Below are 71074 nucleotides of genomic sequence, written 5' to 3'. Positions count from 1 at the left end.
GTATGGGATAAAGGGGACTTGATGCTTTAATGCTATGGTTGGGTTTTACCTTAATGATCTTTAGTAGTTGCGGATGCTTGCTAGAGTTCCAATCATAAGTGCATATGATCCAAGAAGAGAAAGTATGTTAGCTTATGCCTCTCCCTCATATGAAATTGCAATGACGACTACCGGTCTTGTTAACGATTGCCTAGGATAATCCCGCACACCGACCCATCATTATTCCACACTCGCTATTTATAATATTTAGTAATATATTCTAACTTTATGATAAAAACACCTACTTTTATGTTTTAGCTCTCCGATACCATGCAAAGTTATCCTCTTCATATCCACAATGTAGTTTTATTTCTCGTTTCTAGTTGGAAGCAAACGTTCGGTGTACGTAGAGTTATATCAGTGGCAGATAGGACTCGAGAGAATATTGATCTTACCTTTAGCTCCTTGTGGGTTCGACACTCCATACTTATCACTTCCACCTTTGGGAATTGCTACGATGATTCCCTGCACTTGGGGATTATCACCATGTTCCAAGGAAGGTTACCCCGGAGATGAATGATATTCTCTGTGCAGATTATTCGGAAGAGGAAGTCAAATCTGCTCTTTTTCAGATGTTTCCCACAATGTCTCCGGGTCCGGATGGCTTTCCAGTGTTGGTAATGGTAGCATAATTTTAAAATTTCCTACGCTCACCAAGATGCATCTATGGAGTATACTAGCAACAAGGGGAAAGGAGTGCATCTACATACCCTTGTAGATCGCGAGCGGAAGCGTTCCATTGAACGTGGATGACGGAGTCGTACTCGCCGTGATCCAAATCACCGATGACCGAGTGCCGAACGGACGGCACCTCTGCGTTCAACACACGTACGGTGCAGCGACGTCTCCTCCTTCTTGATCCAGCAAGGGGGAAGGAGAGGTTGATGAAGATCCAGCAGCACGACGGCGTGGTGGTGGATGTAGCGGGATGTGGGCAGGGCTTCGCCGAGCTTCTGCGAGAGAGAGAGGTGTAGCAGGGGAGGAGGGAGGCGCCCAAGGCTGAGATATTGCTGCCCTCCCTCCCCCCCCCCCTTTATATAGGCCCCCCTGGGAGGGGGGCGCCGGCCACAACCCATCTAGGGCAAGGGGCGGCGGCCAAGGGGGGGACTTGCCCCCCAAGGCAAGTGGGGCGCCCCCCACCCTAGGGTTTCCAACCCTAGGCGCAGGGGGGAGGCCCATGGGGGGCTCCCCAGCCCACTAGGGGCTGGTTGCCCTCCCACTCCAGCCCATGGGGCCCTCCGGGATAGGTGGCCCCACCCGGTGGACCCCCGGGACCCTTCCGGTGGTCCCGGTACAATACCGGTAACCCCCGAAACTTTCCCGGTGGCCAGAACTTGACTTCCTATATATAATTCTTCACCTCCGGAACTCCTCGTGACGTCCGGGATCTCATCCGGGACTCCGAACAACTTTCGGATTTCCGCATACACATATCTCTACAACCCTAGCGTCACCGAAACTTAAGTGTGTAGACCCTACGGGTTCGGGAGACATGCAGACATGGCCGAGACGCCTCTCCGGTCAATAACCAACAGCGGGATCTGGATACCCATGTTGGCTCCCACATGTTCCACAATGATCTCATCGGATGAACCACGATGTCGAGGATTCAATCAATCCCGTATACAATTCCCTTTGTCAATTGGTATGTTACTTGCCCGAGATTCGATCGTCGGTATCCCAATACCTTGTTCAATCTCGTTACCGGCAAGTCTGTTTACTCGTACCGCAATGCATGATCCCGTGACTAACGCCTTAGTCACATAGAGCTCATTATGATGATGCATTACCGAGTGGGCCCAAAGATACCTCTCCGTCACACGGAGTGACAAATCCCAGTCTCGATCCGTGCCAACCCAACAGACACTTTCGGAGATACCCGTAGTGCACCTTTATAGTCACCCAGTTACGTTGTGACGTTTGGCACACCCAAAGCACTCCTAAGGAAAAGATACTTGACATTGGAAAAGCTCTAGCAAACGAAACTACACGATCTTTTATGCTATGCTTAAGATTGGGTCTTGTCCATCACATCATTCTCCTAATGATGTGATCCCGTTATCAATGACATCCAATGTCCATAGTCAGGAAACCATGACTATCTGTTGATCAACGAGCTAGTCAACTAGAGGCTTACTAGGGACACGTTGTGGTCTATGTATTCACACATGCATTACGATTTCCGGATAACACAATTATAGCATGAATAATAGACAATTACCATGAACAGAGAAATATAATAATAACCATTTATTATTACCTCTAGGGCATATTTCCAACAGTCTCCCACTTGCACTAGAGTCAATAATCTAGTTACATTGTGATGAATCGAACACCCATTGCGTCCTGATGTTGATCATGTTTTTCCCTAGGGAGAGGTTTAGTCAACGGATCTGCTACATTCAGGTCCGTGTGTACTTTACAAATATCTGTGTCTCCATTTTGAACACTTTCATGAATGGAGTTGAAGCGACGCTTGATATGCCTGGTCTTCCTGTGAAACCTGGGCTCCTTCGCAAGGGCAATAGCTCCAGTGTTGTCAGAGAAGAGAGTCATCGGGCCCGACGCATTGTGAATCACCCCTAGGTCGGTAATGAACTCCTTCATCCAGACTGCTTCCTGTGCTGCCTCCGAGGCTGCCATGTACTCCGCTTCACATGTAGATCCCGCCACGACGCTTTGCTTGCAACTGCACCAGCTTACTGCTCCTCCATTCAAAATATACACGTATCCGGTTTGTGACTTCGAGTCATCCAGATCTGTGTCGAAGCTAGCATCGACGTAACCCTTTACGACGAGCTCTTCGTCACCTCCATAAACGAGAAACATATCCTTAGTCCTCTTTAGGTACTTCAGGATATTCTTGACCGCTGTCCAGTGTTCCATGCCGGGATTACTTTGGTACCTTCCTACCAAACTTACGGCAAGGTTTACATCAGGTCTGGTACACAGCATGGCATACATAATAGACCCTATGGCCGAGGCATAGGGGATGACACTCATCTTTTCTATATCTTCTGCCGTGGTCGGGCATTGAGCCGTGCTCAATTGCACACCTTGCAATACAAGAAGGAACCCCTTCTTGGACTGATCCATATTGAACTTCTTCAATATCTTGTCAAGGTATGTACTCTGTGAAAGACCAATGAGGCGTCTTGATCTATCTCTATAGATTTTGATGCCTAATATATAAGCAGCTTCTCCAAGGTCCTTCATTGAAAAACACTTATTCAAATAGGCCTTTATACTTTCCAAGAATTCTATATCATTTCCCATCAATAGTATGTCATCCACATATAATAAGAGAAATGCTACAGAGCTCCCACTCACTTTCTTGTAAACACAGGCTTCTCCATAAGTCTGTGTAAACCCAAACGCTTTGATCATCTCATCAAAGCAAATGTTCCAACTCCGAGATGCTTGCACCAGCCCATAGATTGAGCGCTGGAGCTTGCATACTTTGTTAGCATTCTTAGGATCGACAAAACCTTCCAGCTGCATCATATACAACTCTTCCTTAAGGAAGCCGTTAAGGAATGCCGTTTTGACGTCCATCTGCCATATCTCATAATCATAGTATGCGGCAATTGCTAACATGATTCGGACGGACTTCAGCTTCGCTACGGGTGAGAAAGTCTCATCGTAGTCAACCCCTTGAACTTGTCGATAACCCTTAGCGACAAGTCGAGCTTTATAGATGGTCACATTACCATCCGCGTCCGTCTTCTTCTTAAAGATCCATTTGTTTTCTATGGCTTGCCGATCATCGGGCAAGTCAGTCAAAGTCCATACTTCGTTTTCATACATGGATCCTATCTCGGATTTCATGGCTTCTAGCCATTTGTCGGAATCCGGGCCCGCCATCGCTTCTTCATAGTTCGAGGGTTCACCGTTGTCTAACAACATGATTTCCAGGACAGGGTTGCCGTACCACTCTGGTGCGGAACGTGTCCTTGTGGACCTACGAAGTTCAGTAGTAACTTGATCCGAAGCTTCATGATCATCATCATTAACTTCCTCCCCAGTCGGTGTAGGCACCACAGGAACATTTTCCCGCGCTGTGCTACTTTCCGGTTCGGAAGGGGTGACTATCACCTCATCAAGTTCCACTTTCCTCCCACTCAATTCTTTCGAGAGAAACTCCTTCTCTAGAAAGGACCCGTTCTTGGCAACGAAGATCCTGCCTTCGGATCTGAGGTAGAAGGTATACCCAATAGTTTCTTTAGGGTATCCTATGAAGACGCATTTTTCCGATTTGGGTTCGAGCTTTTCAGGTTGAAGTTTCTTGACATAAGCATCGCATCCCCAAACTTTTAGAAATGACAGCTTAGGTTTCTTCCCAAACCATAATTCATACGGTGTCGTCTCAACGGATTTCGACGGAGCCCTATTTAAAGTGAATGCGGCAGTCTCTAAAGCATAGCCCCAAAATGAGAGCGGTAAATCGGTAAGAGACATCATAGATCGCACCATATCCAATAGAGTGCGATTATGACGTTCGAACACACCATTTCTCTGAGGTGTTCCAGGCGGCGTGAGTTGTGAAACTATTCCACATTTCCTTAAGTGTGCACCAAACTCGTGACTTAAATATTCTCCACCACGATCTAATCGTAAGAATTTTATTTTCCTGTCACGTTGATTCTCAACCTCACTCTGAAATTCCTTGAACTTTTCAAAGGTTTCAGACTTGTGTTTCATTAGGTAGATATACCCATATCTACTTAAGTCATCAGTGAGAGTGAGAACATAAAGATATCCTCCGCGAGCCTCAACACTCATTGGACCGCACACATCGGTATGTATGATTTCCAATAAGTTGGTTGCTCGCTCCATTGTTCCGGAGAACGGAGTCTTGGTCATCTTACCCATGAGGCATGGTTCGCACGTGTCAAATGATTCGTAATCAAGAGACTCCAAAAGTCCATCTGCATGGAGCTTCTTCATGCGCTTGACACCAATGTGACCAAGGCGGCAGTGCCACAAGTATGTGGGACTATCGTTATCAACTTTACATTTTTTGGTATTCACACTATGAACATGTGTAACATCACGTTCGAGATTCATCAAAAATAAACCATTGACCAGCGGGGCATGACCATAAAACATATCTCTCAAATAAATAGAACAACCATTATTCTCGGATTTAAATGAGTAGCCATCTCGAATTAAACGAGATCCAGATACAATGTTCATGCTCAAAGCTGGCACTAAATAACAATTATTGAGGTTTAAAACTAATCCCGTGGGTAGATGCAGAGGTAGCGTGCCGACGGCGATCACATCGACCTTGGAACCATTCCCGACGCGCATCGTCACCTCGTCCTTCGCCAGTCTCCGTTTATTCCGTAGTTCCTGTTTTGAGTTACAAATATGAGCAACCGCACCGGTATCAAATACCCAGGAGCTACTACGAGTACTGGTAAGGTACACATCAATTACATGTATATCACATATACCTTTGGTGTTGCCGGCCTTCTTGTCCGCTAAGTATTTGGGGCAGTTCCGCTTCAAGTGACCACTTCCCTTGCAATAAAAGCACTCAGTTTCAGGCTTGGGTCCATTCTTTGACTTCTTCCCAGTAACTGGTTTACCGGGCGCGGCAACTCCCTTGCCGTCCTTCTTGAAGTTCTTCTTACCCTTGCCCTTCTTGAACTTAGTGGTTTTATTCACCATCAACACTTGATGTTCTTTTCTGATTTCCACCTCCGCTGATTTCAGCATCGAATATACCTCAGGAATGGTCTTTTCCATCCCCTGCATATTGTAGTTCATCACAAAGCTCTTGAAGCTTGGTGGAAGCGACTGAAGGATTCTGTCAATGACCGCGTCATCCGGGAGGTTAACTCCCAGCTGAGTCAAGCGGTTGTGCAACCCAGACATTCTGAGTATGTGCTCACTTACATAACTATTTTCCTCCATTTTACAGCTGAAGAACTTGTCGGAGACTTCATATCTCTCGACCCGAGCATGAACTTGGAAAACCAATTTCAGCTCCTCGAACATCTCATATGCTCCATGTTTCTCAAAACGCTTTTGGAGACCCGGTTCTAAGCTGTAAAGCATGCCGCACTGAATGAGGGAGTAATCATCAGCACGTGATTGCCAAGCGTTCATAACGTCTTGGTTCTCAGGGATTGGTGCTTCACCTAGCGGTGCTTCTAAGACATAATCTTTCTTGGCTACTATGAGGATGATCCTCAGGTTCCGGACCCAGTCCATATAGTTGCTGCCATCATCTTTCAGCTTGGTTTTCTCTAGGAACGCGTTGAAATTGAGGACAACGTTGGACATTTGATCTACAAGACATAGTGTAAAGATTTTAGACTAAGTTCATGATAATTAAGTTCATCTAATCAAATTATTTAATGAACTCCCACTCAGATAGACATCCCTCTAGTCATCTAAGTGAAACATGATCCGAGTTAACTAGGCCGTGTCCGATCATCACGTGAGACGGACTAGTCAAGATCGGTGAACATCTCCATGTTGATCGTATCTTCTATACGACTCATGCTCGACCTTTCGGTCCTCCGTGTTCCGAGGCCATGTCTGTACATGCTAGGCTTGTCAAGTCAACCTAAGTGTATTGCGTGTGTTCCGAGGCCATGTCTGTACATGCTAGGCTCGTCAACACCCGTTGTATTCGAACGTTAGAATCTATCACACCCGATCATCACGTGGTGCTTCGAAACAACGAACCTTCGCAACGGTGCACAGTTAGGGTGAACACTTTCTTGAAATTATTATAAGGGATCATCTTACTTACTACCGTCGTTCTAAGCAAATAAGATGCAAAAACATGATAAACATCACATGCAATCAAATAGTGACATGATATGGCCAATATCATTATGCTCCTTTGATCTCCATCTTCGGGGCACCATGATCATCTTCGTCACCGGCATGACACCATGATCTCCATCATCATGATCTCCATCATTGTCTCTTCATGAAGTCGTCACGCCAACGATTACTTCTACTTCTATGGCTAACGCGTTTAGCAACAAAGTAAAGTAATTTACATGGCGTTATTCAATGACACGCAGGTCATACAAAATAATAAAGACAACTCCTATGGCTCCTGCCGGTTGTCATACTCATCGACATGCAAGTCGTGATTCCTATTACAAGAATATGATCAATCTCATACATCACATATATCATTCATCACATCTTCTGGCCATATCACATCACATAGCACTTGCTGCAAAAACAAGTTAGACGTCCTCTAATTGTTGTTGCAAATTTTTACGTGGTTTGTAGGTTTCTAGCAAGAACGTTTCTTACCTACGTATGACCACAACGCGATTTGCCAATTTCTATTTACCCTTCATAAGGACCCTTTACATCGAATCCGTTCCGACTAAAGTAGGAGAGACAGACACCCGCTAGCCACCTTATGCAACTAGTGCATGTCAGTCGGTGGAACCTGTCTCACGTAAGCGTACGTGTAAGGTCGGTCCGGGCCGCTTCATCCTACAATGCCGCCGAAACAAGAAATGACTAGTAGCGGCAAGAAGAATTGGCAACATCAACGCCCACAACTGCTTTGTGTTCTACTCGTGCATAGTAACTACGCATAGGCCTGGCTCATGATGCCACTGTTGGTAATCGTAGCATAATTTTAAAATTTCCTACGCTCACCAAGATGCATCTATGGAGTATACTAGCAACGAGGGGAAAGGAGTGCATCTACATACCCTTGTAGATCGCGAGCGGAAGCGTTCCAATGAACGTGGATGACGGAGTCGTACTCGCCGTGATCCAAATCACCGATGACCGAGTGCCGAACGGACGGCACCTCCGCGTTCAACACACGTACGGTGCAACGACGTCTCCTCCTTCTTGATCCAGCAAGGGGGAAGGAGAGGTTGATGAAGATCCAGCAGCACGACGGCGTGGTGGTGGATGTAGCGGGATGTCGGCAGGGCTTCGCCGAGCTTCTGCGAGAGAGAGAGGTGTAGCAGGGGAGGAGGGAGGCGCCCAAGGCTGAGATATTGCTGCCCTCCCTCCCCCCCCCCTTTATATAGGCCCCCCTGGGAGGGGGGGCGCCGGCCACAACCCATCTAGGGCAAGGGGCGGCGGCCAAGGGGGGGACTTGCTCCCCAAGGCAAGTGGGGCGCCCCCCCACCCTAGGGTTTCCAACCCTAGGCGCAGGGGGGAGGCCCATGGGGGGCGCCCCAGCCCACTAGGGGCTGGTTGCCCTCCCACTCCAGCCCATGGGGCCCTCCGGGATAGGTGGCCCCACCCGGTGGACCCCCGGGACCCTTCTGGTGGTCCCGGTACAATACCGGTAACCCCCGAAACTTTCCCGGTGGCCGAAACTTGACTTCCTATATATAATTCTTCACCTCCGGACCATTCCGGAACTCCTCGTGACGTCCGGGATCTCATCCGGGACTCCGAACAACTTTCGGGTTTCCGCATACACATATCTCTACAACCCTAGCGTCACCGAACCTTAAGTGTGTAGACCCTACGGGTTCGGGAGACATGCAGACATGGCCGAGACGCCTCTCCGGTCAATAACCAACAGCGGGATCTGGATACCCATGTTGGCTAACACATGTTCCACGATGATCTCATCGGATGAACCACAATATCGAGGATTCAATCAATCCCGTACACAATTCCCTTTGTCAATCGGTATGTTACTTGCCCAAGATTCGATCGTCGGTATCCCAATACCTTGTTCAATCTCGTTACCGGCAAGTCTGTTTACTCGTACCGCAATGCATGATCCCGTGACTAACGCCTTAGTCACATAGAGCTCATTATGATGATGCATTACCGAGTGGGCCCAGAGATACCTCTCCGTCACACGGAGTGACAAATCCCAGTCTCGATCCGTGCCAACCCAACAGACACTTTCGGAGATACCCGTAGTGCACCTTTATAGTCACCTAGTTACGTTGTGACGTTTGGCACACCCAAAGCACTCCTACAGTATCCGGGAGTTGCACGATCTCATGGTCTAAGGAAAAGATACTTGACATTGGAAAAGCTCTAGCAAACGAAACTACACGATCTTTTATGCTATGCTTAAGATTGGGTCTTGTCCATCACATCATTCTCCTAATGATGTGATCCCGTTATCAATGACATCCAATGTCCATAGTCAGGAAACCATGACTATCTGTTGATCAACGAGCTAGTCAACTAGAGGCTTACTAGGGACACGTTGTGGTCTATGTATTCACACATGCATTACGATTTCCGGATAACACAATTATAGCATGAATAATAGACAATTACCATGAACAGAGAAATATAATAATAACCATTTATTATTGCCTCTAGTGCATATTTCCAACATCCAGCCCATTTTTATCAACGCCATTGGGATGTATGTGGAGCGGAAGTTACAAAGGCTGTTCTCCAGATAGTAAGAGGTGAGGAAGATGCAGAGTGTATTAATGACACTTTCTTGGTCCTTATCCCAAAGGTAATGAGCCCAACCTTGCTAACTCAGTTCAGGCCTATAAGTTTGTGCAACGTATTGTATAAAATTGCTTCGAAGGTGATTGCAAACAGGCTGAAGCAAATCTTGCCAGTCATCATCTCAGAGGAACAGTCGGCGTTTGTTCCTGGCAGACTAATAACTGATAATATAATCACGGCATATGAATGTGTGCATTTTATGAAGGGGAGTAAATCCAAGAATAATAGCCATTATGCTCTCAAATTGGATATGATGAAAGCCTATGATAGGCTGGAATGGGATTATTTCCAAGCAATGATGGAGAGACTCGGTTTTGCTCAGCAGTGGATTAATGTGGTGATGACATGATCAAGTCAGTATCTTTTTCGGTCCTGTTCAATGGAGAAAGGTTGGAGGAGTTCAAACCTAGCAGAGGTATTCGGCAGGGAGATCCTATTTCCCCTTATCACTTTTTGATAGCAGCGGAGGGCCTTTCGTGCCTACTGAAATCAGTTCCTCAGTCATCAGCATTCACGGGAGTCCAGGTGGCACCGACAGCTCCGGTTGTTAACCACTTGCTCTTCGCTGATGATAGCCTGTTGCTATTCAAGGCGAGTACAGAAGGGGCAGTAGTGGTATCTAACTTGTTGGACACATACTGCAATCACTACAGGAAACAGCTACTTTGCCGTCTGCCACGGCGGACGGCAAAGGCTCGAAAGGCGGACGGCAAAGACCTTTGCCGTCAGCCGCGGACGGCAAAAGGCTCCGGCAAAGAAGGCTACGGTAAACAGCTGCTTTGCCATCTGCTTCCTGGCGGCGGATGGCAAAGGCTCTTTGCCGTCTGCGGCGGACGGCAAAGAGGGCGGACGGCAATAATTGCGCGGTCAGTCCGTTAAGTGGCTAACGGCAGACCTTTGCCGTCCGCCGCAGACGGCAAAATTTCTCTGGTCTTTGCTGTCCGCCTTATGATGTCATCCACACGTCACTAGATGGCAGGTTCTTTGCCGTCTGCCACTGATGGCAAAGTGCAGGTTCTTTGCCGTCTGCCACGGACGGCAAAGTCTTTGCCGTCTGCCACTGTAGGCAAACTGACCAAATGGGTCAGCTCCCAGGAAGCACAGTTGGCTGCCACGTGGCTTCTTTGCCGTCCGCGGCAGACGGCAAAGAGCTCTTTGCCGTCGGTGGCAGACGGCAAAGAGCCTGCATATTGTCTGTTTTTTCTGTTTTTTATTAAATCCCACAATTTGCACAGAAAATATATATGACATATAGATATATTTCACAGGCATTCATCACATAAACAAGTTCATACATCATTTCATACATAAACAAGTTCCATCCATCATTTCATACATAAACAAGTTCCATCCATCATTACATACATAAAGAAGTTCCATCCATACATAAAGAAGCACTCCATAGCTAAGGTGACTAGAATGAGAAGACAAGAACAAGAAGAGTAGAACAAGCACTCCATCCAGCACATAATGAAATCTGCAAAATGGCAAAATAAGAAAGTTAGAAATGGATCATTTTTTAGCTCACTTAGGTGAAATGGATCGTTTTTGAGGTAACTAAGGTGAAATGGATCGTTTTTGAGCTAACTTAGTTGAAATGGATCGTTTTTGAGCTAACTTTGTTGAAATGGATCATTTTTGAGCTAATTTAGTTGAAATGGATCTTTTTGAGCTAACTTAGGTGAAATGGATCATTTAAGAGCTAATTTAGGTGAAATGGATCTTTTTTAGCTCACTTAGGTCAAATGGATCGTTTATGAGCTAAATTAGTTGAAATGGATCGTTTATGAGATAACCTAGGTAAGATGGGTCATTTTGGAGTTAACGTAGGTGAAATGGGCCATTTTAAAGCTAACGTAGGTAAAATGGATCATTTAGGAGCTAATCTAGGTAAAATGGGTCATTTTTGAGCTAACTTGGATGAACTGCATCATTTATAAGCTAACCTAGGTAAAATGGGTCATTTTGGAGGAAAATAAGCTAACTCTAGGTCATTATGGTAAGCATATTGGAGGAAATAAAGCTAAGTCTAGGTCTTTATGCATTTGTTAAGCAAAACACTAGAGAAACTTACCGTGATCAGGGAGGTGTAGGAGCGGGGTGGCTAGTGCCGCTACCTGGAGAAGGATCGTGCGATGCGTTTCTGGAGTTAAGCTACACCAAAGATCCAATGTCTCGTTAGCATTACGACACTCAAATGTTAAGACTACCAAGTAATGTCCATTCAAACTAAACTCACCGTGCTCCCAGGAGCAATCACTGGCATCGGCGGAGCGGGCTGACCGGACTTCTCGCACACAGACTGCACATTTGGTTTTCAGAACAGAGTCATACTTGTTAGTAATGAGACTCAAATGTTAAGACTAGCAAGTAATCTGCAGAAGAAACTTACCACAAGGAGCTCGTACATGGCCCTTGCCTGCATGTCATTCCGTGCGTCTCCTCCTCCATCATCTTTCTCGTCCTCTCCTCCATCTCCCGCTGCCTCTCCACCGCCTCCGCCAGAAGTTTCTCCGTTCTATCTCTCTCAGTCTGTATAGCAGCCTGCAACACCACTCACATGACCATTTGTAATCATTGATGGAAGCGCACACAATGTAATGGAGAAAGATAACTGAGTACGTATCACTAACCTTGATGGCGAGTTGCACTGGCCGTTCACGAGGCCTTATCTCAGGAGCGGAGCTCGACTGGCGCGCCTTGATCTCCGGGAGAGTGCTAGGACAATGGATAAGTCCATCTCCAATGGCTATGGAGCCATGGGACCTCCCGCCACCAGATATCATCACCAGCTCTGGATCAATGGGACCCTGGCTCGGGTTAAAGTCCTCCCCTTTCCTCGCCTTCCCCTCATCTCTATATCTCACGAGCTTGTTGTGGGAGGAGATGTTGGTGAAGTTGTTTGCATCATCGAGGTCAGACTGAGAGAAAGCCTTGACTTTCTTGAAAGAGCCAGTGTGGGCCATGGCATACAAGTCGTACACCTCTGGCACCTTATCCGCCTTATTGTAGCGTGCCTGAAAGAGAGAAACAATGAAAATTAGTAATTAAAGGGCTCAAGCTAGCATGATGAATGAATTGCATGAATCATGAAGCAAACCACATACCCAGTTGCGCCCGAACTGATATAAGTTGGAGCTGCCTTGATGGTGTGGCACACCTTCCATTTGGGCACGTTTGTCCTTGGCCTGGTTGTGGAGGGCTAGCCATTCTTGTGAGCACCACTCATCGACCAACACCTCCCAACAATCCATCCGATCCGCACACCATCTCGGAGGCGCCTAAGTTAGCAAATAGAAACTTGAGCGCTACGGCTAAGAATTACTAAATGAAGGAACTTAAGTAGAAGGCCTTAAGAATTACCTTCATGTACTGCTCCTTACTCAGGAACTTATCGTGGCACGCCGGCTTGGTCTTCTTGATACCACGCAAGGCGTAGTAGTCTCGAACAGCCTGCACCCGAGCCTCGTGCCGTAAGTTCTGGAGTAGGCGCTTGCAGACGTTCTCGATAACATGTGCCGCGTCCTCCTCGTATCCCTCCTCACACCTGTAGAATGTCTGCAATCAAATGAGACAATATTGATTAGTACAATTAATAACTTGCTAGTTGAAGATTTTGAAATGTGTAAAGGAGAAATTACCCAGAACTTTCTGATCACCATGTCTGCCCTCGTGTCGCACACGACACCGTCGATAATCTCATCCGGCGGGGCCGGGGCAGCCACGTAGTGCTCCCAGCTCAATCCAAGCTCTGGAAGCCTACCCTCACCAGGCAACGTGACAAACCCCGGGAAGTTTTGCCGGCAAAGAACTCCAAGGACGGAGTTGGGCCGGCGGACACTATGATGGTGGTCCCAACCCCTGCAGCATGACAAGGCCAACGCATTAGTTATTTGAAGAAACGTGAATGCAGAAGGTACAAAAATATTAAATGCACTTACGTACCTCTCCCCATCAGGGAAAATCAACCACCTCTGCTCGCGGGTCGCCGGCACGGACGGGAGCCGTGTAGCACCATGCTGGTAGACGGTGCCACCCTCCTCCTCAAGATCAGTCGGCTCCCCGCCATCATCAGCATGGCCACTCGGCTCCTCGGGCTGATCCGGCAAGGTACCCCATCCGGACGTGTGCTCCTCCAGGGTCTCGTGGGCCGAACTCTCGTGGGCCGAAGGCCAGTCGACCCGAGGCTCGTGGGCCCAAGACCCGTGGACCGGAGGCTCGTGGACCGGAGTCCGTGTAGCCTCCTCCTCGGACGAGTCCACCCTAGCAGTCACGTTCTCGGGTGAAACAGCTGGGGGTGGCGGCGAGGAAGGCGCCGTAGCAGTCACCCTACCTCCTCTCCCGCGACCACGTGCCCCACCTCCTCTCTTCCTACCTCGTCCCCTGCTGGGCACCGCGGTCGACGAAGAAGGGCCCGGCGGTGTGGACATACTGTCCAGCAACGCTCGGCGGAGAGGTGCGTCTGGAATCGAAGACCTCAGACCACGCGCCGACGAAGAAGGGGCCTTGGCGCGCTCCCGACCAGCGCCCACCATCTTTCAACACCTGCCATGACAAACAGTAAACGAAATTAGTACAACATAGAAAAAAGACCGACATGAACAATAATATGTGTATCACTTAAGTGTATCATCATCAAGTACAACATTAAAAAATTTAATACCTGACACTACTAATAATCTCGATCAGTATCATCAATAAATGCATAATCATCATCATCACTATAATCAATGACGGGCTCATAGGGTTCAGTGGCATCAACATGTGGAAGGCCACCTTGACGTAATCGGTCAAGCAATGACAGGTCATCCGCAGCAGTAACCTCTTCTTGTTCCGGCTCTTCTTGTTCCTCCTCTGGGGTGGCTAGTGCCGCTACCTGGAGAAGGATCGTGCGATGCGTTTCTGGAGTTAAGCTGCACCAAAGATCATTTCCAATGTCTCGTTAGCATTATGACACTCAAATGTTAAGACTAGCAAGTAATGTCCATTCAAATTAAACTCACCGTGCTCCCAGGAGCAATCACTGGCATCGGCGGAGCGGGCTGACCGGACTTCTCGCACACAGACTGCACATTTGGTTTTCACAACAGAGTCATACTAGTTAGTAATGAGACTCAAATGTTAAGACTAGCAAGTAATCTGCAGAAGAAACTTACCACAAGGAGCTCATACATGGCCCTTGCCTGCATGTCATTCCGTGCCCTCTCCTCCTCCATCATCTTTCTCGTCCTCTCCTCCATCTCCCGCTGCCTCTCCGCCGCCTCCGCCAGAAGTTTCTCCGTTCTATCTCTCTCAGTCTGTATAGCAGCCTGCAACACCACTCACATGACCATTTGTAATCATTGATGGAAGCGCACACAATGTAATGGAGAAAGATAACTGAGTACGTATCACTAACCTTGATGGCGAGTTGCACTGGCCGTTCACGAGGCCTTATCTCAGGAGCGGAGCTCGACTGGCGCGCCTTGATCTCCGGGAGAGTGCTAGGACAACGGATAAGTCCATCTCCAATGGCTATGGAGCCATGGGACCTCCCGCCACCAGATATCATCACCAGCTCTGGATCAATGGGACCCTGGCTCGGGTTAAAGTCCTCCCCTTTCCTCGCCTTCCCCTCATCTCTATATCTCACGAGCTTGTTGTGCGAGGAGATGTTGGTGAAGTTGTTTGCATCATCGAGGTCAGACTGAGAGAAAGCCTTGACTTTCTTGAAAGAGGCAGTGTGGGCCATGGCATACAGGTCGTACACCTCTGGCACCTTATCCGCCTTATTGTGGCGTGCCTGAAAGAGAGAAACAATGAAAATTAGTAATTAAAGGGCTCAAGCTAGCATGATGAATGAATTGCATGAATCATGAAGCAAACCACATACCCAGTTGCGCCCGAACTGATATAAGTTGGAGCTGCCTTGATGGTGTGGCACACCTTCCATTTGGGCACGTTTGTCCTTGGCCTCGTTGTGGAGGGCTAGCCATTCTTTTGAGCACCACTCATCGACCAACACCTCCCAACAATCCATCCGATCCGCACACCATCTCGGAGGCGCCTAAGTTAGCAAATAGAAACTTGAGCGCTACGACTAAGAATTACTAAATGAAGGAACTTAAGTAGAAGGCCTTAAGAATTACCTTCATGTACTGCTCCTTACTCAGGAACTTATCGCGGCACGCCGGCTTGGTCTTCTTGATACCACGCAAGGCGTAGTAGTCTCGAACAGCCTGCACCCGAGCCTCGTGCCGTAAGTTCTGGAGTAGGCGCTTGCAGACGTTCTGGATAACATTTGCGCTGTCCTCCTCGTATCCCTCCTCACACCTGTAGAATGTCTGCAATCAAATGAGACAATATTGATTAGTACAATTAATAACTAGCTAGTTGAAGATTTTGAAATGTGTAAAGGAGAAATTACCCAGAACGTCCTGATCACCATGTCTGCCCTCGTGTCGCACAAGACACCGTCGATAATGACATCCGGCGGGGCCGGGGCAGCCACGTAGTGCTCCCAGCTCAACCCAACCTCTGGAAGCCGACCCTCACCAGGCAACGTGACAAACCCCGGGAAGTTTTGCCGGCAAAGAACTCCAAGGACGGAGTTGGGCCGGTGGACACTATGATGGTGGTCCCAACCCCTGCAGCATGACAAGGCCAACACATTAGTTATTTGAAGAAACGTGAATGCAGAAGGTACAAAAATATTAAATGCACTTACGTACCTCTCCCCGTCAGGGAAGATCAACCACCTCTGCTCGCGGGTCGCCGGCATGGACGGGAGCCGTGTAGCACCACGCTGGTAGACGGTGCCACCCTCCTCCTCAAGATCAGTCGGCTCCCCGCCATCATCAGCATGGCCACTCGGCTCCTCGGGCTGATCCGGCCAGGTACCCCATCCGGACTTGTGCTCCTCCGGGGTCTCGTGGGCCGAACTCTCGTGGGCCGAAGGCCAGTCGACCCGAGGCTCGTGGGCCCAAGACCCGTGGACCGGAGGCTCGTGGACCGGAGTCCGTGTAGCCTCCTCCTCGGACGAGTCCACCCTAGCAGTCACGTGCTCGGGTGAAACAGCTGGGGGTGGCGGCGAGGAAGGCGCCCTAGCAGTCACCCTACCTCCTCTCCCGCGACCACGTGCCCCACCTCCTCTCTTCCTACCTCGTCCCCTGCTGGGCACCGCGGTCCACGAAGAAGGGCCCGGCGGTGTGGACATACTGTCCAGCAACGCTCGGCGGAGAGGTACGTCTGGAATCGAAGACCTCAGACCACGCGCCAACGAAGAAGGGGCCTTGGCGCGCTCCCGACCAGCGCCCACCATCTTTCAACACCTGCCATGACAAACAGTAAACGAAATTAGTACAACATAAAAAAAAAGACCGACATGAATAATAATATGTGTATCACTTAAGTGTATCATCATCAAGTACAACATTAAAAAATTTAATACCTGACACTACTAATAATCTCGATCAGTATCATCAATAAATGCATAATCATCATCATCACTATAATCAATGACGGGCTCATAGGGTTCAGTGGCATCAACATGTGCAAGGCCACCTTGACGTAATCGGTCAAGCAATGACAGGTCATCCGCAGCAGTAACCTCTTCTTGTTCCGGCTCTTCTTGTTCCTCCTCTGGGGTGATGTCGGATTCACTGTCGCTGTCTACTTCAATGTTTTGGTGTGAAGTATAGCGGTTCTTGAAACGCTTTTTGGAAAGACGTGTCTCTTGGAAGAATTCTCCTTCATATGTGTCTGGGTTAATGTGAGGTTCATAATCCTCTTCCTTTGGGGGAGATAGTCTAGCACGTGGCAGCACTTCATAAACGACATCCCAACCTTTCAGATTTGGATTAGTTTGGCAGGCCCACGGTAGATAGAATACTTGGGTCGCCTGTTGAGCCGTAATATGGACATCAGGAACATCTAAATGGGTGCTTTGGTTGATTTCAACTAGCCCTATATGTTCATGAGTCCTTCTAGTCTCCTTCGGCTGAACCAATAACATTTGAAGACTACGACATTCGGTGGGTTTTCACCATAGAATAGAAGTTCATAAATTGCTTCAACTCTCCCATAATACTCCGTACCTCCTTCGCCGATAGCAGATACACAACAATTTGTAGACTTTCGGTCGGCCATAGATAGCTCTTTACCATAGGTACGAAAGCGATACCCGTTGATGTCATATTTGTCAAATGAACGGACCTTATAGTCAAAACTATTAGCGACTTGTCTCAATTCGGCGTCCATAGACTCTGAATTAGCCTACAAGTTTAATATGAAAGGATTGTTGCATTACGCACAAATTAGCGAATGAAACCGGGATAGCCGCCTACAAATTAGCCTACAAGTCTAATAGAAATTACCGTTTGTTTGAACCAAGAGATGAAACCGGGATAGCCGCCTCCTTGCTTTGCGAGAAGCTCATACTCTTCGACAGAATCCTTTTGGATCACCGCTCCATACGAGAATAAGGCGACGTATCGACTGTATGAAATATCCAGGAATAAGAGCAGTTCAAAGGAAATAGAAGTTGCGAAACTATGTACCGAGAACTTACTCGATGTACGGCCGCACTTCTATCAGGTTGTTGAAGATATACAACGAAATGGTCCGCCATTGTTCGTTATCCAAAGATACTGGATTTGAAACACTGGCTGGTGCGAGATTCCCTTTGAATAGGCTGAGGTTGGATCCACCCTTTTTAGGGTCGTCAGCATTGTACTGAGGCTTCGGATTATGCAAATGACGATTTTTGGCTTCGTAGTGTGCTGTCACGAAGTTTGCCGCCTCCTCAGTGATGAATGCCTCAGCCATCGATGCTTCAATACTACGTTTATTTTTACATTTTTGTCGAAGCGTCTTCTGCATCCTCTCAGTTGGTAGCACCAACGATTTTGCACGGGCCCCCCAATCTTGCCTCGGTCGGGAGATGCAAAATCAAATGTTGCATTGGATTAAAGAAGCCCGGTGGAAAGATCTTCTCTAACTTGCAGATCAACTCCGGTGCCAACTCTTCCATTTCTTCTAGCACGCCAGGCGATAGTTCTTTCGCACAAAGAACACGGAAGAAATAGCTGAGTTCTGCCAGTACTAGCCATTCATCCTCAGGGATGAAGCCACGCAACATCACCGGCATTACCCGCTCAATCCATATGTGCCAATCATGACTCTTGAGACCAAATATCTTCAATTTATCAAGACTGGCTCCCCTCTGTAGATTCGCTGCATACCCATCGGGGAACATCAACTGCATTTTCACCCACAAGATAATTTCCCTCATAGCTGGCCTTCCAAGATTGAACCATGCCTTTGGCTTCGTCCAGTTCTGCTTTCCTTTCGGTTCTTTCATGTTTTGTAACGGCCTATCACATAGCGCCTCCAGATCGACTCTAGCCTTAGTATTATCCTCTGACTTCCCATCTATGCCGAACAATGTACCAAAAAGTGCCTCGGCGATATTCTTCTCAGTGTGCATCACGTCGATGTTGTGTGGGCAAAGGAGGTCTTTGAAGTAAGGCAGATCCCATAAGCATGTTTTGTGAGTCCAGGCGTGCTTAGAATTATACCCCTTGAAGTACCCTGGACGCTCTGGATCTGGCTCGAGAGCGTTTAACTGATCCAGGGTCTGTTGGCCTGTCAATGCATGTGGTGCAGAGTTTTTGACAACTCTACCTCTGATGAAGTTCTTCTTGTCTTTCCTGAACTTATGGCGAGGATTCAGGAACTGTCTATGCATGTCGAAGCAAGAAAACTTGCGACCGGCCTGAAGCCAACGAAACTCAAGAGCTCCCTTGCATGTGGGGCACGGGAACCTTCCATGCACACACCAGCCAACGAATAGCGCATACGCCGGCAAGTCATGCGTCGAGTACATGTACCAGACACGCATTATGAAGTTCCGTTTGCTATAGGCATCGTATGTCTTGAACCCATTATCCCAGGCTTCTGGCAATTCGTCCTTAAGCGGTTGCATGTACACATTCATATTTTTCCCCGGATAGTTGGGCCTGGAATTATCAACGTCAGGAAAATGTTCTTTCTTTGCATAATCTGTCCGGGGGAGAGATTGAGTGGAAAGACAAATATGGGCCAACAACTGTATTGGGCTGCCGTCATACCAAACACACTGAACCCATCCGTGCTGATGCCGACTCGAGGATGCCTCGGATCTGCCGCTTTGTCACCATGTAATTCATCAAACTTTTTCCACGCAACACCATCCGATGTGTGTACAATCATCAGATTCCCATCTGCATCTAGTTCGGTTCTTTTGCCCGTTTTGTGCCATGTCATCTGTCTGGCCGTCTCTTCGACCATGAAAAGACGTTGAAGTCTTGTTACGATTGGCATATACCGAAGAACACTAACGGGGATTTTGGTCTGTGTCTTCTCACCCATACCGTTGTCTACCACAACATACCTGGAAGACTTGCAAATGGGACAATAGTTCAAGTCCGCATAGTCAAGCCTAAACAAGACACATCCTTTCTCACAGGCATGTATCTTATCATAGGGCATCTTCAGTGCACAGAGGATTTTGTCCGACTGGTACAGGTTTGCAGGCATTACATGGCCTTTGGGTAGAAAGCGTCCAAATATTGTCATCATTGCATCGTAGCATTCTCTGCCCAAGTTGAACTGAGCCTTCAGAGCCATTACTTGTGAGATGGCATCCAACTGACAAAGCTCAGTGTGCTCATGGAGCGGACGTTTTGAAGACTCCAACATTTCATTGAAGGCCTTTGCAGATTCCTCCATCTCCTCGTCCGAATCCCGAGCATCATCAAAGTCTTGCACCATGTTTTCCATCCCGGTACCATGCTCGTCGGTGCGACGATGATCCACCTCAGCTCGGTCACGTTGGGCAGACTCACCATGAAATGTCCACACCGTATAATCGGGCGTAAAACCACTCTTCTGCAGGTGTTTGCCCATTTCAGCCTCTGTCCTCTTTTCCCAATTGCCGCACCGTAAACAGTGGCACCAGGTTTCCTCTGGCCATTTGCAAATGCGGCTCGCACAAACCCCTTGGTTTTTGTGAACCATTCAGTGCTCCATTTGTTCTGACCAGTGTGACCCGGTGTACATCCACGCACGATCACTCATCTTGACTTTCAGAGCTACTAGACACACAACAAATATATATATATAATTCACCATGTATGTATTCATCAGTTGATCTACTTTGTCAATTTTATTACGTCCATGCAACCTACACTCTAATAGGTAATGATAGGTCCTAATCCCACCCGAGTATGTTTAGATTGGGTTCATTTTCCCATGCTATGCCCCGGATCCTACGCAAAATTTCGGCAGCACCTCCCCGCTGTTCTCGCTGATACACGTCTCTGCAATAAACAGAGAGGATGTGTACCCGGAGAACAACAGGGGAGGCACTGACGAAATTTATGCGTCGGATCCGGAGCAAAGCATATGGGAAAACGAACCAATCTAAACATACTCGGGCTGTCCATGGATAGCGTTGGACAATTCGAAAGAATCAAGGTTATAAATATGCAAATGCATGCATATTTATAACTATGACGCTTTCGAACGGGAGACACATATTGGTTACGCATACTGATGATTCAAGACACATATATATCTAGCTATCAAGTTTCATCGGAATAGATCAATAATTAATGGGGGAGGAGGACATGTCATTTGTGCTCACCCATGAACGAAGGGGCAGAGCTCGTCAAACGCACGGCGAGGTCGTCGAACACCAAACCTCGCAGCGATGAAACAACTGCACATTTAAAACTACCCGATCAACAAATTTATATATGATGTTTTTCATAACAAAATCGAAAGATATATGACCTAACTAATAATTCACAAATATATGACCCGTCGGCTTCTGGAAGGCCAAAGAACACCTTTTCGGGAGGTGTCGGGGGTCGGGGTGTCGTGTCGGTCTCGGGGTGCCGTGTCGGGGTCGGGGTCTCGGGGTCGGGGTGTCGGGTCGGGGTGCCGGGTCGGGGTCGGGGTGCCGTGTCGGGTTCGGGGTGTCGGGTCAGGCTCGGGGTCGGGGTGTCGGGGTCGGGGTCGGGTCGGGGTCTCGGGGTCGGGGTGTCGGGGTCTCGGGGGTGTCGTGTCGGGGGTCGGGGTGTCGTGTCGGTGTCGGGGTGCCGTGTCGGGGTCGGGGTGCTGTTTCGGGGTCGGGGGGTCGGGGTGTCGTGTCGGGGTCAGGGAGTTAGGGGGTCGGGGTGTCGTGTCGGGGTCAGGGGGTCGGGGTGGAGTCAGGGTCGGGTGTCGGGGTGTGGTGTCGGGGTTGGGGGGTCTTCTCATTCTCTACTACTTCTTCTTCTTGTCGTGTCGGTGTCGGGGTGCCGTGTCGGGGTCGGGGTGCTGTTTCGGGGTCCGGGGGTCGGGGTGTCGTGTCGGGGTCAGGGAGTTAGGGGGTCGGGGTGTCGTGTCGGGGTCAGGGGGTTAGGGGGTCGGGTGTCGGGGTGGAGTCGGGGTTGGGGGGTCTTCTCATTCTTCTCATTCTTCTAACTACTTCTTCTTCTTGTCGTGTCGGTGTCGGGGTGCCGTGTCGGGGTCGGGGTGCTGTTTCGGGGTCGGGGGGTCGTGTCGGGGTCAGGGAGTTAGGGGGTCGGGGTGTCGTGTCGGGGTCAGGGGGTCGGGGTGGAGTCGGGGTCGGGTGTCGGGGTGGGGGGTTCTTCTTCTTCTTCTTCTTCTTATTCTTATTCTTCTTCTTCTTCTTCTTCTTCTCCTTCTTCTTCTCCTTCTTCTTCTCCTTCTTCTTCTCCTTCTTCTTCTTCTTCTTCTTCTTCTTCTTCTCCTTCTTCTTCTCCTTCTTCTTCTTCTCCTTCTTCTTCTTCTCCTTCTTCTTCTTCTTCTGCTTCTTCTTCTTCTTCTCCTTCTTCTCCTCCTCCTCCTCCTCCTCCTCCTCCTCCTCCTCTTCTTCTTCTTCTTCTTCTTCTTCTTCTTCTTCTTCTCCTCCTCCTCCTCCTCCTCCTCCTCCTCCTCCTCCTCCTCCTCCTCCTCTTCTTCTTCTTCTTCTTCTTCTTCTTCTCCTCCTCCTCCTCCTCCTCCTCCTCCTCCTCCTCCTCCTCCTCCTCCTCCTCTTCTTCTTCTTCTTCTTCTTCTTCTTCTTCCCCCTTCTACTTAACCTAAACCTAAACTAATTAAAACTAAACTATTTAAACTAATTAAACCAAAACTAATTAAACTAAATAACCTAAACTAATTAATTCTAAACTGAAAAAACTTAAACTAAAAAACCTTATCTAAACAGAAAAAAACAGAAAAAAATGGGAGGGGCTCACTGTGGGGGGCGGCGACAGGTCGGGGAGGGGCCGGCGACGGGGGGCCGGGGCGGGGCGGTGGAGGAGGCGGGGCGGCGGGGGCCCGGCTGGCGGGGGGCCGGGGCGGCGGGGGCCCGGCCAGCGCGGGGCCGGGGCGGGGCGGTGGAGGAGGCGGGGCGGCGGGGGCGGGGCCGGCGGGGGGCCGGGGCGGCGGGGGGGCCGGGCGGCGGGGGGCCGGGGCGGGGCGGTGGAGGAGGCGGCGGGGGGCGCGGGGCGGCGGGGGGCCGGGGCGGCTGTGGGCCGGGGCGGCGGTGGGGCGCGGGGCGGCGGGGGCCGGGGCTGGGGGGCGACGGGGCGGTGGGGCGGCGGGGAGTCGGGGCGGCGGGGCGACGGGGCGGCGGCGGCGGCGGCGGGGTGGGAGGAGAAGGGCGCGCGAGGACGAAGTGAGTAACGGGCGGGGGGTACCTGCCATTAGGCAAGTGCCCTCTTTGCCGTCAGCCAGCCTTTCTCGTCCGCCTTTTTGCCTCTTTGCCGTCTGCTAGCGGACGGCAAAGAGGTGGGCCGTTAAGATTTTTTCAAACGAGCGGGGGGTGGGGGCCACCACACTCTTTGCTGTCTGCCAGCGGACGGCAAAGATTCTTTGCCGTCTGCTCAGACGGCAAAGAGCTGGCGGATGGCAAAGAGCTTCTTTGCCGTCAGCCTTTTCTTTGCCGTCTGCTTATGTGTAGCTGATGGCAAAGAGCTTCTTTGCCGTCAGCTAGCAGACGGCAAAGAGCTGGCAGATGGCAAATTAGCTGATTCCAGTAGTGAGTGCATCGGGGCAACGAGTGAATAATGAGAAGTCGTCAATTTTCTTTAGTAAAGGATATCCGCAGGTGACAAGGGATGGGATCAAAAACACTTTGCAAGTCCATGATGAGCAGCTTAGTGATCGGTATCTAGGGATGCCAACGGATGTCGGGCAGGCGAAAAATGGTACTTTCAAGTACCTAAAGGACAGGGTATGGGAGAACATTAAAGGATGGACGGAGAAACTATTGTCATATGCAGGGAAGGAGGTGTTAATCAAGGCCGTGGCTCAGGCTATACCCGTATATTCTATGTCGTGTTTCAGGCTCCCTAGATGTATTTGTGAAAGTATCACTTCATTGATCAGGCAGTTCTGGTGGGGGAGTAAAAGAGGGAAGAGGAAACCATGCTGGATATTATGGGATATATGTACTAAACCAAAGTATTTGGGAGGACTTGGCTTTCGAGATATTGATCTCTTTAACCTCTCTTTACTGGCTAGACAAGCATGGCGAATTATACAAACTCCCTCTACGTTATGTGCCAGGATATTGCAAGCTAAGTATTTCCCTGCTTCGTCCTTTCTTGAAGCCGAGCTAGGCGGCCGGCCATCGCAAATCTGGAGATCTATTATGGAAGGGAGAGGAGCTCTAGAACAAGGCTTGATTCGGAGGATCGGAACGGGAGAGGATACTCGAATCTGGGACCAAAACTGGATCCCCCGTTCGGGCCTGATGAGACCTTTGGCGTGTTTGGCGGTGGATATACCAGCACGTGTTGCCGACTTAATTGACCCGAGCTCGGCAAAGTGGAAGGAGGACAGAGTCCGCGCAACTTTTCTGCCGGTGGATGCAATTGTGATACTCAAAATCCCGCTTTGTACTAGAAGGGTTGACGATTTCTAGGCATGGGGAGAAGATGAACGGGGTGTTTTTTCAGTGAGGTCAGTGTACAAATTTTTGTTGAAAATGAAACTGCAAGGAGAAGCACTACTGCAGCCGGTGGGAGGACACTCAAACAAGGTAGAAGAGGAATCAGCTTGGACCTCCCTGTGGCACATTAAGGTTCCATCTAAAATCAAGGTGTTCTTATGGAGGCTATGCCACGAATCAATTCCAACAGCCGGGGTGCTACACCACCGGAATATGGCTACTACGAGTGTGTGCGCTTTTTGTTCTACGCAAGATGACTGGAAGCATGCACTAGTAGATTGCGTGATGGCTAGGAGTGTTTGGTCACTTTGTTCGGAGGAGATAGTGGAGACAATGCTTGGTAATCTTTCCTGCAAAGAACTGGATATTCACAATGCATAAATCGTTGCCGCAGGCGGAATTTACACAGATGGTGGTGACTCTATGGGCAGCCTGGCGAGCAAGAAGGAGGGCTATCCACGAAGAGATCTTTGACAGTCCGTTTAGTACTAACTCTTTCATAACCTCCTTTTTGAGGGACTTGGAGATGTTAGATAAAGGAGCGGGTAGAGGTACAAACCGAGCCAGCATTAGACAACACACATGGTTGCCCCCGCCCGAGGGTCATGTAAAAATGAACGTGGACGCGGCAGTGTCCATGCAAGGGGAGTATGGTGCAGCGGGAGCAGTGTGTCGAGACCACAATGGAAGATTCTTGGGTGCTTCGGTCTTAAAACTTGAATTCATCACAGATGTGAGCACACTTGAGGCAATAGCAGTAAGGGAAGGCCAAGCTCTGGCTGAGGATCTATATGAGAATTCAATTCAAATTGCATCAGACTGCAAGAGGGTGGTTGAAGATGTCCAGAAGAACTCGGCGGCTGGATATGGAGCTATTGTGCATGAGATAATACTTCGTGCAAACTCTCTTATTTCATGTAAAGTAGTTCATGAGTTTAGGAGCTCGAATTTCGAGGCTCACAATCTCGCTAGATATGCTTTGTCTTTAGGTTTTGGCCGTCATGTGTGGTTACGACAGCCAGGAGACCTTGATTTCCTTCCTGTAAACATTATGGACGATGAATAAAGCATGCGAGGTTGTCTCAAAAAAAACCTGGCAGGGGCGGATCCAGAACAAAAATGTCCCGATGTCCACGTGCACGTGCACATCATATGTATAAGGATGGACACCAAGCAATAATATAAAATAACACACCCAAGAACACTAATTATATGGCAACGAGATTTCTTACCAAAATAAATTGTTCACTTCCATTTGAAATACTAGTTGATTATGCAAATTTGAACAAGCCTAAGAACGCCAAACAATGAACGAGTTACAATATTATTTAAGAAATCTTTCTATAAATTCTCCTGTGATTAATTATTACTGTTTTAGCAAAAACGTACGAGTTACATTATCTGTGTTTGCATATGTAAGAGTATAAACAATAAACAAAATGTATCGATCGAATGATACAATTAGGGACTTAAACTTACTCGACATTGTGTCTCGCCGTTGTTGCAGAAATAATCCTCCCCTAGTTAGATATGAATCACAGCGAATTGTTTCCAATTGTAATAGCTTAAATTTTAAGACCCTAGCCATACAATTAGAAAAACAGAACTTAAAAAAAATTGTAATTCCTACACACAGCTGAGATTTCAAATTTGAGAGAGATCGGCAATTACCAAGTGCTGAGTTGAGAGTTGAGACGTACCTCGAACTTTCAACAATCCATGACTGGGCGAGGGTTCAGGTGGCCGGCTAGCGATGCTTGAACAATGGTGACTGGGCGGACCGGCGGCTGGCCGCGCGATGGAGAAGGGCCGAGGACGGGCGATGCTGTGAGGGTTGAGGCGCAGAAGCCGGGCGGACGAGCAACCGAACAGGCGCACATATACAGATAAGGTACAGCCGTATTGGGGATCGATTAATCAGATCGATAGCTTTTTTTTCTTTCAACACACGCACATACAGGGACCAAGGATTAATCGATCGTTTCAGGAGTGAGCATTACGTAGATGGGCTGGACTGCCTCGCTTGTGTTTGTCAGTCGCTGGGAAGGCCGGTGTCCAGGTCTAAAAGTTACCGGTGTCCAGCCCAAAAATCTAGACTTTGTATACCCTGCCACCTGGACGGAGACACGAATCGTGGCGCGGCTTGATCGAACGGTCAGAAAAGTGAATGAGACAATTTTGTTTCTCAGCTGAATGAGTTTTAGCAAAACCATAATACTATTGTGTATTTCATGCGGTGATTCCACATTTTACTTCACATAGCATTTTTTAGCCATACTTCACATCAGTTGCGGAGCTACAACAAGGCCGACCCAGCCCATGATTTTTTTTCTATTGTATACCTACTTTTGGGACATGAAAACACAAGCCCGGTACTTACTTCCTTCAACCGGCATGCCCACTCATATGTTGGCTAAGGCTGCTTCATCACTTGCAGTAGGTCGACACTTGTGGCTAGGGACAGTACCAGATATCATTTGTATTCCGAATTTTTTGAACATTCAATAAAGTTCCTAGTTCATCTCAGAAAGAAATCTATTTGGACCAAGCTCCGCCACTGCTTCACATAGCTTTGTGATGCCTCATGTTTATCCCTTTTTTAGGGGTGCCTCATGTTTATCATCTATTTCCTACTCTCTGGCTCGAGTAGTGTCTAAATACATTCGTGTCTAGACAAATATAAGACAACTAATACGGGACGGAGGTAATACGAAGTACTCATTGCCGGTAGAAAGTAATTGGTTAATTAGCAAAAAAGATATTCAAACTGTTTATGGCACCAAGTCCAAACTTTAGGTCAAAAAGGATCACTTCAAAGATTGTACACGTACGTCCCGAAATGAGCGGTCTAGAGAGCTCTCGGCGTACATTTCCATATTTGGAGCCCACCAGAGTTTAAGTCCTAAACCTGACATTGGTGCTTGCATTTTTTGGATTTATTTCAGGACTTCTGGCGATGTGCGTTCGGTGGAAGGAAACGTTCCAGTCGACTACGAAGGCGTCTTAAGCGACTTCGTTAATCTCAAGATGATGGGTAAGGTGTGTGCATGCGTTTATAGAGATGAGTGTATGTGTGTATGTTTGTACTGTGTTAAAAAAGAATGTAGAATGTGTTATTACATAAAGAGATGCTACATCTACAAAAAGGTTACCTAAATATTTACATACAAGCCGATGTGGGGGATAATGATTTGTAATAGGGGAATGAAGTGGCCCATCCCAGCTTGAATTTAGGGGGTAGAGAGAATTAGTATGGAAGGTTAACTAAAACACTTGTAGATTATTTGTAGGTCAGACTTTATTGTCGCACAAATTAGGGTGTAGTTGATATCATTTTGATATTAATATTTTATATTATATGTGATCATATATATGAGTAATTTGCAGTGCACACGTTTGCATGAGCACATGATGTGCTTGTTTCGTTTGCTTTTATCGATTGTTACCAACTACTCCCTTCGTTCCTAAATATTTGTCTTTCTAGACATTTTAAATGGACTACAACATACATATGTATGTTGACGAATTTTAGAGGTAGATTCACTCATTTTGCTTTGTATGTAGTCATTTTTTTAAATTTCTAGAAAAACAAATATTTGGGAACGGAGAGTAGTACGTTTGCATGAGCATATAATACTGTGGATTTGTAGAGTTGAAGCCTAAATTTTTATGTATGGCTCCCCTCCAATGATCATACATGTATCATTGGTCCCTGCTGTCCTGGTGTGGGGTCGTGCAGGAGAAAGAGCAGAGACACATGGGAGGCGAGGGTGTGAGCTGAACCGGGGATAGTGGTCATGTGGAGACGGGGAACACAAGCTGTCGTTGGCGTTTGTACTCACTCCGGCGCGCGACCACCGAGCTCCTGCTGTTGGGCAAGCACAGAAGAAAGGGGGGACGAAATGGAGGGCTGCGTGGACTTTCCTTTGGCCAACTTAGCCCGACAGACGGGCCCAGCTGCCATAATCAGGGTCAAGCCCCATTTCCCCCCAGGGCCGGCTCTATGATTTCGAAGGCCCCGGTGCGAACCCGACCAATGGGCCCAATAGAGAGAAAAATCCAATTTGATACATGAAAATATAAAATTGCTATAAAATCATAAAACTAATATATTTTTACTAGAATCAAGCATATGTTATTTTTCCTGTCTTTGTTCCAAACCAAGTATCATGGAAGTTACAACGCAGAAAAAACATATTGAAATAGCATGCTAACCTCCAGTGATCATGTGAAACGAGACTTTCGTGCATTTTTTGACGCAAAATCATCAATGAGAGTGTCAAGATCAATACTATCCAGCATATTCTTCTCAATGCAGCACATGGCCAATCCATTCAATCTTTCTTGAGACATCGTTGACCTCAAATAATTTTTCAATAGTTTCAATTTTGAGAAACTCCTTTCAGCTGATGCAACAGTCACAGGTACGGTCAAAAGGATACGATAAGCAATTGAGACATTTAGATAACAATCCGCATCTCTAACAAACTCAAATATCTGATCCGCTGACATGAATGTGTTTGGCAATGTCATCTGCAGTACTTTTAGTTCAGAAACGAAATCATCTAGATCGACATCTGCTGACTTACCATGAGTGAATTTGTTGACAAAATTAGTGCAACATCTTCTTAGATCATTATCACCCAAGGACTTCAACTCTTTCGAGTTGAACAAGAAACCAAATATGCTCCCAAATGTCTTCAGTTCCTCAAATCTAGTAGTTAGGGAAGCAATTGCAACATCAATCATCACCAAAAAGTATTTAACTCTAAATGATTCCACCTCACTTGCTTGCGTTTCTTCATTCTGGTTATTTTCGTCATTGCCACTAATTTCATCAAACTGTCTTTTTCTAGTAATACGTCTCTTGACAGGAAACAAAGGTTGTACACCCATGTCAATTGCAATAGATCTCGCAATATCCAGACTAGTTGCAAAGCCGTCATTTCTGTACTTCTTAAAATATGAGATGGCACCTTCAATCTGTTTAAGAGTAACATCAATGCACACAAACTTAGACTGCAACTTCTTACTCACCATGTTTACAGTGAACAAAATGTCATGCCAAATGACCATGCCAAGTAAAAATTCAAATTTCTCAAGTGCGCTAGCCAAAGATTTTGCGTCGCTCTTAGTCTTGGCGTCATCGGTAGAAGTTCTCTTCAATTCCAGTAATGCTTTTCTTAACTCGGGTGCTTGATATCTGATAGCCTGAACACTCTTTATTCGACTCTCCCATCGAGTGTTACACAAAGACTTAACTGTCATTTTTGGAACATGATCAAGCAATAGCTGCCATCTTTTAGTAGAGCTTGAAAACAATATATAAATTCTTTGCACAACACCAAAGAAGGTAACAGCTTTACCGCAAGATTTTGCCATATCACTAAGAGTAAGGTTCAGGCTATGACAAGCGCATGGCATGAATAATGCTCTTGGATTAGTTTCAAGTAGTCTGCTCTGTACCCCTTGGTGTTTTCCCTTCATGTTCGAACCATTGTCATACCCTTGTCCACGAACATCTTTAACATCCAAACCAACAGATTTAAGTGAATCTATTAACACATTATAAAGTCCAAGTCCGGATGTATCATCCACCTTCAAGAACTCCAGAAAAAACTCCTCTATTTTTGTAGTAGTACTTGACATGTTTACGCACCTCACAATTAGAGTCATTTGTTCTTGATGGCTCACGTCAGGTGTACAGTCCAAGATGACAGAGAAATACCTTGCATCCTTAATTATCCTCAACAGAGAATATTTAACAGTGCGACCAAGAAGGGAAATTAACTCATTCTGAATATTATGGCCAAGATAATGATGATGGATTTCACTATTCTTAATGCGCCGAAGATGCTCTTGCATTACAGGATCAAATTCTGCCATCATTTCAATTACTCCCAAAAAATTTCCGTTGTTATCTTGATATAATTTCTCATTCGATCCTCGAAAAGCCAGACTATGTTTAGCAAGAAATTTCACAGCAGCAACAATTCTAATTAAAACAAGTCTCCATCGCTCCTTCTCCCTTGCAATCTCTTGTTGCATGTCTTTATCAATTGTTTCCTTCTTACTTAGCCTCAGCCTTACCTCATTCCAAGTATTCATGTTAGTGATATGCTCAACACTATTCTCATGCAATTTGAGCTTCTCACTAAGATGTCTCCAATCCTTCAATCCCTCGGATGCTAGCAGACTTTTGCTTTTTCCAGATTTAAACAATTTGCAACAAAAGCAGTAGACTTTATTCACGTGTTTAGAGTACACTAACCACCTCCGATCACTGAACTCGCCATTCCTTAACTTTCTTGTGTAGTAATCATATGAAAAATGCCTGCCACTAATTTCATCTTCGGGAAACACAAGATTGTATTCCCTTATAGGTCCTTTTTCAATGAGAATATCTCTTGATTTATTGTCAAGAATATTCCAAGTTCTAGGATCATATATATCAAAAGAAGAACCCTGCTCATCTGCATTTCCAAGATTCTCATGGTCACTAAAATTTTCCGTGTGCTGATCGGCATCATTTTCCGCAGCATTATTTTTCTCGACATGATTTTCCTCAACGGCATTCTTAGTATCATCAGGTTTTTCTTCACCATTTGTGATATATAATTGCTCTGAATTTGTAGCAGCACCAGTCCTCAAGACAAACATATCCATAGCGCCTTCCTGAGATTTAATCAACTTGTCTACTCTTTTCTTGTTGTTTCTTTTCTCACAGCCAGATAGATGTTTTTTAGGTAACATGATTATGCTGCAAGTGAGAAACACGAATACAGTATCAGAGATTGAAGATGTTATGTTTTTAGATGAGAAGTTTCAGAATTGAGACCACCGGAAAATATTCGCCTATAGATTAGGATTTATGAGTAGATTGATCTGAGAATTATTACCTTCTGAATGATGATCTTGATCAGTTGATCTCTTCCCCGAATTCTTGCCGATTTGATCCCCAAACTCAGCTCCAGGTTCGGTGCGGTGCGCTGGTGTCGACGTCAGGCGGCGTGCTGCTGTGTCGATGCGTCTCCGTGCTCCTGTGTCGGTGCGTCTCCCTGGATTCCAGGCGAACGACAGGGCAACGTGCGTTGCCTGGGCTTGGTTGGGCAGACCCTAGTGGTGGTTGCATGCTGCTTGCTGGGTGGGCTCAGAGCTACCTGGGCTGGACGTTAGTCATTCTTTTTTTCCACTAATCCGTAATATATAATATATATACTGCATATATACTATGGGCCCCCTTTTAGTCTGGGCCCCGGGCCGTCGCACCTCTCGCACTGGTCCAAAGCCGGCCCTAATTCCCCTGGCCAGGTGCCAGCGTCTCCCGGCCCGCCCGACTGAGCCGTTGGGGGTAGCTGCGGATTTCCTGCCTCGACGTACGGGGGCAAAATTTCGTGTTTTGACCCTTTTCTGATAGAAATTTAGGATCTAACCCCGGTTTAAAAAAATCGGGATTTGACCCTTTTGCTACCGCCAGGGGCTCCGGCGGTAGGGTTAGACAGCCTACCGCCAGGGCCTCTGGAGGTAGGATGCGACGGAGGGGGACGGCGGCCGTTTGCCTGTGCTGACGTGGATAAGTACCCTACCGTCAGATCCCCTGGCGGTAGGCTGTCTAACCCTACCGCCAGGGGCTCTGGCGGTAGGGTGTGGCTGAGTTTTGCCGTACAAACCTTCTGTAACGAAATATGCAAGGGCCCTGGCGGTAGGTTCACCCTACCGTCAGGGATGGTGGCGGTAGGCTGTGTGACCCTACCGCCAGGGTCCTTGGCGGTAGGGTCATGTGTTTTATTGTTTCGGGTTCATTTGTTTGCTTCTTTTCAAATTCAATATGACAGCAATATCACAGCAAGTTTCACAAATATGACAGCAATATCACAGATCTTAAACAATTAAACTTGGGCATCACATACACATTAACAAAACTTGAAGTGCATAGAACATTTCAAGCGAACTTCAATTAATTAGTAAACGGAGTTCGGAATATTTGATTCTGAGCCCAGGCTCAGCTGAACCCTAAATCCTCCCCGTCCGATCTTATGAAGATGCGTGCGCACAGTTGTATTTATGTATGTATACCTGATGTATTGCTGGTAAAAAATCCAAGGGCTTTGGCCCATTAATTGCAATGACAGGCGTCAAGTCAGAGGCGGAACAGCTTACTGGGACACGGCCCAGTGAATCTCCCGTGCCAGCCTGAGCCATCCCCAGGGCACGGAAGAATTACACGGTGCACAACTAGTTCTTCAGAGATCACATCTACTCATCCAGCAGTTCAAATTTTGAATCCCATTATCACTCCATGCAAGCTACAGAATATTCGACAGCGGGCATCAAACGCAAACTCGCAAGTGTTACATGCATAGCATGGCTTCATACAAACCCTGACGGCCCCAAGAAAGTTTATCAATTCAACAAATCCACTGATGAACGACAACAAAATTTACTCAATGGTACAGTAGGTCTCATGTCCCGAACTGGAGGAACACAAGGGTAGAGCATTGCTCACTGAAACACACGAGAAAATCCTCAAGAGTACAAGTTTCAGAATTAAAATTTTAACTATCACATCTTATTTTGAGCACCACCGAGCGGTGTGTGCATGTGCTCTGGCACTGCCCTTGCATACCACAGTTCTTGCATTTCCTCGGCTTTCCGTGGTTTGCTTGGGGCATCCCCCGGTCAGGGGCAGGTTGTCCTCTTGTGGACTTCGCGACAAAAAATGCTGCAAAACCTCGTCTGTTTACTCAGTCCCTCATACGGTGCTTTCTCCAGCTATTCATCGGCCAACACCTCTCTGCTTCTTCAGAGCAGTGAGACCTTGAAGTGCATTCACACTGACAGAGAGGCCAACACTGTCATCATGCTCAGCACTGCAATTTCCCACAAATGCAACTTCTCCATTGACAGGTAGCCTCCCGGCAGGCAAAGTTGACGGCGGTCCTCGAAGCCCAAACCATCCCTCTTCTCTGCCAATGGTGCACCACAAACCAACAAGGCCTTCAGTCCAGTCGACATGTACGCGAACGCTTCTGCGCTCGCATCGCCCATCCGTACAACATCCATAGCTTGCAAATATAAAGGCGAATTTCATCATTTTCCGATAGTAATTTTTTTTCAGATCAGAAACTTTGTAGCACTCGTGTTGTTGCTACAGACTACTTATACTGCTATGGCTTCTGTATAAAAATCCCTTTTGCCCTCAAACAATAAAAAGAAAAAAATACATGATGTCCAGTGTAACCCCTATGTTTAACATAGCTTTATTAGCATGGAGTAAACTCATTTTATAGAATACATGGAACTGTAATTAATCTAAAAATGTAAGGAAATCAGTGTACATGTTGTATACATAGTTTAGAGATAATTTTGTAAATTTTCTTGGATCCAAATTGGAAAAAATACAATGCTGAAAATGAGTAAACATAAAAGGATATATAGACTGAGAAGTATTTTCAGAGAACATATTTTCGAAATATTTTTTAAATCTACTTAATAGGCAGGCTATGCCTCCGTAGCATCATCAATGACCATTGCTTTAGTACAGAATTGTGCAGCAGCACCTTATGGACTAAAGCCATAAGAGAGCAAGGTGTGGATAGTGAATATTAACTAAGAATCAATGACACAAATATGGGTTCGGAACGTACTTGCTGAACTTCTTTTATTCAAAACCTGCAAACAATGAATAGATATAGCAGAGTGGGTGAGACTTAAAATTTGAATATACAATTTTTCACATGCAAGCCTGCCTTGATTTTCATCAAATGCCTAGTAAATACTCTTTTTTCAAGGAAGCCTTGTGGAGACTTTGACAGAGATAAAAAAATTGCCGCCATAGATAATGTGATAGTGACCCAAAATTCACTCAAGAGCATCATTTATAGACATCCCACGAACATGCACATGGCTATGCAAGGCGTATTGCCCTATGCTCCAATACAGTGGGCTTGGCTAAAACATCCAAAGTAGAAGGACCAGACGTCACGGCCGTAATGACCCTGGCTGTTGCCCGTGATGGCTGATAATTTGACGAGCTGCGAGGCAGTCTTGGGCTGCAGATGTGTTGCAGATTGAAGAAGTTGAAGAGGGAGGAGGAAGAGATGGGGATCCCATGGGTTAAAAGGGAAAACATTCTGCTCTAAGGTGCTCATCCTAGATGGACACGGCGTTCTGTCCGGCAGTGCACTCCCAAGGCGTAACCTGAATTTACAAGCACGAACAATCTGTGTAAGACTCCACATGAGGAAACAGAACTCAAATCATCAGTGCCCGACCAGAACTACCTATTTGTAGCCATCACAACATTTGCCAAAAAAAAACTGTAAACAGCGCCCGGGATTGCCCCTGTCAGTGCACTGTGCAAACCTCGTCAGAGAAGCCTGCCGTCGCCGGCGCTTGTCGGCCTCCGGCCTCCCGGGGCTAGCGCAACCAACATGCTGACCGCACCCGGAGCCAGCATTTGAGTCCGCCGGCGCAGCAGGGGCAGTATTCAGCCGCGGGAGCACCGCTAGAGGGACGGGATCTGGTTTGTTCCAAGCTGTTGGTGAACTCTTCTCGCAGCAGAAACCTGCAACTCACGGCCATGGTGGCCGGCGGAGTCGGCGTCATGGGGGTCTCCCATAAATCGGTAAATCTCCAAGCAGGGTAGGTTTCACTTACCGGTCGACGTCATCCAGCAAGAACTCAAGCCCAGCGTCCTCCATCGCCGGCCAGCCGGAGCAACAACAGCTTGGGGAGTGGGGAGTAGATGTCTGTGGCGGCGGCAGGTTTCGAGAACCACGTAGGTCAGAGTCGAGTTTTGAGATGGAACTTTTTTTTTTTGAGGATTGAACTAATGTCCTGTACTGACAAGCTGTTCCAAGGCTCAGCCCAAAAAGTAAACGTCCTGGGCCACGGACCAGCTAGACCACCGCACGAACGGCCGTCCATCCATACGTTCTGGGCCCGCAGGGTGGCACTGTTTGCTACCGTATTCTGTCGGTACTCTGATTTTTCTCTGCTCCCATGCGGCGTGACAGAGCGATTTCTGTGCATCCCGAGACACCAGCCTACGCTAGCGATTTTGGGGGCAGCTGGGCTCGGGCACCGAATCGCTGTGTCCACGGAGTTCCACATAGTTTCACAAATAGCAAACACATAGATTCACAAATAGCAAACACATAGTTCCACGTAGTTTCACAACCACTAGACAAATTCAACCAAACGAAGTTCAACCAAATAGCAAATACATAGACAACCCAACTACAAGAGCCAACTATCGAAGAGCATAATCAGTTGCTCCTTCCCCTCGTGGAGGTACGGTCCTCGTTACTCTTTGAACGAGTCTCTTCAGTCTTCTTCTTGGGCCGTCGAGCAACCGGTCTCTGGAAAGGGTCTGGACTCAGCACATCCTTCTTCTTCGGATTCCTCTTCGGCAACTGAGATGATTGAGATGTTTGAGTTGGTGGAGATCCATAATCTTCATCGTACTCCTCCTTCCCGTTGCTCTCATCCTCCTCATCCTCCTCCTCCTCCTCCCCTTCTTCATGTGTGGCCTCCTCCTCCTCCTCCTCATCCTCTTCCTCCTCAGCCAACCTAGACGACGAAGGAACATGGCTCAATGAGCCGATGTGACCCTGTGTGGCTACAGGCCGATAAGCTTCAACCGACCCAGCTCCAGCACACCCAAGCAGCCCTACTAGCTTGCGACAACGCTTCACGAACTTCTGCACTGACAATGAAACAAGGGCATAATAAGTATCAGGTTTATGATTGCAAGTGAACAAGATGCATCTGTTCCGAGGAGGCTGAAATTGTACCTTCATCGTCCCCCTCATTTTATTCTCAGATTGTACGCTCCCGGGGATATCACCTAGTGCATCTGAGGCTTCAAAGATACATCTATTCAGCTCACTAGACTGCAACGGCATAAGTCAGTCACGATGATGAATAAAATTGTTTAAATACAACCGTCGGTTCAAACTTATCACTTTGTTGATGAGGGGTGCAAACTCCCTAAATCCAATGTGCATGTCTCTGATGCCGGTCTGGTAGGCCTCTTCCTCGGGGTCATCCCTCTCCAGCTCCGCGATGTCTTCCGCCGTCCACTGAGGCCTGAGACGAAGACGGTGCTTCTGGTCATCATCGTACCACCTCATGTGTCGGTCCAGGTAAGCATCCCAGTCCGTCACTTTCCTCTCCACGTCTTTCTGGTACCTCCATCGGTTCCACTCCGTCACATGAATTTTATGCTCCTCTCCCCAGTCTGTGATCGACTCATTCTTCTGCCGGCTCATCCTGCAAGGCATAGGTGATACGTCCATTTTGCATCATGCTTTTATATCGATATTTATTGCATTATGGGCTGTTATTACACATTATGTCACAATACTTATGCATATTCTCTCTTATTTTACAAGGTTTACATGAAGAGGGAGAATGCCGGCAGCTGGAATTCTGGGCTGGAAAAGGAGCAAATATTAGAGACCTATTCTGCACAACTCCAAAAGTCCTGAAACTCCACGGAAGTTATTTTTAGAATATATAAAAAATACTGAGCGGAAGAAATACCAGAGGGGGGCCACCCACCAGGCACGAGGGTGGGGGCGCACCCTACCCCCCTGGGCGCGCCCCCCTGCCTCGTGAACCCCCTGGTGGCCCTCCGGTGGCCATCTTCTGCTATATGAAGTCTTTCGTCCGAAGAAAAATCATAAGCAAGCTTTCGGGACGAGACTCCGCCGCCACGAGGCGGAACCTTGGCGGAACCAATCTAGGGCTCTGGCGGAGCTGTTCTGCCGGGGACACTTCCCTCCGGGAGGGGGAAATCATCGCCATCGTCATCACCAACGCTCCTCTCATCGGGAGGGGGCCAATCTCCATCAACATCTTCACCAGCACCATCTCCTCTCAAACCCTAGTTCATCTCTTGTATCCAATTCTTGTCTCTAAGTCTGAGATTGGTACTTGTAGGTTGCTAGTAGTGTTGATTACTTCTTGTAGTTGATGCTAGTTGGTTTATCTGGTGGAAGATCATATGTTCAGATCCTTTATGCATATTAATACTCCTCTTATTATGAACATGAAGATGCTTTGTGAGTAGTTACGTTCGTTCCTGAGGACATGGGAGAAGTCTTGCTATTAGTAGTCATGTGAATTTGGTATTCGTTCAATATTTTGATGAGATGTATGTTGTCTCTCCTCTAGTGGTGTCATGTGAACGTCGACTACATGACACTTCACCATTATTTGGGCCTAGAGGAAGGCATTGGGAAGTAATAAGTAGATGATGGGTTGCTAGAGTGACAGAAGCTTAAACCCTAGTTTATGCGTTGCTTCGTAAGGGGCTGATTTGGATCCATATGTTTCATGCTATGGTTAGGTTTACCTTAATACTTCTTTTGTAGTTGCGGATGCTTGCAATAGGAGTTAATCATAAGTGGGATGCTTGTCCAAGTAAGGACAGCACCCAAGCACTGGTCCACCCACATATCAAATTATCAAAGTACCGAGCGCGAATCATATGAACGTGATGAAAACTAGCTTGACGATAATTCCCATGTGTCCTCGGGAGCGCTTTTCTCTATATAAAAAATTGTCCAGGCTTGTCCTTTGCTACAAAAAGGATTGGGCCACCTTGCTGCACTTTATTTACTTTTGTTACTTGTTGCTTGTTACAAAGTATCTTATCACAAAACTATCTGTTACCTACAATTTCAGTGCTTGCAGAGAATACCTTGCTGAAAACCGCTTATCATTTCCTTCTGCTCCTCGTTGGGTTTGAAACTCTTACTTATCGAAAGGACTACAATAGATCCCCTATACTTGTGGGTCATCAAGACTCTTTTCTGGCGCCATTGCCGGGGAGTGAAGCGCCTTTGGTAGGTGGAATTTGGTAAGGAAAAATTTATATAGTGTGCTGAAATTTACTGTCACTTGTTACTATGGAAAGTAATCCTCTGAGGGGCTTGTTCGGGGTATCTTCACCCCGACCAGTAGAGCAAAGAGTTGCTCCTCAACCTACTGAAAATGAAAATGTCTACTTTGAAATTCCTTCGGGTATGATAGAAAAACTGCTAGCTAATCCTTTTGCAGGAGATGGAACATTACATCCTGATGAGCACCTAATATATGTGGATGAAGTTTGTGGATTATTTAAGCTTGCAGGTATGCCCGATGATGTTATCAAGAAGAAGGTCTTCCCTTTATCTTTGAAGGGAGATGCATTGACATGGTATAGGCTATGTGATGATATGGGATCATGGAACTACAAACGACTGAAATTGGAATTTCATTAGAAGTTTTATCCTATGCATCTTGTTCATCGTGATCGTAATTATATATATAATTTTTGGCCTCGCGAAGGAGAAAGCATCGCTCAAGCTTGGGGGAGGCTTAAGTCAATGTTATATTCATGCCCCAATCATGAGCTCTCAAGAGAAATGATTATTCAAAATTTTATGCTCGGCTTTCTGACAACAATCGCACCATGCTCGATACTTCTTGTACTGGTTCTTTTATGATGAAGACTATTGATTCAAATGGGATTTATTGGAAAGAATTAAACGCAACTCTGAAGATTGGGACCTCGACGAAGGTAAGGATTCAGGTATAACACCTAAGTTTGATTGTGTTAAATCTTTTATGGATACCGATGTTTTCCGTAAATTTAGCACTAAATATGGACTTGACTCTGAGATAGTAGCTTCTTTTTGTGAATCCTTTGCTACTCATGTTGATCTCTCTAAGGAGAAGTGGTTTAAATATCATCCTCCCATAGAAGTAAAAGTAGTTGCACCTATTAAAGTTGAAGAAAAGACTATCACTTATAATGATCCTATTGTTCCTACTGCTTATGTTGAGAAACCACCTTTCCCTGTTAGAATAAAGGATCATGCTAAAGCTTCAACTGTGGTTCGTAAAAGCAATACTAGAACTTATACACCTCCTGAGCAAGTTAAAGTTGAACCTAATATTGATATTTTTAAAGATCTCTTGGCTGATAATATTGATGGGCATGTTATTTATTTCTGTGATGAAACTGCTAGAATTGCTAAACCTTGTGCTAAAGATAAACATAGACCTGTGGTAGGCATGCCTGTTATTTCTGTTAAAATAGGAGATCATTGTTATCATGGCTTATGTGATATGGGTGCTAGTGCTAGTGCAATACCTATTGACTTATACAAAGAAATTACGCATGATATTGCACCTACTGAGTTAGAAGAAATTGATGTCACAATTAAACTTGCCAATAGAGATACTATTTCACCAATTGAAATTGTTAGAGATGTTGAAGTCTTGTGTGGGAAAACTAAATATCCTGATGATTTTCTTGTTCTTGGTTCCCCACAAGATAGCTTTTGTCCCATTATATTTGGTAGACCCTTCTTGAATACTGTTAATGCTAAGATAGACTGCGAAAAGGATGTTGTTACCATTGGTTTAGGTGATATGTCTCATGAGTTTAATTTTTCTAAATTTCGTAGACAACACCGTGAAGAGGAATTGCCTAGTAAAGATGACATTATTGGTCTTGCTTCTATTGCCATGCCTCCTAATATTTGCTAGACCATGAAAATGATATGTTTATGAATGAAAGAAGGGAAATAGATGAAGTGTTGTTTAAACAGGGACCTATTCTGAAACACAACTTGCCAGTTGAAATCCTAGGGGATCCTCCTCCACCCAAAGGTGATCCCGTGTTTGGGCTTAAACCATTACCTGATACTCTTAAATATGCATATCTTGATGAAAAGAAGATATATCATGTTATTATTAGTGCTAACCTTTCAGAGAAGGGGGAAGAAAAACTATTGAAAACTCTGAAAAAGCACCGTGCTACTATTGGATATACTCTTGATGATCTTAAGGGCATTAGTCCCACTCTATGTCAACACAAAATAAATTTGGAGAAAGATGCCAAACCAGTTATTGATCACCAAGGACGGCTGAATCCTAAGATGAAAGAAGTGGTAAGAAAGGAAATACTAAAGCTCCTTGAGGCAGGTATAATTTATCTTGTTGCTGATAGTCAGTGGGTAAGTCCTGTCCATTGTGTCCCTAAGAAGGGAGGTATTACTGTCGTTCCTAATGATAAAGATGAATTGATTCCTCAAAGAATTATTACAGGTTATAGGATGGTAATTGATTTCCGCAAATTAAATAAAGCTACTAAAAAGATCATTACCCCTTACCTTTTATTGATCAAATGCTAGAAAGATTATCTAAACATACACATTTTTGCTTTCTAGACGGTTATTCTGGTTTCTCTCAAATACCTGTGTCAGCTGATGATCAAGCTAAGACCACTTTTACTTGCCCGTTCGGTACTTTTGCTTATAGACGTATGCCTTTTGGTTTATGTAATGCACCTGCTAGCTTTCAAAGATGCATGATGGCTATATTCTCTGATTTTTGTGAAAAGATTTGTGAGGTTTTCATGGACGATTTCTCTGTTTATGGATCCTCTTTTGATGATTGCTTGAGCAACCTTGATTGAGTTTTGCAGAGATGTGAAGAAACTAATCTTGTCTTGAATTGGGAGAAGTGCCACTTTATGGTTAATGAAGGTATTGTCTTGGGGCACAAAATTTCTGAAAGAGGCATTGAAGTTGATAAAGCTAAAGTCGATGCTATTGAAAAGATGCCATGTCCCAAGGACATCAAAGGTATAAGAAGTTTCCTTGGTCATGCCGGTTTTTATAGGAGGTTCATTAAGGACTTCTCAAAAATTTCTCGGCCTCTGACTAATCTATTACAAAAAGATATACCATTTGTCTTTGATGATGATTGTGTAGAAGCATTTGAAATACTTAAGAAAGCATTGATTTCTGCACCTATTGTTCAGCCACCTGATTGGAATTTACCCTTTGAAATTATGTGTGATGCTAGTGATTATGCTGTAGGTGCTGTTCTAGGGCAAAGAGTTGATAAGAAATTAAATGTTATTCAATATGCTAGTAAAACTCTAGACAGTGCTCAGAGAAATTATGCTACTACTGAAAAAGAATTCTTAGCAGTTGTATTTGCTTGTGATAAGTTCAGACCTTATATTGTTGATTCTAAAGTAACTATTCACACGGATCATGCTGCTATTAAATATCTTATGGAAAAGAAAGATGCTAAACCTAGACTTATTAGATGGGTTCTCTTGCTACAAGAATTTGATTTGCATATTATTGATAGAAAGGGAGCTGAGAACCCCGTTGCAGACAACTTGTCTAGGTTAGAGAATGTTCTTGATGACCCACTACCTATTGATGATAGCTTTCCTGATGAACAATTAAATGTCATAAATGCTTCTCATACTGCTCCATGGTATGCTGATTATGCTAATTACATTGTTGCTAATTTATACCACCTAGTTTCACATACCAGCAAAAGAAAAAAGTTTTCTATGATTTGAGACATTACTTTTGGGATGACCCACATCTTTATAAAGAAGGAGTAGATGGTGTTATTAGACGTTGTGTACCTGAGCATGAACAGGAACAGATCCTACGCAAGTGTCACTCCGAGGCTTATGGAGGACACCACGCTGGAGATAGAACTGCACATAAGGTATTGCAATCCGGTTTTTATTGGCCTACTCTCTTCAAGGATGCCCGTAAGTTTGTCTTATCTTGTGATGAATGTCAAAGAATTGGTAATATTAGTAGACGTCAAGAAATGCCTATGAATTATTCACTTGTTATTGAACCATTTGATGTTTGGGGCTTTGATTATATGGGACCGTTTCCTGCCTCTAATGGATATACACATATTTTAGTTGCTGTTGATTACGTTACTAAGTGGGTAGAAGCTATTCCAACTAGTAGTGCTGATCATAACACCTCTATTAAGATGCTTAAAGAAGTTATTTTTCCGAGGTTTGGAGTCCCTAGATATTTAATGACTGATGGTGGTTCACATTTTATTCATGGTGCCTTTCGTAAAATGCTTGCCAAGTATGATGTTAATCATAGAATTGCATCTCCTTATCACCCACAGTCTAGTGGTCAAGTAGAATTGAGTAATAGAGAACTCAAATTAATTTTGCAAAAGACTGTTAATAGATCTAGAAAGAATTGGTCCAAGAAACTTGATGATGCATTATGGGCCTATAGAACTGCATATAAAAATCCTATGGGTATGTCTCCGTATAAAATGGTTTATGGAAAAGCATGTCACTTACCTCTCGAACTAGAACATAAGGCATATTGGGCTATTAAAGAACTCAACTATGATTTCAAACTTGCCGGTGAGAAGAGGTTATTTGACATTAGCTCACTTGATGAATGGAGAACCCAAGCCTATGAGAATGCCAAGTTGTTTAAAGAAAAAGTTAAAAGATGGCATGACAAAAGGATACAAAAGCGTGAGTTTAATGTAGGTGATTATGTATTGCTATACAACTCTCGTTTAAGATTCTTTGCAGGAAAACTTCTCTCTAAATGGGAAGGTCCTTACATTATCGAAGAGGTCTATCGTTCCGGTGCCATAAAAATCAACAACTTCGAAGGCACAAATCCGAAGGTGGTGAACGGTCAAAGAATCAAACATTATATCTCGGGTAATCCTTTTAAGTTTGAAACCAATGTTATTGAAACCGTAACCCCAGAGGAATACATAAGGGATACTTTCCAGAACGTTTCAGACTCACAAAAGTAATAGGTATGTGGTACGGTAAGTAAACCGACTCCAAAACAGTTCTAATGGAAATTTTTCTCCGTTTTGGAATATTTAGAAAAATAGAAAATTAAGAAGCAGTTCGGGAAGGACACGAGGGTGGAGGGCGCGCCCTACCCCCCTGGGCGCGCCCCCCTGCCTCGTGGGCACCTCGTGCGCTCTCCGGACTCCGTTTTCTTGCACGATACATATTTTGGTTGATAAAAAATCATTATATAATCTTCCGAAGGTTTTGACTCCTGTATCACGCAATTGTCCTTTGTTCTTGTTTCGAGCTGTTTTTCTGACAGATCTAGATCATCATGACGTCTCCAAGCGCCCCCAAGGACAAGTTCTTCGAGAAGGTTATCAACCCTTACCTCGCGGAGGTGCTGCGACACCCTCAAACCATTGAGATGCGTGATGGGTTGTTGCACATCCGCGATGTTGAGGGACCGAAGAGGACCGGAAGCGTGGAGACGAGGCTCGAAGCAATGGAGCAACAAGTTTTCAAGTGCCAGGGGATGGTGGAACGTGGACTCAACTCCAACCACATGATGATCGCGGAGTTCACCAACAACCACAAGCTGGATGCCAAGAACATTGGGGAGACCATCTTCAAGCTTCATGAGAAGATCGAGCACCTCCAAGCCCAAATCTATGACCTGCAAAACCAAAACTGTGAGTATGAATATAGATTCAAGAGGATGAGTTTGGCTGCAGATTTGAGGATCCCGGAGACTCGATCATCCTTCTATGATGGTGAGCCTATGCCTTGGAAGATGGACGACAAGCCCACGTCATCAACAACTCCACCACCTTCTTCACCAGCAAAGGAGACATAATCATATGGGTATGGGCACTCCCCTTGGCAACTGCCAAGCTTGGGGGAGGTGCCCCGGCATCGTATCACCATCACACTCCTATCTTTATCGTTTTTCTTAGTTCGATCCTTTTAGTAGTATCTTGATCTAGTAGAATAAAGTTTTAGTATGATCTAGTTTTGAGTTTTGCCTTATGATCCCTTTATGTAATCAAGTCCGTGAGCTATATAATAAAAATTAGTGTTGAGTCAAGGGCTTGATTATTTTGCTATGATCTTGAGGGAATAAAAGAAAAAGAAAGAATAAAAAGAAACAAAGAGATCTTATTGATCTTATGGAGAGTAATGACTTCACATAGAAAGAGTATGATGATTAAAAGTTGTTGAGAGTTGACAAACATAGCTTTGGTCATCATTGCAATTAATAGGAAGTAATAAGGAAAGAGAGGTTTCACATATAAATATACTATCTTGGACATCTTTTATGATTGTGAGCACTCATTAAAATATGACATGCTAAAGAGTTGATGTTGGACAAGGAAGACAACGTAATGGGTTATGTTTTCTTATATCTGAAATAAAGTATATTGTCATGGGCCATCCAACATGTTGAGCTTGACTTTCCCCCTCATGCTAGCCAATTCTTTGCACTAAGTAGAGATACTACTTGTGCTTCCAACATCCTTAAACCCAGTTTTGCCATGAGATTCCACCATATCTACCTATGGATTGAGTAAGATCCTTCAAGTAAGTTGTCATCGGTGCAAGCAATAAAAATTGCTCTCTAAATATGTATGATTATTAGTGTGGAGGAAATAAGCTTTATACGATCTTGTGATGTGGAAAAAATAAAAGCGACGGACTGCATAATAAAGGTCCATATCACAAGTGGCAATATAAAGCGACGTTTTTTCGCATTAAGATTTTGTGCATCCAACCCTAAAAGCGCATGGCAACCTCTGCTTCCCTCTGCGAAGGGCCTATCTTTTACTTTTATCTTCTACCTTATGCAAGAGTCATGGTGATCTTCACCATTCCCTTTTACATTTTATCCTTTGGCAAGCACCTCGTGTTGGAAAGATCCTGATATATATATATATATATATATATCTAATTGGATGTAAGTTAGCATGAAATATTATTGTTGACATTACCCTTGAGGTAAAAGGTTGGGAGGCGAAATTATAAGCCCCTATCTTTCCCTGTGTCCGATTAAAACTCCGTAACCACAAGTATTGCGTGAGTGTTAGCAATTGTGAAAGACTAAATGATAGTTGAGTATGTGGACTTGCTGAAAAGCTCTGACATAGACTCTTTCTGATGTTATGATAAATTGCAATTGCTTCAATGATTGAGATTATAGTTTGTTAGTTCTCAATAAAGTTTCTGATTCATACTTGACATTGTGAATAGATTATTACTTGAGCATAAGAAATCATATGACAACATCTATATATGTTGCTGTTATAAGAATGATCATGATGCCTTCATGTCCGTATTTTATTTTATCGACACCTCTACCTCTAAACATGTGGACATATTTATCGTTATCGGCTTCCGCTTGAGGACAAGCGAGGTCTAAGCTTGGGGGAGTTGATACGTCCATTTTGCATCATGCTTTTATATCGATATTTATTGCATTATGGGCTGTTATTACACATTATGTCACAATACTTATGCCTATTCTCTCTTATTTACAAGGTTTACATGAAGAGAGAGAATGCCGGCAGCTGGAATTCTGGGCTGGAAAAGGAGCAAATTAGAGATCTATTCTGCACAACTCCAAAAGTCCTGAAACTCCACGGAAGTTATTTTCAGAATATATAAAAAATATTGAGCGGAAGAAATACCAGAGGGGGGCCACCCACCAGGCACGAGGGTGGGGGGCGCGCCCTACCCCCCTGGGCGCGCCCCCTGCCTCGTGGGCCCCCTGGTGGCCCTCCAGTGGCCATCTTCTGCTATATGAAGTCTTTCGTCCGAAGAAAAATCATAAGCAAGCTTTCGGGACGAGACTCCGCCGCCACGAGGCGGAACCTTGGCGGAACCAATCTAGGGCTCTGGCGGAGCTGTTCTGCCGGGGACACTTCCCTCCGGGAGGGGGAAATCATCGCCATCGTCATCACCAACGCTCCTCTCATCGGGAGGGGGCCAATCTCCATCAACATCTTCACCAGCACCATCTCCTCTCAAACCCTAGTTCATCTCTTGTATCCAATTCTTGTCTCTAAGTCTGAGATTGGTACTTGTAGGTTGCTAGTAGTGTTGATTACTCCTTGTAGTTGATGCTAGTTGGTTTATTTGGTGGAAGATCATATGTTCAGATCCTTTATGCATATTAATACTCCTCTGATTATGAACATGAATATGCTTTGTGAGTAGTTACGTTTGTTCCTGAGGACATGGGAGAAGTCTTGCTATTAGTAGTCATGTGAATTTGGTATTCGTTCGATATTTTGATGAGATGTATGTTGTCTCTCCTCTAGTGGTGTCATGTGAACGTCGACTACATGACACTTCACCATTATTTGGGCCTAGAGGAAGGCATTGGGAAGTAATAAGTAGATGATGGGTTGCTAGAGTGACAGAAGCTTAAACCCTAGTTTATGCGTTGCTTCGTAAGGGGCTGATTTGGATCCATATGTTTCATGCTATGGTTAGGTTTACCTTAATACTTCTTTTGTAGTTGCGGATGCTTGCAATAGGAGTTAATCATAAGTGGGATGCTTGTCCAAGTAAGGACAGCACCCAAGCACCGGTCCACCCACATATCAAATTATCAAAGTACCGAACGCGAATCATATGAACGTGATGAAAACTAGCTTGACGATAATTCCCATGTGTCCTCGGGAGCGCTTTTCTCTATATAAGAAATTGTCCAGGCTTGTCCTTTGCTACAAAAAGGATTGGGCCACCTTGCTGCACTTTATTTACTTTTGTTACTTGTTGCTCGTTACAAATTATCTTATCACAAAACTATCTATTACCTACAATTTCAGTTCTTGCAGAGAATTCCTTGCTGAAAACCGCTTATCATTTCCTTCTGCTCCTCGTTGGGTTCGACACTCTTACTTATCGAAAGGACTATGATAGATCCCCTATACTTGTGGGTCATCAATAGGCCGCAAGAAACATCATAATAAAGTCGCCACGCAATGAAATCATGGGGACAGAGAACAAAGCGCTCACAGGTGGAGCGCGTGGCCGCCGGTATCGGTGGGCTGGCCCGGTGGGGTATGCTGATACACCCCAAACTGCGTGGCCACGCGGTGTGGCAAGTGCCACTCGATGGCGTACACACAGATCATGGGCACGATGCACCGCCAGAGACCACGGTCCGCATCGCACATCACGTTCAGATCAAAGTCCCACTCTCGGTCATGATACGGCCACCAGTTTACCTATTACATATACGTTGGTAAGTTCCCACTCTCGGTCAAAAGTGGAATCAAAGAGAAAGGTGTTAAGCGAGTTCATATACCTGCATATGCGTCAAATCTTTCAACTCGTTGGTGTAGGTCTTGTACGAAGTCTTGTTTAGGCCCGTGTAGAGTTTGACAACGTCCCACTCGTAAGCTACGGTGGGGTGTCGAGTCTCGTCGCCGTCTTTGCTATAGGCACCCCATGGGCGTCTTGGCATCTTCTCCAGACGCCCCACCGGCAGCCGCTCCCACATCCAAATGGAGAAGGCCCAGACAAAGCCACCCATATTGGACTGGTCTCCCGTCCTCTGCGTTGCGTCGTCAAGCTGCAAAACATCAAATGAGGATCAGATATAACAAAATGTCATGGACACACTTTCGTAGGTAGGTAGGCAATTAGATACTCTCTTACCGAACGGTATAGGTAGGCGAGAGATGCGGTCCCCCAACTGTACCCTGCCTCCCAGTCTGCTAGGAAGAAGAGATATGACCTGTTGGCAGAGTTCCCGGAGCTGTTTGAAAACACGACCTCCGTGAGAATATACCACAGGTAGGCCCTCGCGTACCACTCCACAGTCGTCTCGTCGGCGCCTTCGGGGCATGTCTTCCGGTGCTCCGAGAGCCAGGTCAACGGCATACCGGATGTATGGTTACCCTTAGTAGCGGGGCAGTCGCCGATGAGGGTGGCAACCCTCTGCTGCCAGTTGGTCCTCTCCACTCGCCCGGTGAGTGCATGACCCTCGATCGGCATGGCAGTAATCATCGCCCAATCCTCGAGGGTCACCGTCATCTCCCCGCATGGCAGATGGAAAGAATGGGTCTCCGGTCGCCACCAGTCAATCAACGCTGTCATAGCTGCGTGGACAAGCGTCGGCGGCTGACGCTTGAACTGCAACACAAAACCCAACAGACGGGCTCTCTTGAAGAACGGCGCGTAGCGCTCGTCGTAGTCCATATGCCCATGAACCCCGTGACCCCTCATGCGCAGTGGCTGGAGCATCTGTCAAAAAGTGAACGCCAAAAGTTAGGAAATTATTTTCATCAATCCGAAAACTTTGATCAATATTTCATTCATATCACTTACCTCTCCGTTCTCTACGAAACGGGCACGATGACCTTTGTCGAATGCCCAGTCCAGCATGGAGTACCGTGGGCCGATGTTGTCCGCAAGAGGTGGCCGCCTTAATAGAATTTCATAAACAAAAGCATCATAAGCATAAGCATACATAAACAAAAAATGAAATCAAATCATATCAACATGCATCATATCAAAATAAAATCTTAAGCATATTCCTCCAACAACATCTACTACACATGATGGATCAAATCATATCAACATGCATCATATCAACAAAAAAACCTCCAACATACATCATATCATCATATTTTTAAATAATTTTTTCCAAACAACATCTTCATATCATCATATCAACATGCATCATAAAACTAGGGTTCATCTTCACACTACATCATATCATCATATCAACATGCATCATCAAAGTAGGGTTCATCCTCATATCAACATTATATCATAAATTTTTTTAACAAAAAAAATTATGAACTAGGGTTCATCTTCACACTAACATATGAACTATTGATTAGAGTTCATATTCAATACCACTAGTTACTAAAGAACTAAGAACTAGAACTACAATCAAGCTAAAACAATCTTAGGTGAAAAAAATCCAATCTAAGTTCAAAAATATGAGGGATTTCAAGCAAATAATGCGTCGAATCGGAAGCAAGTTTGCAAAAACTAATTGGAGGGATTGGAGGAGCTTACGTTTCTCTCTTCGGTGCCATCTCGATCCGCAAAAACGATGAAGAAGCGGTGAAGATCCGAGAGGGAGAGTGGAGGAGATGAGAGAGGGAGAGAGGGGCGACTTGGGGGGGGGGGAAGAGGAACTGCCGACGGGGGAAGGGGGAGGGGTGGGGAGATGGGCAGGGGCGCGGGGTCTCGGGCGAAATAACTGCCCGGACCCTACCGCCAGGGGCTCCAGCGGTAGGGTGCGACGGAGGGGGACGGCGGCCGTCTCCACGTGCTGACGTGGATAAGTACCCTACCGACAGGGGCTCCAGCGGTAGGGTGCGACGGAAGGGGACGGCGGCCGTCTCCACGTGTTGACGTGGATAAGTACCCTACCGCAAGGGGCTCCAGCGGTAGGGTGCGACGGAAGGGGACGGCAGCCGTCTCCACGTGCCGACGTGGATAAGTACCCTACCGCCTGGCGGTAGGCTGGTAGGCTGTCTAAGCCTACCGCCAGAGCACCTGGCGATAAGAAAAAGGGTCAGATCCCGAATTTTTTTCAAACCAGGTTAGATCCCGAATTTCTATCGGAAAAAGGTCAAAACACGAAATTTTGCCACGCACGGGCGATCTCGACGCGATGCGCGTCGTCCGCCGAGAAAAAGGGGCCGGCACCGGCACCGGCACCGGCCACCGGGAGGTGTGCGTACGTCCCCGCGCACGGAAGGCAACACGCTCGATCAGCGTCGACGTACGTACTCGCTCACGCACAGGTCCCTGCCGTCGTGGCGCGGGGATCACACTCTGACCCGCCTCTGTCGGATCTCGTGGTTCGCGTGTGGTTCCCTCCCGTCGCGTCAGGGCCGAGGTTGCCAGGTCCACTTCCCTCCACGTCGCCGTCGCCATCGCCGCCGCGCAGGCATGCACCGCTGGCCTTTGAATTGTCGCACGTACGGTACTGTGCGTGATCGCTTCCGTCTACCAAAACACAACCCCTTCATTATTATCAGTGTTCTGTTTCAAAAATAATAATATTATCAGTGGTAAATTAGTTCCAGCCTGTGCCGCTTCATCTTGACAAGATATCGCTCGCGCCAAACCACTGTTGATCATTTTGCAGCGCCCCTCTGCCCCGTGAAGAGCCCCTGGTTGCCCGCCCACGTTACTCGTTTCAGATTGGCATCTTCGGCGGTAGCAAACACGCATTAAACACTTGTTTAGCCTGCTGGAGTAGAAAGGAGCCTATGACCAGCCGAATCACGAATGGTCCTTGATTTCCCCCCACTAAACAAAGCCAAGCCTGTTGCTGTCTTGAAACCAGCTGTTGCTAACATAACAAAAAGCGTATCCATTAGGCCATTACTAAAACTAAAACAAAAACAAGACCAACCTGGGCTAGACTAGCCTGTTGGCATTTTTTTATAGAAGAAAACTCCGTGAGCATCAAACACTCAAGTCAAGACTTGAACCCTGTTGGGCTGGCTGCGAACTCCCGCGCCTTGCCAACTGAGCTACGCTCAGTTCTCTACCATTACTAAAACAACACACGCAGCAATCATTCATGACGGGAAAGCAGCAAAAGGCGGACCTGTATGTGCATATCTCTCGCTCGTGTTGGACTTGCCACACTACAAAAGCCGCCGGTAGCCCATTCAACGTTTTTAGAGCGTCTACAACCCGACCACCCAAACCCCGATCACTGCTCGGACAGAGAGAAGAAAAAAGGCACTCAATCAGACCCTCACTTTGTCTTCATATGACCGAATTGTCCTCAAATTATCATATCCACAAAATATACGAGGAGAACATGGAGATGTCCGAGCATGACCAGATAGCCCGACACGTAGGATGCGGCCCATCTCGGACCATATTTTATCTTTTTTTATTCTTTCTATTCTCTCCCTCTCTCCATCCCTATTAATCATATGCATTTGATCGGACAAATTGTAAACAAAGTAAGAACGCATCTGGTCACTACCCAGACGCGTTCCACGGAAGTTTGAAGGGTCAGATTCGGTGACATTGTGCTGGCAACCTCGACGGAGTTCCTCTCTTCGGCTTTGTGTATAGATCTTTGTGGGTGGCCAGTTTGATTGAGTTGTCTCGTCTCCTCGGCATATTTTAACTGTTTTCGTCCATTTTTGGCTAATTAATCAATTTGGTAATTATATTCTTAATTAATAGATATAACTTTAGTGACTCGATTACAAAAAAACATCTTGTTTCGGACACACCGTTCCAAGGTTTCAAAAACCTCTTCGTGCAGCTGCCCATGCTCCTTGGCTCCACCACATGGGATGCCCTCACACTACATCTTCTCATCCTCAACTCAAGGATCGAGTCGAACAAGCCCCGTATGACAGCACCCCAAGTCAGTTCACTATATAATTATGAAGAAACCCACCACATTTGACCAATAACAACGGGTGCACCTAAAAATATTTGAAGTGGTACATGATGGAGTTCATGCTAATATTCTTATTTCTTTAACATGCACGCCATTGCATACATGTTATCTATCACTAAAAAAGTAAAGGAAGGCAAAATAACAAAGAAACTCGTTGATATAAAAGCATAACAAAAAGAATGAGTGGATAGAATGGTGATCGGTTAGAGCATCTACAGCCGGGCGCCCCAAACCCGCCTCATATGCCCCGGGCGGGCCGCCCGGTCACTGACGGGTCACGGAATTTCAACCCAAATGGGCGCGTCAAACGGGCCTCAAATACCCGGACTGACCGGTACCCCTCAAATCCAACCTAAATATGAGGCGGATATGGGGCATCCGAGCACTCCGTCCACGTCGGACCCGACAGCCCGACCCTATCGCAAATTGCACCAAATCCACCAAATGGATCTACCGGATCCATTTGCTCTCTCCTTTCTTCCTCCTCCTCCTCGACGTTTGTCTCGCCGGTCCGCCGCCACGCGCAGCCCACAGCCGTTCCTAGCCTCTGCGCCAGCACCTCTGGCAGAGCAGTCCTCTCCCCCGTCCTCGCCGCTGGGGACGTCTTCGTCGGCTCGAACCCCACCGCGGTACGTCCGACAACTCTCTGGCTCCGCCTTGCGCTCTATGTGTTCGATGCATTGTCTGACCGGATTTTTTAGTGATTTTTTAGGGAAAACGATGAATTCCAATGCTTCGTCTAACGAGGAGTATGAACCGGCGGAGCTTGATCAAATGATTCAAGAAGAGTTCTTCAATTCCTCATATTCAGACGAAGAAGTGGACATGATCATGCTCATGAGCATGCAGGAGGAAATGGACCGGCAGGTGGAGCATATTCTCAACTTCAAGGGCTCAATCAAAAGGGAGAAGAGTGATCAATCGGGATAGGATGTCCGGCGCACGGCTATAGCAGAGGGACTACTTTGCTTCGAACCCAACTTTCCCTGACGATCCATGGTTTCGTCGCCGTTTTTGCATGCAGAAATCATGTTCTTGCGCATTGTGGAGGGAGTGGAGGCACACGATGACTACTTCAAACTCAAGAGGGATTGTTGCGGCCAACTTTCTTTCTCTGCTAAGCAGAAGTGCACGCTACTCTGAGGATGTTTGAGTTGTGCACTTAAACAAATTTTATGTAGCAAGACCTATGTATTTTCGGTACCTACATTTGTTATTTACGTGCGACATTGGCTTGTATGATTGGCGTGCATGGATTTGAGAGTCCGGATTTGAAATATGTAGATGCCGGGCACAAGATATAAGGGGGCGACGGGCGTATAGGGGGGTAGATTTGACAAGTCCGATTGTAGATGCTCTTACCAGATGAAAAGTCGGAAAGAAAACCCTAATTGTGATCTTACAATCCAACCCACAAACTAATTGTATCGTTAAGGTCAATCCTCAAACTTCGTCCCTCCTACATCGGGCTTCTCAACGTATGGTATGACTACACTTAGATACACATATTTTCACGTGAACAAGTATTTTGTCTATTGACGAGTGTCGTAGACCAAAGTAGGGGCTAGGGGAGCCCGGAAGCACTAGAAGGCCTCACCAATAGGTGATACATAGTAAGCTACCATAAAAAAAGGTGGCGCAGTACTGTACTTTGTAGTTTGTTGTTCGAAGGCTATCGATAAGCCAAGAATAGCCAACCCACTAGTTTCATTGAGCCATGCCAAATTGCCAATACATGGAATGCGATGACATGAACACTACCTCCGCTCCTCGAATTTTTGTCAGAAAAGACCACGTTCGGATCGTATTGACAAAAAAGATCGCGTACGTTGTGGCGGCAGGTCCGGCAGCCATGAAACGCAGGAGAAGTAATGATATTCGCCCGGGAAAAAGATTGATAGAAGTAATCTTATTTCAGCTGAATCATCAAGAAGGAGCCGTGCGGGGCCATAGCCTACACGGCGCAGACGATCCAAGTTTAACAAAGATGCAGCACTACATATGTTCATACGTCAGGAAAGTCGGGACACCAGTCCAAGTCCAAGCCCTAAAAAAAACCGAAACTGCCTGCCAAGAGGCAAGGCGAGGAGGAAGGCACTTCCCAGCCCGCTCCATGATCCATCCTCATCAGCCCCCATTAGCGCAGCCCCCACGTCCCCCACTCCCCTTGTCCACGTTCACCGCGCCCATGGCCTCCGCCCCGCACCCTCCCCGCAATCCCATCCAGGTTCACCTCCACCCCCTCCCCCCATTTTTTATACACGCACCCACCACGAAGGTCAGGCCGCCCCGCCAGCCACAAGGCAAGCGCGAGACGAAAACACAAACGCCCCGACACGATATAAGTAGTGGGGCGGAGGTGGAATCCGAGAGAGACCAAATCGTCGACAAGAAGCAGCAGCCATGGCGACGCAGGCCGCCTTCGCAGTGAGATTCCCGCAGCTGGCGCGGCCGGGCAGGGGCCAGGGCCAGGGACAGCCGGCGGCGCGGGTCGCGGTGAGGGGCGGCAGGGCCCCGGCGGCGGCGGCGCGAGGGGTGCGGTGCCGGGCCGGCGGCCTGATCGAGCCCGACGGGGGCAGGCTGGTGGAGCTGGTGGCGCCCGAGAAGGGCGGCCGGCGGGCGGCGCTGCGGCGGGAGGCGGCGGCGCTGCCGCACCGGCTGCGCCTGGGCCGCGTGGACACCGAGTGGCTGCACGTGCTCAGCGAGGGCTGGGCCAGCCCGCTGCGCGGCTTCATGCGCGAGACCGAGTTCCTCCAAGCACTTCATTTCAACGCCGTCCGCGGCGGCGATGGCAGCCTCGTCAACATGTCCGTGCCCATCGTCCTCGCCCTCGACGACGCCCAGCGCCGCGCCATCCAGGCCGACGGCGCCACCGCCGTCGCGCTCGTCGACGCCCACGACCGCCCCGTCGCCGTGCTCAGCGAGTGAGAACGCATCCCCCTTCCTTCTCTCCTGTTTTTCCCCCTCTCCGATTGATGTCTGCCAATCCTTCCCCATGATTAAATGTAGCTACAGTAGTACCAATTTCAATATGGAATTTATAATGTTTGGGTAGGAATTGGGGGCTTGGGTTGAGCTTAATTAGGCTCCTGCTGACAATGGTGGTTTCTTCAATCTGAAACTTGTGGATTAACTGTTAAGGGGACATATGGTTTGCACATTTCAATCGCTACATAGCTTATCTTCATACACAATTCGAGGTCTTATGTGAACTTAGTGTCAGTATATATTTCTTTTACCAAGAATACGGGCAATGATGGCTAGCAATTTTCTACCTCAAGTGGTTATTTGACAGTCAAACTAAATTCGTACTCCCTCCGTCCGGAAATACTTGTCATCAAAATGGATAAAAAGAGGTGTATCTAGAACTAAAATACATCTAGATACATCCCTTTTTATTCATCTTGATGACAAGTATTTCCGGACGGAGGGAGTAGCAGTTTCCGCTTTTGTGGAATGGGGCTATGATAGTGAGGACTTCACTCATACTTTTAACAGCATATTTGTATATGTTGACAGACTTCAGATATCCGTGGTATTCCAATCATGCATCCTCCAATAGATGATTAGTAAACTTGACAATACCTTCGGTCGTAGTCAACTTGATAATACCGTTGGTCGTAGTAAACTTGGTAATATCTTCGGTCGTATTAAACTTGATAATACCTTCAGGCATATTAAATTACATATCTTATCGTATCGTTTCCTTGAATAGATATTCCGTTTTGTCGTTTTTTCGCCGCCTTTCCTAGTACTTTAGAGTGTGCGATGCCTCGTACTTACATCACCGTGATTCTCTTGTATTTGCCATTTAAGTATAGACTTCTTTTAAACATTGAACGCTAAAAATGAAAATGATGCTGGCCCAGAAATGTGGTCACCTGATAACTGAAGTGACATAATGACATTGACGTAAGACGCCGCTATCTGTTGACGGAATCTCTAGTCTTGAGAAGATGTTACACATGGCTTCCAATGTGTTGGAAACAAGCATAGCCTATTTATATGATAAGGAGTGTGGTTTTCTTTTACTGTACTTAATGCTCTACATCTGCAACTCATTTTTAACACTCGCCCCTTCTTTCTTCAGTATTGAGATCTACAAGCATAACAAGGAAGAAAGAATTGCACGGACTTGGGGAACAACTGCACGTGGACTGCCGTACGTAGAGGAGGCGATTACAAATGCTGGTGATTGGTTGATTGGTGGAGACCTGGAGGTTATAGAACCAATCAAGTATAATGATGGTCTGGATCAGTATCGTTTGTCTCCAGCACAGCTGCGTGAAGAATTTGCCAGGCGCAATGCAGATGCAGTATTTGCTTTTCAACTTCGTAACCCTGTGCACAATGGGCATGCACTGCTCATGACTGATACACGGAGGCGCCTTCTTGAGATGGGCTACAAAAACCCTGTTCTTCTTCTCCATCCACTGGGAGGATTCACAAAAGCAGATGACGTGCCTCTTAGTGTGAGAATGAAGCAGCATGAGAAGGTATTTAGTCATAACAATCCTATCATCCATTTTCTATAAAAAAAGAAATGTGACTCCTATATGCCATAGAAATTAACTATAATCCTGGGCAACAGGAATCATGCCATGCCGTATTGTGAAACCTTTTATTTGATGACACTAATATAGACACTTTTAAGATGTAAAATGTACAATTCCTGCATGGTTCTGACGTTTCTTCATTTTGCTAGGTTCTTGAGGAAGGTGTCCTAAACCCAGAATCAACTGTGGTTGCAATCTTCCCCTCTCCAATGCACTATGCTGGGCCAACTGAGGTCCAGTGGCATGCTAAGGCTCGTATAAATGCTGGTGCAAACTTCTATATTGTGGGAAGAGACCCTGCTGGTATGGGCCACCCGACCGAAAAGAGGGACCTTTATGATGCTGATCACGGGAAAAAAGTACTGAGCATGGCTCCTGGGCTTGAGAGGCTCAATATCCTTCCTTTCAAGGTGTGTAATCATTCCGGACCAGATACCTCATTCCGATCTTGACTTCAACAGTTTATATTATTCATTTTCGAAATACAGCATCGTAGACTTATTCTGGTTTCTTGACATGTCTTCTGATTCTTATTTTGGATCAGGTGGCTGCATACGACACAAAGCATAACAAGATGAATTTCTTCGACCCATCAAGGAAAGAGGACTTCCTGTTCATCTCTGGCACAAAGGTAATTCATTTCAGTGTCATTTGCACATCAGGAACTTCGGCACCAGCTTTTTGTTAGTCATTGTCCTAACAAACTTGCCTCCGTAAACAGATGCGTAGCCTTGCCAAGAACCGTGAGAGCCCACCAGATGGTTTTATGTGCCCGGGTGGCTGGAAGGTCCTCGTCGAGTACTACGACAGCTTGGCACCACCAGAAGGCAGCAGCAAACTGCGAGAGGCGGTTGCGGCGTAGAAGCCGTGGCGTTCTATCTCGTATCATGAACCAATGATATATGATTGTATATTGGTGGTAAGACTTGACATTTGGGCATGATCCCCAACACTCCCTGTGTGGTTTGTGTACTGCATAATAGTACTCCCTCCGTCCGGAAATACTTGTCATCAAGATGAATAAAAAGGGATGTATCTAGATGTATTTTAGTTCTAGATACACCTCTTTTTATCCATTTTGATGACAAGTATTTCCGGACGGAGGGAGTATCTGCTAGCAGTGTTGCCCCCTGGAGCCCATCATGTGTTTGTGGTGCCAATAAGGATGGGTTTTGTATCCTCTTGCCAGATTTGTACATAACTAAATATACAATATTGTGGTAATTTATCTAGTGCTTGATGTGTTTGCTAAGATCTCTTCTTAGGTTCGGTGTTCAGATTTCTCATGATTTTTATTTTCATGGTGTTATTTTTTTCGCTGGAGCACATGATGGCAAAATGAATAGGAAATGTTCAAGCGTAAGAACTGAAATTGACACGATAGATTCTTTTAGGGAGTGTCTGAGTTATTTTTTCTTAAAAACATAAGAGTGTGTGTGGACCGCTGGATGATGCATTTTTTTGCTCCTCATTTCTTTCTCAAACCACCACCTCAGGCATCCGCTTTGCACTCGGCTACCAGATCAGGCCTCCCCTTGCCCCTCCTTAGTCCGGCGAGTGCCGGACTGTCGGGTCATCTAGGGCAGAAGTAAGGGTTCGCCTTGTAGAGTTGCCTCGCTTTGCCTGCCAAACTTATCATCTTACAAACGACTGTGTTGTAGATTGTCATAGACACAAACGACTGTGTTGTAGCTAATTCCATTCATTTGGTACACAACTGACCACTACATTGTAAAAATCATAAAGGTGGCTAAACATAGCCTACAAGAACCAAAGAACGTGGTGTAAATATATGTGGCAATTGCCGTTACATATATAGTGCACAAACAGCTTCTAAGATGAATACACAAGCTTACAGTGGCTTCTGAAAATAACTACTACAAGCAGCGAATTTAAAACGGAGACAGTGAATCCAATCTGAGAACCAGTGGTTTCACACCTATCACCAGCATAATTACTTTTGTTCACCCAGTTATCTTGCGCTCAGCATTCTTCATCATGAGCACGAATTCATCGTAGTTCACCTGCCCGTCACCATCGGTGTCCGCCTCCCTGATCATCTGCTCGACCTCCTCGTCGGTCATCTTCTCCCCGAGATTGATCATCACCGTCCTCAGCTGCATTTCACATGGGCAACATGAAATTCAGGAGTGCCTCAAACGAGCTTGGGGATTATCTGAACCTGAGAAGAGGGTGCCAACATATTCACCTCAACAGGGGAGATGAAACCATTTCGATCCTTGTCCAGGACCTCGAAAGCTTCCTTGAGCTCTTCGTCGGCGTCTCCGTCCTGCAAATTCACATGGAAATCGAAAGTAACAGCACGTTCAAACTAATATAATTAAAGCAAACAATTGACCGTTCATCAGTTTGCAGAGCTTCACCTGCATCTTCCTGGCAATGAGGCTCAAGAACTCCTGGAAATCAATGGTGCCGTTCCCATCCATGTCGACTTCACGCATCATGTCATTGAGCTCCTGGTTGGTCGGGTCGAGGCCGAGGGAGCGAGTCACCGCGGCCAGCTCTTCCAAGCTGATGCATCCTTCATGTGACAAATTAATGTCCCAATATCTCACATGTCAATCAGGATCAAAAAATAATTATTGTTCATTTTAGCTCATACTTATCCTGATCCCGGAGGGGCCAAGACAACACCACGTGCGGTCAAAGATTTTGGCAAAAGATAAGAGGTTTGAGGAGGCAAAGGATATGATAAACAGGAGTACTACTTAAATGTATACGAGTAGAGAAGTGTATGACAAGTAAATATCGCCACAGCCATCAGAAAACAGTTTTGATTCTTGAAGGGAATGTCATGGATTGCTTAAGGAACTTTCTGTCTAAAAATTACTTGAGGAACTTGGCCATTAGATTAGCGAGCCATGTATAGGCATTTTTTGTGTGTAGAAAGTAGGTGGACTGCAGAGATAAGAAAACAAATTCTGAAGAAAGTAGGTGGACTGCAAAGCACTTGTTGTGACAATCTAAAGTGTTCTTTGACTAAACCAAGTGCTTGTTTGGCACAACAGGTCTCTGTAGTAGGGGGTTTTGTATGAAGATTCTTTGAATTGCAGGGTTGAATTCACTACTCTAGCATCGTTCGAGAGAAGAACTAAAAACAGGCTATAATATCTGAAATTAGTCATATACTGCTTGCTCTAGAGCGGATAGAGTTGGACAAGCGGCGGCACGTTAGAAAACCATGAGCCCGTCCTATTTATGGCTCATTCAGGTTAGGGCTGCCTGTTTTGCATTTGAGGAGTTTTTGCGTCTCTACCGAGCTTTGTGTTGCTACAAAAGCCTTGTCCATTTCTAGTAGTCCACGACAGATACTAGAAAAGATGAAACACCCACAAAAAAAAGGATGAAACGGAAATAAAACAATAGCATTGCTTGGAAAAGCCAGCTATGAGCAACAACAGAGTAGGAACAAACGGAACACTGAAAATAAGCAAAGCGATCGAGGAGAGGGGAGGGGAGGGGAAAGCAGAAGGCAGACGGACCATCGCCGTTCTTGTCGAAGAGGGAGAAGGCCTCCTGGAACGCCACCATCTGCTCGCCCGTCAGCGCCTGTTCCATGCGCACGCCGCAGCCTCTGGACTAATGTTCAATGGAGCAAGGAGGAGCAAGCAGTGGCTAGCAAGAGGAAATATATGGGGGAGAGGAGAGGAGAGGGAGGAAGCTGGGCGGAAGTATCCTGCAATGCCAATGCCGATGGCCATGGGAGAAAAAGGGCCGGGTAGAGATAAATAAAGATGACCTGACCTCGGTGTGCTCGGAGACGGACAGGGACGCACACGCGCTAGCCACGCTGTGGACGCCTTGTGGAAAAACTTGGCGCTGGGTCTCCTGGTTTTCCTGGCCATTTCCTGCGCTTTCCCTGCCATTTCCCCGCGGTGCTCGCGACAGCGGACACGGCAGTAGCCCCGATCTCATCCGTCAGCGATGAAGCGTATAGGAGTATATATACATATGCTGCTAGAAAACAGTATGCACCATTCTGCCTTCGGTTTTTCGTTGCATTCAGGGGCAGAGGATGGTAGGGTAGGTGAGGTCTGGGAAAAGATTATACGAGGCAAATCTTATCATTGCACGGTGTAGTTTAGAGAGGCCGTATCGGACTGAGGACCTCTTGCACAAGTGGGAAGTGCTCCACCATTGTGCCGGGCCTGTCCTTGATCGTTTACAAATATAGGGATGAGATAAAATCAAAGGGCATTAGTGTCCCAGACTGCCGAAGCTCTAGGCAAACAACCTGCTACTGTACTTCATCAGCAGCCCGGTTACACGAGATGAATCTGATAGTACCAAAGTGGCTTCGAAACAGGAGAAGCAAAGCGTGTACAGGTAAGCAACTGCTGAAGGGGGAAGGAAATCATCTACTGCTTGATCTACTGCAGCTACGCACCTTTTTTTTTTTTGAGCGGTGCAGCTACGCACCTGGACTGTGCCACTGTCCATAGGACTAGGAAAAAAACACAACAGATGTAGCTTCAGACGGGCTGGATAAACTTTGAAGTGGGCAGCTGCGACTTAGAAAAGTATCAACATGTTTGGTAACAGGTGTACTTGAACTTAGTCGGCGATTAAAACAATCAGCACACTGACGACTAATTCATATATAAGCTGGATCAACAACAATGTAAATTATTTAAGTACAGGCCTTGTCTAGTCAACCGAAAGCTACTCAAGCGAACAGCACTTGTGAGTCACCGATGATCACTGCACCTGGTTAGGATCAGCCATGCATACTGAACACACAGCAGCACACTGCTGCAGCAGAATCAATCATTCAACAGTCAAACCCACAAACGCAAATGGGTACCCTCCGCGAGGGTCACAGATTTGCATCCCTAATTTGTCTGCTCAAGACTTGAGCCCCTTCCACTGGGCTATACTGACAAAACCAGAATAAAAAACAACTTGAAAAAACCAAGAACAAAAACCAACTCAAGAAAAACCAGAACAAAAACAGCTACCAAAGGACGCTGATGGAGACAAACAACAAATACTCAGAACATGTTTAAAAGGTTTTTGCATTCAGAGTCCAATCACAGAGTCAACGACGAACATAAACACCATGTCCAAATGACTGAATCAGTACCAGGTAAACATTACACAGACAGACAACGACTTCGATCTGGAAGGAGCACAGCTAAACGCTAAACGACACGACGATAAACTTATCTCACAGACGACTGAGAAAATGTCCAGTTTAAGCTAGAGATGCTCCTTTGCTATTTTTTCTGTTCACTCTTTGGAGGACTTGTTGATCAGGGACTTGTGGATGTGCGGGATCACACCTCCACCAGCAATGGTGCCCTTGATGAGGGTGTCAAGCTCCTCGTCTCCACGGATGGCCAGCTGGAGGTGACGAGGGGTGATACGCTTCACCTTGAGATCCTTGCTGGCGTTGCCAGCCAGCTCCAGGACCTCAGCTGTCAGGTACTCCAGGATAGCAGCAGAGTAGACCGCCGCAGTAGCACCAACACGGCCATTGGCCTGAGTCCTTTGCTTCAGCTGACGATGGATACGGCCCACAGGGAACTGAAATATCACATAGCCAAGAATTAGTACACAGAGAATGCCTCACAATAAAAGAGCAATACACGAAAATTGCATAACAGTAACATCAAATCGAAGGATGCAAACACCGAAAATCAAGTGTCTTAGTAGGATTTCATCAAAACATTAGACTATATAAACATACCAACTTAGGCACCCATGCTGCAAAGTGCAAGGCCAATAAATAATATATATTCATAAATTTGAAAACCATGGACCAAATGGCAATCACATATTTAAAGTGGACTGTGAAACAGATGTGAAAGCAGAAAGCACGTACACACAAGTCGGTATCACAGATCAGCATATGCTAACAAACTATCACTTGTTTAGTACAGTACATGATACCAAGAAAGATTCAGCATGACTACTGAGATTGATGTGACAACAGTATATCATACACACAATTAAACTAGGACGTATCGATTACTTCATGACTTGCAAGAAGTTAAGGGGAAAAAAGCCACAATAGCCTCATTCAATCATTTGTGTGTCTCCCAGCATAGCTCACCACATGCATTCCCAAAAGGGCAAATTACAGAATCACAACCTTCCTCTCTAACTAGTAAACAGCGCTCAGACCGAAGCTAATGTGATATGATCTCCATCAATATTCCCCAATTGCCCATCTTTCACTATTATGACCATAACACCACTGCAGTCTCATCCATAGTTGCCTTTCCTAGGTCTACAGGATTGAGGGACGGGACGAGGGTCAGGCATCGCCCGTGGCCAAACATAGGGATCAAAACACAACCGAAACAGTTTCAGGACGATGACCCAAGAACAACGATGGGACAAGGCATACTATGGTTGGTTAACTAATTAATTAGTTGCCTAATTACATGCCTTAATTCTACTGATAATTTTATCTATCTGAGCTATATATGGAAATATGGAATTACTTGTCTTTAATAAAAATAGGAAACAATATAATCTAAATCCTGATCGCCATCCAACCCGATTTGCATCTAGGCAGGTCAAGGGAGACATGGCAGCAGCGACCATACACCTGTGCTCCCTCAATGACCCAGCTCGGACCCCTAGGCTTCCCCGGCTGCTGGGTGCGGCGACCAAGCCCCGACCACCATATCCATTCCTAGGATAAAGTGACCGCGGAGGCCTCCAGCGGTGCAGCTCCACTACCGGCTCTAGCGGGTGCCACCGTTCCTGAACTGGGGTCACAAATGAGTCGCGTCCCCGCCGTCTACTCATGTCATCCCACACCTCAATCCCAACCCTATATCCAGGTCAACCACCCCGGAAAAGGGGCCCCGGCATCGTTCCACATGAATGGGTCGCGTCCCCGCCGTCGGCTCGTGTCGCCCCGCACCACAATCCCAACCCTAGATCCAGGCGAACCAACCCGAAAAAGGGGCATGCCGCGCGAATGGGTCGCGTCCCCGCCGTTGACTCGTGTCGTCCCGCACCTCAATCCCAACCATAGATCCATGCAAACCACCCCAGAAAAGGGGCTGCGGCATCGTTCCGCGTGAATGGGTCGCGTCCCCCCGTCGACTCGTGTCGTCCCGCACCTTAATCCCAACCCTAGATCCAGGTGAACCACCCAGGAAAAGGGGTCGTGGCATCGTTCCGTGTGAATGGGTCGCGTCCCCGCCGCCAACTCGTGTCGTCCCGCACCTCAATCCCAACCCTAGATCCAGGCGAACCACCCCAAGAAAGGGGCCGCGGCATCGTTCCGCGTGAATGGGTCGCGTCCCCGCCGTCGACTCGGTGTCGTCCCGCACCTCAATCCCAACCCTAGATCCAGGCGAACCACCCCAGAAAAGGGGCCGCGGCATCGTTCCACATGAATGGGTCGCGGCCCCGCCGTCAACTCGGTGTCGTCCCGCACCTCAATCCCAATCCTAGATCCAAGCGAACCACGCCGGAAAAGGGGCCGCGGGCATCGTTCCACATGAATGGGTCGCGGCCCCGCCGTCGACTCGGTGTCGTCCCGCACCTCAATCCCAACCCTAGATCCAAGCGAACCACGCCGGAAAAGGGGCCGCGGCATCGTTCCACATGAATGGGTCGCGTCCCCGCCGTCGACTCGGTGTCATCCCGCACCTCAATCCCAACCCTAGATCCAGGCGAACCACCCCGAAAAAGGGGCCGCGGCATCATTCCGCATGAATGGGTCGCGTCCCCGCCGTCGACTCGGTGTCGTCCCGCACCTCAACCCCAACCCTAGATCCAGGCGAACCACCCCGGAAAAGGAGCCGCGGCATCGTTCCACACTTCGGACAACTATGGACTCACCACCTATCTATATACCATCAATGGAATCTACAAAACCTCAATGCATATCACAAACCAAATCCTCACAGAGCAAATTCTTCTCCAGATCTACAAAATTTCTGCAAGACGCTACAACCTACCGAATCTCTAAAACCCAACCCAACCTGCGCGCAACCAATCAACCGAAGAACCTAACCCATGCCGAGCGTAAACAACAGGAACAGCACGCAATCACCTCTACAGCTTCCGGGAGGCGTGCCCTAGAGCGCACGCGCCGCGAAACCCCTCGGATACCACGGCCAGCACGCGAGCGCGCGCGCGACGCTTCGAATTCGAAGCAAATCTAAGCCCGCCTACGGAGAAAGCAGAGCAAGTGCGAGAGAGCTCGCTCACCTGGAGCCCCGCGCGGGACGAGCGGGAGATGGGGGCCTTCTTCCCCTTGTCCTTCTCGGCGGTCTTGGCGGCCGTCGTCTTGGCCGCGAGCAGGCCCTTGCCTCCCTTCCCGGCCATCTCCTCCTTCCGCGTCGGCGAGAACCCTGCACAAACGGAGGACCGAATCCGACGGGTCGGGCGGCGAATCAGCGCAGATCGGGGGAGGAATCGGGCGGATCCCGCGCCCCGGCTGGATAAATCGCGGAGGAAATTGGTGGAGTCCCTGTGGGATTCGCGGGCAGACCCTTACCTTTCCGGCTTCCCTTCCTTTCTCCTCACGCGACGCGACTCGGAGCGGGGAGCCGAGAGAGATTTTTTTTCTGCTTGGTGCGGGGTCTGGGGCTCAGGTTGGTGGGGAATTTATAAACGAGGATATTGACTACGGGCCCTTGTGGTAGGAGGTTATTCTGTACAGCTCCTCGTGGTGCGTAAGAACTTCTGACAAGGGCTGTTCTGAAGTTTATTGGTTCTAGGGGTGTTGATATGCTAAATTGTAAAGGTTAGCACGTTTTGAGCGGCTGCTACTGTGGGCTTTCGAAATTGCCGCCTGAAACACCAAAACAACCCTCGTTGCTGAGGATAATCACGCAGTTTAGAACCTGCAATTGTTTCTTTCTAGTTGAAGAACCTGCAACCGATGATCTCAAGCATCGTGTAGTTCATTTCAGAGCAAGATAGCCACATCACGAACTCATTTTTCGTTGCTTTTTGCGGAGAGTGTAATTGACTTCTTTTTCTGCGTAGAGTGCAATTCAAATTTCTGGTTTTTTTACTATGTTTTTCTAAATAAAAGACGGTGAAAAAAACTACAAGTAAATTTGTATACAACTAACGGGTTCTTGTGTTTTTTTTATTTCATGGTGTTATATGCAGTTCACATTGATGCACTAGAGACGGGGGCTAGTAATCACATACAAGGGGGTAATGGAAGAAATAAAAGGTTGGAGGGGGGCAAACATATAAATTTCGAGCACTTTGTGCTAACGATCTAGGGATGCTTTCTGGGAAAAAGTTGGGGGGGGGGGGGGGGGGGAGGGGGGAGAGGGGGGTTGGCTCCAGCTTGCACACCCCTGGCTCCATCCTTAGATGCCCTTACTCCACCACATTTACGTTCCGACTGGAATATAAATATTGAATATTTGCTATGCGCTGGTGATTTGCTGCCCGAGACACCGAAACAACCCTTGTTGCTGAGGATATTCACGCAGCCCAGCAACTTTTTCTTTTTAGGCGAATAGCGTGCAACCGATGATCTCAAGCACGGTGTAATTCATTTCAGAGCAAGATAGCCACATCATGAGCTAATTTCTCTTTGCTTTTCGTGGAGAGTGTAATTCACTTTTTTGTGGAGGATACAATCCAAATTTCTGATTTTTTTAACTATGCTTTTTAAAATAAAAGACGGTGAAAAAAACTTGAAGTAAATTTGTATACAACTAATGAGTTCTTGTGAGATTTTTTCATTTCATATAGTTATATGCAGTATTTGTGTTCACATTGATGCCCCAGAGACGGGGCTAGTAATCTCATACAAGGAGGATGGCAATGGAAGAAGTAAAAGGTTGGAGGGGGCAAACATATAAATTTCGTGATCTAGGAGTGCTTTTTGAGAAAAAGTTGGGGGTGGTTGGCTCCAGCTTGCACACCCCTGGCTTCGTCCTTGGATGCCCCTTACTCCACCACATTTACGTTTGCGACTGGAATATAAATATCGAATATTTGCTATGAGCTGGCGATTGAAACGTATTGATATGCATATCTTTGGTATAAATCCTTGCGATGCCAAATATAGATATCTCATATTTATTCCATAAATTTAGGCGGTGGCGGTTGAAACGTGTGATACGCGTAAACCTGGTCGTGGACTGTCCCGTCGGCCATAAACAACCGGGTCGGGGATTGCCTTTGAAGCCAGGCTCGGGCTTCGCTTTACAACCCAAAGAGTATTCGGGTCGGGCTTGGGCTTTCGTTTTCCTGATTTTTGAGTCGAGCTTTCACGTGTGTAGGCTGAAGCACGGTGTTCGGGCGGAGCTACTTTTCAGGCCCGGCTTGGGCTCGGACCGATGTATGTCAACATACATGTTGTTGGACTAATATTTTCCTTAAGTATATTTCAGGAAAAGTTCAACCTAGGCAAATAGATGGATGGAGAAGTGGACCCCTCAACCTACAAAGGACAAGCATTGGCAAAGCTTCAAGACTCTTCATTTTTGGTTAAGAGATCCAAGATCACATTGAGTCCATAGGAAAGCCAATACTATTACAAGGGGTGAGGTTTTGATCATGAGTCATTTGCTCAAGTGCTTGAAGATATTGCTCCAAAAACCTTAGCCACACTCTCATAATCCAATTTGTCCAAAACCCTAAAGTTATTCTCGGTCCCACTGAAACATATTCAACCAGACCCACCGAGATACATCAGAGAGAGCCACTGCCTAAACCCTAGAAACTCGGTCTCACCGGGATGGCATTCGGTCCCACCAAAGTGCACGTGCAAACTTTCTGTAACCCATCGACTTCATTTTTCGGAATTACCGAGTGAAACCAATCGGAATTACCAAAATACAGATAGTGCTTAAGTCATCACAAACCGGTCCCACCGAGTGGATCCATCCGTTCTCACCGAAGCGTCTGAAGTTCAAACCTTTTACAATAGTCAGTGCCTCCGAGTTTTTCACCCGGTCTCACCGAGTTGTGCATAAAGGTGTGTAACGACTAGATCTTTGGTGATGGCTATATATGCCCCACCCACACCACTTACTATCAAAGAGAGCAACCAGGACGAAGCCACCACTTCCCATATCCATTTTCTGAGAGAGAACCACCTACACTTGTGTTGAGATCAAGCGATTCCACTCCAACCATTTTATACATCCATTATAGTTTGGGGATGCCTGAGGCACCCCAAGGTAATATTCAAGGACTCCCAAGCAACTAAGCTTGGGGATGCCCCGGAAGGCATCCCCTCTTTCTTCTAACGATCATCGGTAATTTTACTTGGAGCTATATTTTTATTCGTCACATGATATGCGTAAATCTGGGAGCATCGTGTGCTTTTTATTTTTTTATTTTAATAATGCACCATGCTGGTATGAGATAGTCCTTGGTTGATTTATAGAATGCTTCATGCACTTCACTTATATCTTTTGAGTATGGCTTTATAGAATGCTTCATGTGCTTCACTTATATCATTTGAAGTTTTGATTGCCTGTTTCTCTTCACACAGAGAACCGCCATTTGTACAATGCTCTTTTGCTTCACTTATATTTGTTAGAGCATGGGCATATCTTTTGTAGAAAGAATTAAACTCTCTTGCTTCACTTATATCTATTTAGAGAGTCATCGGGAATTGGTCATTCACATGGTTAGTCATAAACTCCTCCATAAAACTTGTAGATCACTGAATATGATATGTTTGATTCCTTGCAATAGTTTTGAGATATAAAGACGGTGATATTAGAGTCATGCTAGTGAGTAATCGTGGATTGGTAAGAATACTTGTGTTAAAGTTTGTGATTCCGGTAGTATGCACGTATGGTGAACCGTTATGTAACAAAGTTGGAGCATGAGGTATTTATTGATTGTCTTCCTTATGAGTGGCGGTTGGGGACGAGCGATGGTCTTTTCCTACCAATCTATCCCCCTAGGAGCATGCGCGTAGTACTTTGTTTCGATAGCTAATAGACTTTTGCAATAAGTATGTGAGTTCTTTATGACTAATGTTGAGTCCATGGATTATACGCATTCTCACCCTTCCATCATTGCCAGCCTCTTCGGTACCATGCATTGCCCTTTCTCACCTCGAGAGTTGGTGCAAACTTCGCCGGTGCATCCAAACCCCGTGATACGATACGCTCTATCACACATAAGCCTCCTTATATCTTCCACAAAACAGCCACCATACCTACCTATCATGGCATTTCCATAGCCATTCCGAGATATATTGACATGCAACTTCCATCATCATCATATACATGACTTGAGCATTCATTGTCATATTACTTTGCATGATCGTAAGATATCTAGCATGATATTTTCATGGCTTGTCCATTTTTTGATATCTTTGCTATGCTAGATCATTGCACATCCTGGTACACTGCCAGAGGCATTCATATAGAGTCATATTGTTCTAGATATCGAGTTGTAATATTGAGTTGTAAGTAAATAAAAGTGTGATGATCATCATTATTAGAGCATTGTCCCAGTGAGGAAAGGATGATGGAGACTATGATTCCCCCAGAAGTCGGGATGAGACTCCGGACGAGAAAATAAAAATAAAATAAAAAAGAGGCCAAAAAAGAGCCCACAAAAAAGAGAGAAAAAACGAAAAAATGAGAGAAAAAGAGAGAAGGGGCAATGCTACTATCCTTTTACCACACTTGTGCTTCAGAGTAGCACCATGTTCTGAAGGAAATATGCCCTAGAGGCAATAATAAAGTTGTTATTTATATTTCCTTATATCATGATAAATGTTTATTATTCATGCTAGAATTGTAATAACCGGAAACTTAGTACATGTGTGAATACATAGACAAACAGAGTGTCCCTAGTACGCCTCTACTAGACTAGCTCGTTAGTCAAAGATGGTTAAGTTTCCTGACCATAGACATGTGTTGTTGTTTGATGAACGAGATCACATCATTAGAGAATGATGTGATGGACAAGACCCGTCCGTTAGCTTAGCACTATGATCGTTTAGTTTATTGCTATTGCTTTCTTCATGACCTATACATGTTCCTATGACTATGAGATTATGCAACTCCCGAATACCGGAGGAACACTTAGTGTGCTATCAAACGTCACAACGTAACTGGGTGATTATAAAGATGCTCTACAGGTGTCTTCGATGGTGTTTCTTGAGTTGGCATAGATCGAGATTAGGATTTGTCACTCCGATTGTCGGAGAGGTATCTCTGGGCCCTCTCGGTAATGCACATCACTGAAAGCCTTGCAAGGAATTTGAATAATGAGTTAGTTGCGGGATGACGCATTACAGAACGAGTAAAGAGACTTGCCGGTAACGAGATTGAACTAGGCATGATGATACCGACGATCGAACCTCGGGCAAGTAACATACCGATGACAAAGGGAATAACGTATGTTGTTATGCGGTTTGACCGATAAAGATCTTCGTAGAATATGTAGGAGCCAATATGAGCATCCAGGTTCCGCTATTGGTTATTGACCGGAGATATGTCTCGGTCATGTCTACATAGTTCTCGAACCCATAGGGTCCGCACGCTTAACGTTCGATGACGATTTGTATTATGAGTTATGTGATTTGATGACCGAAGTTTTCTCGGAGTCCCGGATGAGATCACGGACATGAAGAGGAGTCTCGAAAATGGTCGAGAGGTAAAGATTCATATATTGGAAGGCTATATTTAGACATCGGAATGGTTCCGAGTGATTCGGGTGTTTTTTGGAGTACCGGGGAGTTACGGGAATTCACCAGGAGAAGTAATGGGCCTTATTGGGCCATACGGGAAAAGAGGCGGCATGCCAAAGGGGAGGTGGCGCCCCCCCATGGGTCCTAATTGGACTAGGGGAAGGGGGCGGCGCCCCCTTGCCTTTTCCTACTCCCTCTCTCTTTCCCTCTTTCCTTCTCTCCTACTCCGAAAAGGAAAGGGATTCTACTAGGACTTGGAAGTCCTAGTAGGACTCCATACTCTTGGCGCACCCCTATGGGACCGACCTCTCTCCCTCCCTCCTTTATATACGTGGGCTCCATACTCTTGGCGCACCCCTATGGGACCGACCTCTCTCCCTCCCTCCTTTATATACGTGGGCAGGGGCACCCCAAAGGTACACCAAGTCTTCTCTTAGCCGTGTGCGGTGCCCCCCTCCAAAGTTACACACCTCGGTCATATCATCGTAGTGCTTAGGCGAAGCCCTGCGCCGGTAACTTCATCAACACCATCGCCACGCTGATGTGCTGACAGAACTCTCCCTCGGCCTCAACTGGATCAAGAGCTCGAGGTACGTCATCGAGCTGAACATGTGCTGAACGCGGAGGTGCCGTACGTTCGGTGCTTGGATCGGTTGGATCGCGAAGACGTTTGACTACATCAACCGCGTTACTAAACGTTTCCGCTTTCGGTCTACGAGGGTACGTGGACACACTCTCCCCTCTCGTTGCTATGCACCTCCTAGATATATCTTGCGTGATCATAGGAAATTTTTTGAAGTACTGTGTTCACCAACAGTGGCATCCGAGCCAGGTCTATGCGTAGATGTTATATGCACGAGTAGAACACAATGAGTTGTGGGCGATAATAGTCATATTGCTTACCAGCAACGTCTTACTTTGGCGGTATTGTTGGATGAAGCAGCCCGAACCGAGATTACATGACCGCGTTCATGAGACTGGTTCTACCGACGTGCTTCGCACACAGGTGGCTGGCGGGTGTCTGTTTCTCCAACTTTAGTTGAATCGAGTTTGACTACGCCTGGTCCTTGTTGAAGGTTAAAACAGCAAACTTGACGAAAAATTGTTGTGGTTTTGATGCGTAGGTAAGAAAGGTTCTTGCTAAAAGCCCGTAGCAGCCACGTAAAACTTGCAACAACAAAGTAGAGGACATCTAACTTGTTTTTGCAGGGCATGTTGTGATGTGATATGGTCAAGACGTGATGAGATATAAATTGTTGTATGAGATGATCATGTTTTGTAACAGTTATCGGCAACTGGCAGGAGCCATATGGTTGTCGCATTATTGTATGAAATGCAATCGCCATGTAATTGCTTTACTTTATCACTAAGCGGTAGCGATAGTCGTAGAAGCAATAGTTGGCGAGGCGACAACGATGCTACG

At 46.4% G+C, this 71074-nt stretch overlaps 5 protein-coding genes across 6 annotated transcripts; 1 reads left to right on the top strand and 4 right to left on the bottom strand.

Moving 5' to 3' along the window:
* Nucleotides 1–28672: 28672 nt before the first annotated feature.
* LOC123120924 (zinc finger MYM-type protein 1-like) lies at nt 28673–31510 on the bottom strand. The gene is made up of 2 exons (XM_044540886.1): nt 31348–31510; nt 28673–31208 (listed from the first exon to the last, which is right to left on the bottom strand). Exon 2 carries the CDS (start codon nt 31199–31201, stop codon nt 28673–28675), a length of 2529 nt encoding a protein of 842 aa, XP_044396821.1. The 5' UTR covers nt 31202–31208; nt 31348–31510.
* Nucleotides 31511–32872: 1362 nt separating this feature from the next.
* On the bottom strand, nt 32873–35282 carry LOC123125537 (uncharacterized). 2 transcript variants are annotated; one of them, XR_006461432.1, is made up of 3 exons: nt 35108–35282; nt 34732–35015; nt 32873–34648 (listed from the first exon to the last, which is right to left on the bottom strand). XR_006461432.1 is itself a non-coding variant. In XM_044546009.1 (3 exons), the coding sequence occupies exons 1-3, from the start codon at nt 35118–35120 to the stop codon at nt 34375–34377; spliced, it is 489 nt and encodes a 162-aa protein (XP_044401944.1). In that variant the 5' UTR covers nt 35121–35282; the 3' UTR covers nt 32873–34374. The 2 variants fall into 2 exon arrangements, 1 of the variants encoding a protein (XP_044401944.1); XM_044546009.1 differs by having other exon boundaries at nt 34814–35015.
* An 18465-nt stretch (nt 35283–53747) lies between these two features.
* On the top strand, nt 53748–57276 carry LOC123122789 (ATP sulfurylase 4, chloroplastic). Its single transcript, XM_044543126.1, has 5 exons — nt 53748–54392; nt 55559–55964; nt 56174–56434; nt 56569–56655; nt 56746–57276. Exons 1-5 carry the CDS (start codon nt 53872–53874, stop codon nt 56884–56886), a joined length of 1416 nt encoding a protein of 471 aa, XP_044399061.1. The 5' UTR covers nt 53748–53871; the 3' UTR covers nt 56887–57276.
* A 430-nt stretch (nt 57277–57706) lies between these two features.
* LOC123122790 (calmodulin-like protein 4) lies at nt 57707–59756 on the bottom strand. Its single transcript, XM_044543128.1, has 4 exons — nt 59528–59756; nt 58409–58566; nt 58234–58314; nt 57707–58141 (listed from the first exon to the last, which is right to left on the bottom strand). The coding sequence occupies exons 1-4, from the start codon at nt 59601–59603 to the stop codon at nt 57989–57991; spliced, it is 468 nt and encodes a 155-aa protein (XP_044399063.1). The 5' UTR covers nt 59604–59756; the 3' UTR covers nt 57707–57988.
* Nucleotides 59757–61044: 1288 nt separating this feature from the next.
* On the bottom strand, nt 61045–64621 carry LOC123122788 (probable histone H2A variant 3). Its single transcript, XM_044543125.1, has 3 exons — nt 64513–64621; nt 64224–64366; nt 61045–61571 (listed from the first exon to the last, which is right to left on the bottom strand). Exons 2-3 carry the CDS (start codon nt 64338–64340, stop codon nt 61275–61277), a joined length of 414 nt encoding a protein of 137 aa, XP_044399060.1. The 5' UTR covers nt 64341–64366; nt 64513–64621; the 3' UTR covers nt 61045–61274.
* Nucleotides 64622–71074: the final 6453 nt, after the last annotated feature.

Source organism: Triticum aestivum, chromosome 5D, assembly GCF_018294505.1.
Source record: "Triticum aestivum cultivar Chinese Spring chromosome 5D, IWGSC CS RefSeq v2.1, whole genome shotgun sequence".
Classification (NCBI taxonomy): domain Eukaryota; kingdom Viridiplantae; phylum Streptophyta; class Magnoliopsida; order Poales; family Poaceae; genus Triticum; species Triticum aestivum.
This window is presented reverse-complemented; position numbering and strand designations above follow the sequence as displayed.

What these genes read in the sequence shown, in the direction of transcription:
- LOC123122788 (XM_044543125.1), bottom strand. Translation starts at nt 64,340, where the DNA reads ATGGCCGGGAAGGGAGGCAAGGGCCTGCTCGCGGCCAAGACGACGGCC. An exon ending in CGTCCCGCGCGGGGCTCCAG is followed by an intron (nt 61,572 to 64,223) that starts GTGAGCGAGCTC and finishes GTGATATTTCAG; the next exon opens with TTCCCTGTGGGCCGTATCCA.
- LOC123125537 (XM_044546009.1), bottom strand. An exon ending in CGGCAGGCTTCTCTGACGAG is followed by an intron (nt 34,649 to 34,813) that starts GTTTGCACAGTG and finishes TTGTAAATTCAG; the next exon opens with GTTACGCCTTGGGAGTGCAC.
- LOC123120924 (XM_044540886.1), bottom strand. Translation starts at nt 31,201, where the DNA reads ATGTTACCTAAAAAACATCTATCTGGCTGTGAGAAAAGAAACAACAAG.
- LOC123122789 (XM_044543126.1), top strand. Translation starts at nt 53,872, where the DNA reads ATGGCGACGCAGGCCGCCTTCGCAGTGAGATTCCCGCAGCTGGCGCGG. An exon ending in CCCGTCGCCGTGCTCAGCGA is followed by an intron (nt 54,393 to 55,558) that starts GTGAGAACGCAT and finishes TTCTTTCTTCAG; the next exon opens with TATTGAGATCTACAAGCATA. An exon ending in TGTTCATCTCTGGCACAAAG is followed by an intron (nt 56,656 to 56,745) that starts GTAATTCATTTC and finishes CTCCGTAAACAG; the next exon opens with ATGCGTAGCCTTGCCAAGAA.
- LOC123122790 (XM_044543128.1), bottom strand. Translation starts at nt 59,603, where the DNA reads ATGGAACAGGCGCTGACGGGCGAGCAGATGGTGGCGTTCCAGGAGGCC. An exon ending in TCATTGCCAGGAAGATGCAG is followed by an intron (nt 58,315 to 58,408) that starts GTGAAGCTCTGC and finishes GTGAATTTGCAG; the next exon opens with GACGGAGACGCCGACGAAGA. An exon ending in GTTTCATCTCCCCTGTTGAG is followed by an intron (nt 58,142 to 58,233) that starts GTGAATATGTTG and finishes TGTGAAATGCAG; the next exon opens with CTGAGGACGGTGATGATCAA.